The sequence below is a fragment of the Rosa rugosa genome, chromosome 1, assembly GCF_958449725.1.
Source record: "Rosa rugosa chromosome 1, drRosRugo1.1, whole genome shotgun sequence".
NCBI classification, from domain to species: domain Eukaryota; kingdom Viridiplantae; phylum Streptophyta; class Magnoliopsida; order Rosales; family Rosaceae; genus Rosa; species Rosa rugosa.
This window is the reverse complement of record NC_084820.1, coordinates 43,402,681-43,465,791: the sequence shown is the minus strand read 5'-3', so window position 1 is coordinate 43,465,791 and position 63,111 is coordinate 43,402,681. Positions and strand designations below refer to the sequence as shown.

Here is a 63,111-nt window from a genome sequence, read left to right as displayed (position 1 = left end):
AGTAATAACTACGCCAACAATGCTTAATTGATTTCCAAGACTTTCTGGTCGAGTTTCAACCTCCCAATGGTCTATACAATCAAAAAAAAACTATTAAAATGGCCTTTCTGTTTCCAAAGTGTCAATGAGAGATTGAATTCGCAGGAGTTTCAATATGTGCGTGGTCTTCAACTCTTCATCCAAGCAGGTATTTAGAAACTAGACAATGACAAAGCGAGCATGATGAGGTCTTCCATAAGTGAGAAATGATGGTCAAAAATGGAGGCAGACAATAGCTGCTATGCATCCATGAATGGATAATTGACCAGTCAAGTACTGGTTCAACTTCCACTAGAACTGTATATCTATACCATTATTAAGAGAAGAGGTGTTGTTAGCCAAAACTGTTTTTTTTTACCTTTATAACCCTCAAATATTAAAATATCATGAATTACATTTTAACATCAGGATAAAAATGTAAAAAGAAAAAGGGAAAATGCTCATTTACCCAATTTTAGCTTAAAATGTGCCCACTTGCCCGACTAAGAGTTTTTAAACCCCATTTACCCAAAACACTCTAACGGTGCGTTTGGATGAGAAAATTATAAAATCCGTAGGAATTTATAAATGATGGAATCTTTAATTCCATCAATCTAAAATTCCATTAATTGCATTTTCTATTGTTTGGTTGCATCTATTTAGGATTTGAAATGTGTAATAAATTAAGAAAGTTTAAAAAAAATAAAAAGATAAAATAGAAAAAAGTCTTGTTTTGGAAATAAAAATTGAATACTGCAAAGGAATTCGTAAATGACACCTATTTTGGTGGAAATTGAAGTGAGGAATTTAAATAACGAATTCCTTCGTTTTTTTCCACAGAGAAATTTAAAATTTCCAATCTGATAATGCCAAACGAGGGAATTGGCTTTTAGGAATTATGAAATCCTCACTTTCAATTAAATTCCATCATTTTTTCCCTCATCCAAACACACTCTAAGGGATTATTTCCCCTTTACCCAATTAATTCTTTTTATTAATTTTTGGGACTTTTTTGCCCTCTCCTTCAATCTCTCTACTCTCAGTTTCTCTCTCTCTCTCTCTCTCCCCCTCACCGATTTCTCTCTCCTCCCACCTCACCGATTTCTCTATCTCTCTCTCTCTCTCTCTCTCTCTCTCTCTCTCTCTCTCTCTCTCTCTCTCTCTCTCTCTCTCTCTCTCTCTCTCTCTCTCTCTCTCTCTCTCTCTCTCTCTCTCTCTCTCTCTCTCCAGAAGACGTCGGATCTCTCTCTCCCTCCCTCCATCCCTCCGGCAGGTCGCCCACGACGCCTGCTCTAGCCATCGCCGCGCCGAAACTCGTCGTCGTGCTCTCTGTTGCCAGGCTCGACTCCAAGCCGACGGTCCTCGTCGCTGAGAAGCTCGGCGAGGCCGGGGTTGACCTTCTGAAGGAATCGACGACGGACTGAAAATGGCTATCTGCTATTGTGCAGTCATAACCATAAAAGTTGTAACATTAGTGCCCCCCAGTAGACTTTGTATTGGGGGCCAATGATGACTGCTTTATTTATTGACGGACTGAAAACTGCTATTCCAAAGTAAATGTAGTGTTAAATTGCAGTAGTTGATAAATGAAAAAAATTGTGTTGTTTGTGTCAGTCTAGTGGGGGGCAGTAGACAGAATATTGACCCTCATAATGTGGGTTTTTAGACATTATCTGTTGTTTTGAGTGTGAATAACTTGTATAATCTGCGAAACATAGGAAGCGGTGTAATGTTTGATGGTCTATTGGGGGGCAGTAGACACATTAGTGCCACCCAATAATGTCTTTCTTAGGAGACAGTAATCATCTCTTGTTGATTTGTTTGTGATAAAGTGCAATACACTGTGAATCCTTGAAACTGGTGCAAGTTTTAATGGTTTAGTGGGGGGCAGTAGACACATTACTGCCCCCAAATAATGTCTTCATACGAAGTCAGAACCCTTCACTTAACTGGTGCAAGTTTTAATGGTTTAGTGGGGGGCAGTAGACACATTACTGCCCCCAAATAATGTCTTTATACGAAGTCAGAACCCTTCACAAAACTGGGGCAAGTTTTAATGGTTTAGTGGGGGGCAGTAATAATGGTTTAGTGGGGGGCAGTAGACACATTACTGCCCCCAAATAATGTCTTTGTGTTAAGTTTAGGGTTTAGGGGCAGCGTTAGGGGCAGTAGACACATTGCCGATGAACTGCGACGAGGATGTTGGAGTGGCTGGATCGCCGATCAATCGAACGGCGACGAGAACGTTGGATCGCCGACTGGAGCTTCATCGTCGTGTTCAGATTTGGACTGCATCTCCGGCGCGGCGATCAGAGAGAGAGAGACAGACCGGAGGTGGAGATCATGGGGAGGAGAGAGAGAGAGAGAGAGAGAGAGAGAGAGAGAGAGAGAGAGAGAGAGAGAGAGAGAGAGAGAGAGAGAGAGTGGAGGTGGAGATCGGGGGGAGAGAGAGAGAGTTTGGGAAGGAGAGAGAGACTGATAAGAGATGGATGGGTTTTAATTTAATTAACAGGGGCTAAAATGTCAATAGATGTAAGATTGGGTAAATGGGGTTAAAAAACTCTTGGTGGAGTAAGTGGGCATTTTTTGGGCTAAAAATGGGTAACTGGTCACAGCCCCAAAGAAAAATAAAACAATAAAAAAAACAAAATAAAAGAAAATAACTATTTCAAACTCTCCACTCTCAGAATTATAACTCCCCACTACTCTCACCCATCGGGTGTGTGGACATTTTCTAGTATACATATAATAAAAGGATTAATGACTACTCTTTCGCTAACACATATGTATCCATCCCCGGCCCATAGAATACAATCATGATCCAATTTCCGTAGCAGATCGAGTAACCAACGATATACTTCTTCCCGTAGATTTTGAGAGTTTGTCCCTTTATTTTTTTAATTTTTTTCTTCGGCCAAGAAAAAGAAACTTGATTAATATGGAACAAGGAGTACAACAACGGTCCCAAGAGGTTGTCCCTTTATTTCTTGCACACTATAACCTTATGCTTGATAAAATGTTTCAAATAGATAACAAAGCTTTTCAAAAGTCGAGTAAAAATATGAAAATGAGATTCACTGTAGAGCTTTCTCACCACACGCTCTCACAAAGTGAAGTACTAATTGAATGGATTAGTAGCTTCCCCTAGTAAGCAGCAACAATAGTCATTAGTTCTAAGTTTTTTCTGCAAAACAGTGACACTAAAAGTTATGAATAACAAAATTTTACAAAATTATTTCTATTAAGAGTATCTCCAAGAGCTTCTTATAAATTATTTATTTATTTTTTTACTTTTTTCTCTAGTTCAGGTTACAAATGTGTATTTATTTTTACTCCAACAGTTTCTCTATGTATATCCCTATTTTAGAGAAAGTGAAGAAAGAGAAAACAAAAATTCCTCAATTTACAGCAAATAATAAAAATTTTGAAAATCATTTCTATAAAAGATTATACTCCTTTCTTTCTTCTCTATATTCACTTTGCTTACATTTTTTGAAGTAAAAAAAATAATACCATATTTTGAAAATACTATAGTAATTATAATAGAGAATTTTTTTTTAATAGAAATTGATATCATTAGAATCAATTGCCGATAATAGCCAATGGCTAGAGTTTATCTGCACTTACAACAAGATAGTCGACAAGAAAATCCGGAAACCCTATTCTAAGCAAACAAACTCATTACAAGTCAATGATAAGCTCGCTATAATTAGCGAACTTATAAACAAAGAAACTCCATGTCTTCTAGGGAAAAATCATTCACTAGCCTCCCATTAGCCAATCACGCACTTGTGGTACCAACAGAAAACTACTTCCTAGCCAACAAATAGGAGCAACTCATTATCCATAAGTCGCTTGAAAGTCAATCTTAATCAAGATAATTACCAACTCCCGCGGAAGTTATGATCCGAAACAATTGGTTCTGGACCATAAGTCGACCCAAAAGTCCAAGAAGGTAAGTCGACCCAAAAGTCCAAGAAGGTCCACCTCTTAGGCTAGGCCCACCCTCACCACTAAGTGATAAATGAGGGTGGCAAGGCACCCTCCCTACAGACCCATAAAATAGAGCCAAACAACCCAAGTTTGAGCCCAAGCCTAGAGGCCCAAGCCCAAACCCAAGTATGAGAGTAGAAGCCCTAGTCTGCTTCTACCAAGTTATCGCGATTGCCACTGCTTTCGGTGGTCGACTTCTCCAGAAGGCCATAAAGCCTGCAATTCCACCGCCTCCCCTTTGCAGTTGCTAGTCATCTTCTAAGACCATTGATCACCAACGCCGGAGGAACAAGGACATGCCTATTGCTCTACCACCCCTGATCGCCGACACAAACCAACCGACCTGTCGTTCCTTGTAGACTAGTTCGACCTCCAATCGCACGAGATTGGATCTGTCCTCCTCTGATCAGTAGAACAACACCAGACCACGCAAAAGCAGCCGCTCTGCCCTGCCACCGCAAAAAACCCAAAGTCCTATTACCCACACCGAAAGATCCCGCTTCTATTAGAGTTGACGGATGGAGGTGCAGCCGCTCTCTCTTTGCTCAACCTCTAGGGTTGCTTGACGACTCTCAATAAAAAGTCTAAATAGATAGAGAAATTGTTAAAACTACGAAAGAAAAATATATGAATTTTATTTTTTAAGTCTCTATAGTATAATTTTTTTAGGATAGCTGGTGTAGATGATCTAGAGTGAGATTTGCATAAATAATACTCACCTATGTGTAATTTTTTTATGTTTTTAAAAGAGAAATGAAACATAATCAACACAGTACATTGGTCCCTCGTACGCATGATGTAAAGTGTGAATAATAACGAGAAGTACAACGGTTTTTAATTACAACTTCCTTAATTAAATTAGGATGACGGCATAACTAAATGGCATTATAATCGATGAGAAACACAATTTCATATTTAAGTAAATACATGTACGTACAAATAAATAATTTGGTGAATGTAAGGGGCAAATGACTTTATAATTCTCTTAAACTATTAAAAATTTGCATAAATAATTGTAACCAAAAAAAAAAAAATTTGCATAAATAATAAACACCTATGTGTAATTTTTTTATGTTTTTAAAAGAGAATTGAAACCTAATCAACACGGTACATTAGACCCTTGTACGCATGATGTAAAGTGTCAATAGAACGAGAATATAGAGCCTAAATCTCGAAGAGAAGTACAACGGTTTTTAATTACAACTTCCTTAATTAAATTAGGATGACCGCATAATTAAATGGCGTCATAATCAATGAGAAACACAATTTCATAATTAAGTAAATACGTGTACGTACAAAGAAATAATTTGGTGAATGTAAGGGGAAAATGACTTTATAATTGTATTAAACTATTAAAAATTTGCATTAATAATACTCACCTATGTGTAATTTTTTTATATTTTTAAAAGAGAATTGAAAAACATAATCAACACGGTACATTGGACCCTCGTACGCATGATGTAAAATGTGAATACAATGAGAATATAGAGCCTAAATCTCGAAGAGAAGTACAACGGTCTTTAATTACAACTTCCTTTTTTATTTTTTATTTTCTAAAGGGGCAAAAAAAAAAAAAAAAAAAAAAAAAAAAAAAGAAGTTGTGTTTTAGGGAAACGATATTTGAGAGAGAATTGTTGTGTGTTCTCATTGATAATAGGGGTCTCTTTATATAGAGGATTACAATGCATAGAATCTGAATTGTACAAGGAAAGGTAATCATACATTGAATGAATATCTCTAAGATTCTCCGAGATTATCTCTAATTAAAACCCTATTACCACTAGGTCAAGTAACCTAGAGTTTGGGCCAGACACAATTTGGATTTACTTAAACACTCCCCCTTGTGTCGCCCAAACGTGGTGCTTCTCTCGTTGCCTCGTTAAAAAACTTGCCGAGTAACAAAAACCCTGTGGGACAAAAATAACCTCGGTCGAAGGAGAAAAATAGCACAATACACCCTTCACGTTTCGAGACCATACATGTAGACATCTCCCCCTGATCTGCATCTCCCCCTGATGACTACAGTCATGGAAGTTCGGATAACTTCGGCAAATGATGCTACCAACATGTTTCCCGAAAGTGGAATTTAGGCAATGACTTAGTGAGCAAGCCTGCCACACTGTCCTCAGATTGAACCTAGTTCAATTTGATCTTGAGGAGAGACTGTTGTTGCTGATTATCCTTGGTGTTGTCGCTTTTGATGTAGCATTGCTTCACTTATTGAAGATAAGCAGCATTATCCTAAATGCTCATAGGCTCATCTGTGGTAGACTTCAAACCACAATTGTTCGAACATGCATAATTATGTATCAAATCCATATACATTCACGAACCACATCGTGAAGAGCAATAATCTCTGCATTGTTCGAAGAATATAGTGACTAGGGTCTATTCTGTAGACCTCCAAGATATCACGGTCTTTACCCATGGTAAACACTTAACCAGTTTGGGAATGACCTTTGTGTGGCTCAGAGAGATACCCAACATCAGCAAAACCTTCCAAAACGCTTATCGTTTTGGGATGGGGATAGTGGACGCAGGCCAGTGTTGGCGGCGTTTCTGGTGTGTGATGGGTCCGAATCTATCGTCTCTCTGTAGGGATAGAACAAGCCCATATCAATCATACATTTCAAGTACCAAATGATATCTTTTACACCAATCTAATGGCGTCGCGTTGGAGCAAAGCAATACCTTAGCTAACAAGTACACTGCAAATGAGATGTCTGGTCTTGTGCATTGAACTAAGTACAATAATGCGCCAATTGTACTCAAGTAAGACACTTCTGCCTCTAGCACATCTTCGTCATCATCCTTCGGACGAAGAGGATCCTTTTCCAGGATCAAGACTACGGACGATCATGGGGATGCTTGAAGGTTTGACCTTGTCAAAATGCCTAAGCAGCTATCAACACGATGCTCAAGTTCCAAACCGAGACATAATCGTGTTTTCCTAAAATCCTTCATCTCAAAATCGGATTTCAAGTGTTCAGCGGTTTCCCTTAACTCTTTAAGGGCTTCCAATGAAAATCATGTCCAGCATGAACCGCGATAGAATCCGAAACTTGTTATGGAAACGCGTGGGCATATCCCTTCCCAATCAAGTAGTCACTTTAGTGAGCGTTTCAACCTTATTGCAAATGCGCTCCGTGGTCTAGAGCCACTTGACTTGGGTAAATGAAGTCCATCATGAACCTTCATGTATATTCCATATATAGATCCCCATAGAGATACGTGGTGACCACATTCGTAAGCCGCATGATCAGTTATTCGGAAACTACCAAACTGACAGGACAGTGGAGTGCAGTGACTTCCATTACGAGAGAATATGTCTCATCGTAGTCGATTCCAGGGCGTTTTGTGAGAAGCCTTGCGCCATAAAGCGAGATTCCATCTCTTTTTCTCATCACACTTTCTAACGAAGACCCATTAGTCAATAGGTTTTATGTTAGGAGGTGTTGGCATCACTAGCTCAAAAATTTTCCTCTTCGTTAGAGAATCCAACTTAACCTGGATCACATCTTTCCATTTAGGCCAAATTTCTCTACGTTGGCATTCATTCATCAACGGAGCGTGGTTCGATATCATCAGACTCAACAAACTCATGCACAACAAAATGCACAACTACATCATTAATTATGATGGAGTTTCTATCCCACGTCTCATGTACACTAGTGTAATTTTCAAAGAGCTCTATATTCTCAGGAATAGGTTCTGACGTTGAGGCGTCCCCCAACGATAACCATAACCCGGAAGATTCTCATGAGACGGATTTTGAGTGTCGATGATCCAAGGATTGGGTTGTGCCAAAGTATCCTTCGAACCCACGGGCCTCCCATGCATCCTAGCTGAGGCCATGGCCTATAACGCCAGAGTGCCACTTTCTTTGGCGTTGGCGCCATGCCTACATCCGTGTAGGGTGGTGCTACGTCCTCTCGTAGGGACGTTCATCCTTGTAGGCATATTTGCAGCAGATATGTGTGATCTCATCACTTTAGTAGGGATCGAGATGAGATATAGTGGGGACAGACCACGACAATTCCTGTCGTTCATGCTGAACATCTGTGTTCTTATCTCCCCATAACGACGGGCAGACTGTCTCATCAAAGTGACAACCTGCAAATCTAGCGGTAAGGAGATCGCCTTGCGAGGGCATTAAGTGGCGGATGATTATTGGAGTCTCAAATCCAACATGGTTGCCCATTCGTCTAGAATGACCTATCATAGTGCGTTGTGGCGGCGCAATTGGCACATAAATGGCACACTCAAATATGCGTAAGTACGATACTTGTACCCAGTCACTAGCTGTAACGCAGAGGTAGATTGAGTGGCGGTGGGTCGTAGACGAATTAGCATAATTGCATGCGATATCACCCCAAGCGGATATAAGGAGGTTGGTGCGCATTACCAAATCCTGACTACCATTGTCATCGTTTCCTCGAGACCATTTGGGTGTGTACATGGGAATATGATGTCCAATATCAGTCCCATTGCAATAACCATCGAAAGTCTTCGATGTAAACTCTCTAGCATAGTCAAATCCAATTGACTGAATAAGATGATTCGGGGAGTGAGCCTGTTGTCATATGATATGTGCTAGGAGTATAGCATAAGCAGCATTACAAGTGGACAATGGCACAACACGTGACCAGCGTGTTTGCGTGTCAACCAACATCATGATATATTTAAACGTCCGCAAGTTGGTTGAATCAGTCCATAGAATCCCCATGGGTTCTATGTAAGAACAAAATGAGTATTTTCATATCCTCTGCATAGGACGGTCTCAGTCTTAATTTCCCTAAGGAACGGCTTTGTAAAACGAGCGAGAGGCTTTAGAAGCAACCAATAAGGATTTTAGTTGGGCCTGAGCGTCTGAAACGCTATTTGAAGCAAAGTTGGTGATTGCAACATCACCTGGGGCGTCATTACCATGATGTACGCTATCCATGGCGTCATGGATAAGGACTATGCCAGCCCTAGGCTGGTGGTGGACGGCGGCGGCGGCGGCGGTCACACTTAGTCCAACAATCAATTTTTGATTCATGCTTCGTTTCGCTCGAGAAAATAGATGTTCGTGTGAAGTCTTTAGTAGATGGATCATTATGACTAGGATGACCTATCCTGTCGTGACAAAGCCATTATGTGTCTAAATCCAAGGGATCTTCTCTCATAACTTGATTGGATTTAATAGCTCGAATAGTAACATAGAGTCCACTAGAAAGACACATAAACTTCTCTAAGATGCGCATTTGTTCGCAATCATTAGAGGTATTGCAAAGGAACTCATTTCAGTTCTCTACATGCGTTTTTGCATGGAATCCGTTGGCTATTCATAGGTGCGATTTGCCCTAGGAGCGTAGAGAGTTTCTGTGACAGTAATCAAGGTGCCATTTGGCAAGGGGAACTTGGGATATTCCATGTCCTTGAATTAATATTGATGACCCAGCCATCGTAGTCACAAAAGTAATATGCTCAGAATCAAAATGGAGTTATAATGAAAAGAACTCAAAATTTTATTCATAAGCCAACGGAGTACATCATTGTCTCTTAACCATTAGGAGAATCTAATCCAAATGCTAGCTAATGCAAAACAAAGGTAGTCGTTTGACTTCTTTCGATAACTCCAAAATAAATATGACCAGGTGAGTAGAGACATGTCGGTGGAGCAAAGCTCACTTAAGTACCACTTATCTCAAAACCTTCCTAGAAATCACACTCATTTTGGATGAACCTATGTGAAGAAAAACTAAACCAATGGCATTTACTACAAAGTATATGGCAATTGCCTATTACATCTCTTGGAAAAATAAAGAATTAAACAGAATTGACAATCTATTGATCCCAACCAAATTTTTAGTCTTCAACCCTTCACTCTAGATCATCTTCTTGATCTTCTTGTTTCACATAGTGAGCTTCTCTTGCTTCACAATATGCTTTGTAGGCGGTGACAATTTCTTCACGAGCTCTACAAATGTGTGCCCAATGACCGGATACTCCACATCAAGAACATACATCTCTTTGTTCAGACTCCATTGATTGAGGCGCTTTGAAAGCGTCATTTAGATGGCTCTTAGTGTTGGTGACGCCACCAACATGGCCAGAGGCGTTGCCTCCCTCTCTCTTTCCACGTTTACCTCTTCGGTTCTGTGTTCGCCTATTTTGGCTGTTACCTTCCCAAGTAGAGCGATTATATGGACCAGAACGTCCAAAAGTATCCCCAAGATTAGAGTTTCGCTCTTGGCGCCCTCTCTTAGGGGTGAGACTATAATTGGATTCCGAAATATGCTATGTTTCCACGGATCTCGAATTATAGTTCTTCACAAGGATGTTGTCGTGCTTTTCAGCTACGTTCATGGCACCAATAAGCTCATGAAATCTGTGATGTGTCCAGCATTGACATCAATCCGATAGTTTTTTTCTATCATCAATGCAGAGACGGGGAAGGTAGAGAGAGTCTTCTCGATCAACATTGTATCAGTGATTTTCTGCCCACAGAATTCCATCAAAGACTTGATACGAAGTGCTTCCGAATTGTAGTGAAGTACAGACTTGAAATCACAAAAGCGAAGGATATGCCATCTCACTCCTAAATCAGGAAGCAGGGAGTCACGAACGTTACCAAAACGCTGCTCGAGTTCTACCCATAGTCTTCTGGGCTCTTCCTCATTGAGGTACTCATTTTGGAGTGCGTCATTCATGTGCCTTGTCATGAGAATTATGGCTTTAGCTTCATTGGCCTCTCTCGTAGCTCTATTCGCTTCAAAAGCGGTAGCTTGTTGAGGAGTAAGCACATTCTGACTTGGATCTTGGATCGTACTTAGGATCCCATCAGCCTTAAGATGCTGACGCACATCACGGACCCATAGTTTCGGAGCGAAAAAGGCTACCACGAAAACAATAAAAATTTCTGAGCGTAGTCACTTCCAAGAAATTCGATTCCAAGATGGGTTGGATTAGATCGAAACAATGATGTTTGTGGTCAATCGCTTTATCTCAACAAACTCTAAGTTTGGAGGACTCTACAAGCTCCAAGCTTGGAGTGAGCACAAACCCCCACAGTTCGGCTTAATTTGGTCTCCCCTATGATGAAGAAATGGGGGGTAAAAGAAGGGAGGTTGCAAGTCCCCGAGAAAAGAAAAGAAATTCGATTAAAAAACTCTAAAAAATGGGAACTTTTAGAAAAAATTACCTCGAAGGATTGCAGAACGTATTTGGTCCTTGTCATAGGATTGGAGACGAGCTTTAGCCCTAGTGCAAGCAAGCAGACTTGTAGGATTGCGGCGTGGTCGCGGAAATGTGAGTTCCCGAGGCCGCGGGGTCGCGGAGTTGAGGTCGCGGGGTCGCGGATTAATGGAGTCGCTAGGTCGCGGGGTCACGGATTCGCTAGGTCGCGAGGGCTCGGCAGATCTCGGCAAGGGCCTGTGCGGGGCTGTCGGCAGATATCGACAGGTGCGGGCACAGAGGTGTGCAAGTCTCGACAGATGCGTGCAGGGCAGGCACAGGACAGGGGCCGGTCCGATATTTCCAACAACCGGTTCAGGCGGATTCCGGTTAGTTCTGGTGATCCCGCCGCCGGTTCTGGGCTCCTTGAGGCTAGGGCTTCGATATGTGAGGCGGTGGATTATGGAATTTGAGGGCTACGAAATTAGGATTTTCAGGGTTAGGTCTTTCGTGCTGATAACGTGTTTTAGGAAAACGATATTTGAGAGAGAATTATTATGTGTTCTCATTGATAATAGGGGCCTATTTATATAGAGGATTATAATGCATAGAATCTGAATTGTACAAGGAAAGGTAATCATACATTGAATGGATATCTCTAAGATTCTCCGAGATTATCTCTAATGAAAACCCTATTATCACTAGGTCAAGTAACCTAGAGTTTGGGCCAGACACAATTTGAATTTCACAGGTTGTAATTAATGACCTTTTCTCGTTGTATTCACACTTTACATCATGCGTAACAGGATCCAATGTACTGTATAACCAAATGGCATCATAATCGATGAGCAACATCATTTTAAATATACAATTGTCTTAAACTATTAAAGATGACTTTTCTTTGTAGTGCCACATAATTACATCGGAAACTTGGGACGTTATGTGCTAATTTTGTGCCATCATGATTACGTGCCATCCTCTTGTTTCCAGAATTTGCAAGCCTAATGATTGACCATTAGTCTATTTCTATTTTTATAAATGTGAACTAGCAATTTTAAACGTAAATCTCATTTTAAACGTCGACCAATATATAGTAGTTAAAAAAAAAAAAAATTAAAAAGGGAAATTAATCCTTTTTTTTTTCAAAAAAAAAAAAAAACAAAAAACAAAAAAAGGTCATGGTCATCAGGTCATGTGACTCATGTCACATTATTAGTTGCCTCACCAATATTAATACTAATTCCAGATTTACATATTAGACAAGTGCAATGGTTAAACACTTAAACCACACAGATCTGTGTCTCTTATTTCGGACTTTTTTTTTTACCGGTGGTAGGTGAGTCTGGTAGGCTTATAAAAACCAGACTTCACTATTGTTTGATTCGTGCCTCTTCCATTACATCACAAAGTTCAAATCAAAACTCCCTCTATCTTTGTCTCTTTTGGAAAACACCAATCAAGCCAAGATGACTGCTGATCAGAGCTCTTCAGTTTCCGGCCACGGCCAAACTGTGTGTGTCACCGGGGCCGGAGGCTTCATCGCTTCTTGGTTGGTGAAGCTTCTTCTGGAAAGAGGCTACAATGTTAGAGGAACCGTGAGAAACCCAGGTACCCACTTCGATCAAATCATCAGTACCTTCTTCCCCGGCCTTAAGTTTATTGTTTTCTCTTATATGCTTCGCGCCATGAATGCTTTATACATTTAGAGTAATTTTCTCATTCTGTTAACCAAATCTGGCTCTCGGGATATGATTCAGACTTGAATCAAATTTCCGGATTCTGATTCAGGAAAAAAATGAAACGATTGTGTGCATATATACATAAACAGTTATCAACTTTCCTTAAGAGTACATAGAAATATTACTTTGTTTGTGTATCTACTTATTTTGGTTTTAACTGATAGATGACCCAAAGAATGCTCATTTGAGGGAGCTGGAAGGAGCCAGAGAGAGGCTGAGCTTGCGAAAAGCCGATCTTCTCGATTTCGAGAGCCTGAAAGATGCCATTAACGGCTGTGATGGCGTTTTCCACACAGCGTCGCCTGTAACTGATGATCCGGTGAGTTTTCCAGCGTTTGTTTCCGTTTCTTTCTTTCTTTCTTTTTCCGTTTTGGTTGGTGAGAAAAAATGATAGCCATATATAAATCTCTTTACCAAAACCAAAGCATACGTTCGAACGTAGTAGTCGATCATTGCTTTTGGATTCTTCAAAACAAAAGCATCTATATTACGTGGTTGTCGCCATACAGCACTTTCTTTTGTTGATGGTGATCGATGTGGTGGACTCATTCCTACTACAGATCGAGTACAAAAACACTATTCTCCAGTGGATATGGTGATCAGACCCAACAAAATATAATCTTTCGAATTTTAGAACAAAATAAAAGTAGAGGGGACAAAAAAGGAATATTTGGATACATTGAAATATATATTCCAGGGTTTGGTGGGTTTGAAATTTTGAACCAGACGGTCAACATTAGATTCTAATCAAATATTTGGACTTAATAAAATGTAATCTTATTCAAAAAAGATAATTTATTTCCAAGAATATTGAGAAATGATATGCTGTTACCAAAATTTTCCAAACACTCTATTATAGTCATGAGCCTTTTTTTCTTTTCTTTGTCTTTGTTAAAACTTGGTAAAAAGTCGAGCATCCTGAAAATGATGCATAATTCGAAGAAAATCCTTATTCACTGCATGAGGGCGGAGGCGAATCGGGAACTAAATTGTTAGTCTTCGTTGTGATTATTTCTCATGAGTCTTAATCATACTTTTCAAAAACACTGCACATATTATGAAAACAACAACCAGGCAAAAGACATTACACGAATTTGGCTTCGAGTTAATGTTACAAAACAATTTATATGATAAAATGTATTGAAGATGTAGCAGTGTATGTGGTGGACCTATTATATATGTAATATAAAAGTATTTTTCAAGATTTTCTATTATTTTTTCTAATCTTTTTTCTTCTTGGGCATTTCAACATTTGGCTTTCCAGTTTTGTCAATATAGTAAGGCCATGAAATCTTAAAAAGTGATTATTGGTGCTTAATCTCTGTGATTAGAAAACTCTTAAAATAACAATATTGTATATTATATAGGAACAAATGGTGGAGCCGGCAGTGAATGGAACAAAGAACGTGATTGTTGCCGCTTCTGAAGCCAAGGTTAAACGCGTGGTCTTCACGTCTTCAATCGGTGCCGTGTACATGGACCCGACCAGAGGTCCCGATGTGGTTGTTGATGAGTCATGTTGGAGTGATCTGGAGTTTTGCAAGAACACCAAGGTAGCATATATAATACAACTTTTGATCTTTGTAAATTTTTTTACGAGAACTTCTCTATCATGTTTCGATGCTCCAAAGTTCTATAATCGAAACCTTAAATTCTTGATACTGATTCCTACATAAACGAACTTTCAGAACTGGTACTGCTATGGGAAAGCTGTGGCGGAGCAAGCAGCGTGGGATGAGGCCAAAGAGAAAGGAGTAGACTTGGTGGTGGTGAACCCAGTTTTGGTGCTTGGACCACTGCTCCAACCAACCATCAACGCCAGCATTATCCACGTCCTCAAGTACTTGACTGGCTCGGCCAAGACTTATGCCAATTCTGTTCAGGCCTATGTGCATGTTAAGGACGTGGCATTAGCACACATACTGGTGTATGAAACTCCCTCGGCATCTGGCCGTTATCTTTGCGCCGAGAGCGTCCTTCACCGTGGAGATGTAGTTGAAATCCTCGCCAAGTTCTTCCCTGAATACCCGATACCCACCAAGTAAGTAGTAATACTTCTTCATCATTATGACACGGCACTTCACACCTGCTCAGACACATATATATACCTAGTATTTTAACGTACACCTAATTAAGGAAACACCTTGTTAATCGTTGCATGTGAAACACATCGCAAACGACCCTAATGACATAGATCATATTGTTCTTTTTTTATCGATCAAGTTAGTTTCATTATGTGAGTGACATTCTACCAGAAGGCTTAGGAAATGCCTAGTGTCGCAGATGCAAAGTACAAGGAGTATTGTCTTTATTTTTCAGTATTGTCTCCCATATGGGAATATAGACTAGATATACCTATCATCCAAAGGTGGTACTATGTTTAATTGGTCATTAGCTCGAGGAATACCGTTGACTTTCTTATTTAACACCAGCTTGATTAGGTATAAAATGCCAATACGACAGTCCATCTCTATCATGTTTATCTCAACCAGTTAGGTAAGGGTCTCATGCTACGCGACGTCAGCCTCAGTGAAATATTAGAAGAAAATATAATTATATATGTATATATTCAGAATATCAACCAATAAATTGGAGGAATGGTGATATATCATCTACCATAATATGTTTTCTGACCTAGCTAATGACCTAAAACATCAATATTATATTTAACCAACAAAAAGAGTTAGTTGGGAAATGATTTGATTAGCCCTCTCGTTTTGTTCTGAAATTTTTGATGACTAGTGATGACATTATCATTTGCATTTCAACAGAAAAAGGTGCGAATTATTGAATTTGTTTATCTCTGCGTATAATAGTTTTCTTATATTTTAGTTATCAAGCTTTGTGAGTGTTATTCCTCTCAAAAAAAAAACTTTGCAAGTGTCATCGGTATATTTTAATTTATGTTTAGACATATAAATAAACGACCTCCCATGGCTCTCTTTTTGATAAAAATAAATAAATATGAATAAATAAAACACGACTAGGGACTAGCCATAGAAAGGTTTTGGATCCGAGAAAATGCGTCCGCTTTTTCATTTCTAGTAGAGTGGTAGGTGGTGGGGGCATTAGGTTTAGGTATACCGACCAACTTTGATTTGTCAATATTATCCGACTATGGAGGTCCGGAGAATGGGAATTGCAAAATTGTGCCCCAAAAAATTGAAATTGCACAACAAATGAGCACTTGTGGAGCTGATAAGGAGTTCTCACCAACTCCATGACTTGATGTCACCCTCCAAATTCTGAACATCTGTCTCTTCAGTCATTACCAACCCATTATTCTTTAGGATTTCAGGCCTGCAGAACTTCTTGGAATCATGGAGTAGCGTCATTGTCCATGTATACAATCATTGGTTCTTAAGTGGGTCAACAAAAATTTCAGGAAATGAATAAATATTTATCCATGAAGACTAATTTTGTGCATGCCCTTGTTTTCTTAAAAGGAATTTTTTGACTAATCACTGATTTTTGTATTTCTTTGTTTTCCAAGTGGTTTAACCTAACGTGAAATATACTTGCATTTTGAAAATATAAATAGCTATGTGTTAATGCATTCCAGTTAATGAGTGTGTCATATTCTACTTTTGCAGGTTGAAAGATGATGGGAAACCCAGAGCAATACCCTACAAGTTCTCAAATCAGAAGCTACAAGACTTGGGTTTGGAGTTCACTCCAGTGAAACAGAGCCTATATGATACTGTCAAGAGCTTGCAGGAGAAGGGTCACCTTAAAGTTCCTACAAAACAAGAACAAGACTCCATTAAGATCCAATCTTAAGTGAGGGGCTTATTTTGGGTACTGCTAGCTGAAAATAATTTCAGGCTTTGCTCCAGTAATATGGTAGTGATGAGAATATTATGAAATGTTAATGAAAGGACAATGAAAAGTTGCTAGTATTTTGTTGTCTATGGCAAATCCCTTAATTAATGTTTTTTTTTCCTTTTTAAACTCTAATTGTGATTCGGTGCATATATATAAAAATCTTGTAATCGATCGTATTTTTAAAATTTAATGTCATAGTTTGAAGGAGTTGTTCGCAGTCCAATTATTAAAGCTATATCTATGAAAACAAGAACACTGGCTCACAATTGACTTGTAATGAGTTACTTTTACTTAGAATAGGGTTCTAGATTTTCTTGCCGGCTATCTTGTTGTAAGTACATGTATACTGCAGTCATCAGCTATGATTCTAATTATATCAATTTCTATTTAAAAAACAAGAATATAATTAAAGTAATATCTATGACAATAAGAAGAATAATATGATAACTCAAATGAACGAGGCCTCGGTTGGTAATGCTGACTCTAACCCTAAGGGGAAGGAGTTTGTTCTGTTTTAATTTTTTCTTAGCTTTTTATTTTTTAGAAGTCTATAGTGTGCGAAGATAGTTTCTAGGAGCTTTCTGAGATGTTTCTATGTTTCAGTTTTACCATAATTGCCTGTAGACAGGTGAGGCATAGATGAATGATTTTTCCTTAGGAAGCGAGGCTAGCTATTCTGGTAATGTACTAGGCTTGCTTATAAGCGAGCTGTCTTGGACTTTAATGAGTTGTTGTACTTGGATAGGGAGTTAGTTGTTTTCCCCGCTAATTTCTCTATTTTAAGTGTTTGTAGTCTCATTCTCAAAAAAAAAAAAAAAAAGTGTTTGTAGTCTCTAGCCTTTTCTTGGCTATTGATCTTATGCAATCAACTATTAGTTTAAAAAAAGAAGAAGATGATTTAGTTTTTTTAATAAACTGTATACAGTCCACAAATATCGGAAAAAACATAACATACATCAACTATTTTGATGTCTTATAGAAGAGAAAGTTGTGTCTACTAGGATTTCCTAGCCGTCAAACTCTTTTTCACCTAAGAGGCAGCGACGACTTCAACTTTCGTCCTTCTCCCCTAACGCGATGTCCATCTTTGGCTATTGGTTCCATTTCTTGCTTTGGTTCTCTACCAGCAATGGCCTATCCTCTATGAAGGAAGACAACGTCTTGCACTCTCCAAGTAATGTTTCTAGGCAATCGATCATTGCGGTGGCGATGTTTTGTCCAAATTTTGTCTACATAGTGTTGCTGAAAGCGCACCATTAGTGGGATAAGATCTTCTTCTGCTAGTGCGATGTGAATATGCGACGGCATTGATGAAGGTTATCGGGGATGATGCTACAGGGCTGAGTTGGGGGTTGGTTCTTTCATTTGCCTTCTGACTTCAATGGTTTAGAGCAAGTTCACCCGTTGGGTCACCGGGTCACCTACTATTCACTGCTTTTTAGTGTATATTTTCATTCTCTGGGTCACGAAATACACTGTGCTCGTGACCCAGGGCACGAAATACACTGTGCAGGTCACCATGGTGACCCAGAACACTGTACCGGGTGACCCAGGGCACGAAATACACTGTGCTCGTGACCCAGGGCACGAAATTAACACTAAAAAGTAGTGAATAGTGGGTGACCTGGTGACCCAACGGGTGAACTTGCCCTTAGAGAAGTTGATCAAGGTTGGGTGGTGCGAGTGCAGGCTATTAGAAGACCTTGTCGTGTAGTCATATACGGTTGGTGGCATCTGCACCGTTCTTGGAAGTTGTTTGGTCAATGCTGGAGACAAGTTTTCCTATGCCTACTGGGCAAGCTTGCTATTTTTGGGGGTGGGTTAGACTTTGGGCCTCATAGGGAGTGGGTCAGCCAGTTAGGGCTAGGTCTTAGCTTTAATTAAGGCTTTGTTAGCCTTTTGCCTACATTCTATGCGGTATTGTTACACTTAGTTAGACAGATTTTTGGAGCACCACAATTGAGTGAATTGGTGAAGGGATTCTCGTTTAATTTTAATTTTGTGTAAGAAGACTAGTCATAGTCTTGTAGACTCACTAAATAAGTGAGCGTCAATGTTCTAGTGAACAGTCCTGATTCACTCTAAATTACTTGGCCACTGATGTAGAGCGCAAGTATAGAAAATTATTGTATGTGTTAATCTATCTTTGGAATTAATGAAATCTCCTCTTTACGTAGAGGAAAAAACAACACATCATCATAAAGAACATAGGTTTTGTATTTAGAGCTCGACAGGGGAAGCGATTCAGAACACTGAGGCCTCGTTTGGTTCGCAAAAAGTAAGCATTGGGAAATGAAAGTTGTTACTTTCTTGCGTTTGGGATGCAAAAGGAAAGGAAATGTTTTCTTGAAGTAAAGGAAAATCATAGGCAAAATGGTTCCTTCCATATTTCAAAGAAATCACTTTCCTCAATTCTTTCATTGCATTTATTACTCACAACTCATTATTTTATTGCATAAATTACAAAAATTTAACAACTTTTCGGATAGCTTTCCTTATGTTACCAAACATAAGAATCGAAAGTTCTTCGGAAATTTTATTTCTCTTTCCCATGGGAAAGACAAAAGAATTACTTTTTTTTTCATGAACCAAACGAGGCCTAAGTGCACTTGCACCAACATGAATAGACGGCTGGATAACATCAAGTGCACTTTTTGGTTATCAAAAAGAGGTTGACTACAAATATCAAGGGCTGACCTAATAGGTGTGACCTATTATCTATTATTTTTTCTTTTATATCGGGCCCATTATCTTTACACAAATTGAAATTGGATTAAGATAAAATTAGTTTTGTTTATTTATCAGTACCCATCAAAATTGTTTATGAATTACTTAGATATTTAAACAAAATTTGTTCCATCAATATGATATCGTATAAGACCACTGCATTAATGTCTATAGTCATGATTGTTACTATACAGTAATATTAGTATTGTTGGAGAGGAAAGATCCCACATTGGAAAAGTGACAAATAAAAATATAACTTATAAGTGGGTGGATCTCACCCAATTGTACCGAGGCCTTTTGTGATTAAAACCCAACACCTATCAGGTGGTTAAGTTGGGACAGTATCGGTACAATGGTGGACCATGGGCCACGCTTGTCGCTGTTTAACATGGTATCAGAGCGGGTCCTTCTCCAATTGCGTCTCCACGTAGGCACGTATCATGAGCCCAAATTGGGGTTCCCTGTATTGCCATCAAAATTACCAAGTGTCCAATGTGGGCCTTGGATTGTATTGACCAAGTCTCCGATATGAGACTTGTGTCCCAATTTCCAATGTGGAAATTGGATTAATTAATTTCACGTGCAGACCTAGAGTTAGGTTGCACGTGAGGGGGCGTGTTGGAGAGGAAAGATCCCACATGGAAAAAGTGACAAATAAAATATAACTTATAAGTGGGTGGATCTCACCCAATTGTACCGAGGCCTTTTATGATTAAAACCCAACACCTATCGGGTGGTTAAGTTGGGACAGTATCGGTACAATGGTGGGTCACGGGCCACACTTGTCGCTGTATAACATGGTATCAGAGCGGGTCCCTCTCCAATTACGTCTCCAATTATCATGGGCCCGAATTTGGGTTCCTTATATTGCCATCGGAAAAATTCCGATCGGATTGTTACCAAGTGTCCGATGTGGGCCTTGGATTGTATTGACCAAGTCTCTGATATGAGGCTTGTGTCCCAATTTCCAATGTGGGAATTGGATTGTTAATTAATTTCACGTGCAGACCTAGAGTTAGGTACAATGGTGGGTCACGGGCCACACTTGTCGCTGTATAACATGGTATCAGAGCGGGTCCCTCTCCAATTACGTCTCCAATTATCATGGGCCCGAATTTGGGTTCCTTATATTGCCATCGGAAAAATTCCGATCGGATTGTTACCAAGTGTCCGATGTGGGCCTTGGATTGTATTGACCAAGTCTCTGATATGAGGCTTGTGTCCCAATTTCCAATGTGGGAATTGGATTGTTAATTAATTTCACGTGCAGACCTAGAGTTAGGTTGCACGTGAGGGGGCGTGTTGGAGAGGAAAGATCCCACATTGGAAAAGTGACAAATAAAAATATAACTTATAAATGGGTGAATCTCACCCAATTGTACCGAGGCCTTTTGTGATTAAAACCCAACACCTATCAGGTGGTTAAGTTGGGACAGTATCGGTACAATGGTGGACCATGGGCCACGCTTGTCGCTATTTAACATGGTATCAGATGACTAAATAATTTTCATATTGTTTTTGCTTCTAATCAACAGATCCTCTGAATGATCTGTCTACGAGTGTTTGTTTATATAACTTTATTATTAATAAATGATGGATTAATTAGGCCTCACGACAAAAAATTATCAGATAAAACTTTATTATTAATAAATGATGGATTAATTAGGCCTCACGACAAAAAATTATCAGATAACCACAGAGAAAAAAAACATACACTTCTGATTGAAAAGTTTGGTTAAAATTAGACAAGGTCACTGCAGGTATTCATCTATTCATTCATGCTGATAAACTTCAATGGAAGCTCCATTCTATTACTTGAGGTCCACAAGGAACACAAAGCCATGCGCATGTAAAGCTCTCATATCACCCCTGCTGAGCTAAGATAGACTTCACAGGTCCACTGGGGGTAGGTGAAGGGTGTGTAGAATATTACCTCTGCATCTTTGACAACATTGCCTCTATGGAGTATGGGAAGGTTTATATACCTTGTTCAGTTAAATATAGTAACTAAGTTGCTAGATCTGCTGTCACTCCATCTAGACGGTCCCAAAGGATCAAGTTAACCTATCTTTTTTCAATTTTCATATAAAAAGCATGGTGGTTTTGTTTAAAGAATTGAGCCTGGTAGTGATCAAATTAGGTAAAACTCCTGATGGCGTACTTAAGTACTTCAGTGAGAAAGCAATGGCAAACCAACATTCCAGACTTGAGAGCACTGAAAAAGATAGTAATGCAAATGCGTATGTTCAAAATGAATAAGGTTCCAATAAAAAATAGTTTGCTTCAACTAGACAAGAAAAGATAGGTTGCAAGTTTTTTGGATTATATACATTAAAAAGAAGAGAGAGGATTATTTAGGAAACACATGCTAGAAATCAGAAGCACTTTATTTTAAATGTTGGGCGCCTAAAGTCATAGAGAAGCTACATTATTGTTCTAGCTCACAGCCTCACACGACAATCTCATCAGTCTATATCTTCAGTAGACCTCCTCTGAGGAAGTTGCATGCTTACAATATCTTCTCTTGTGAGACAACCCAGCTGTGCATTTGCCATTTCTCTGCTTTCAGGAGTTGTTAATGCCAGAAGATGTGGTGCCTCCTTATTTTTACGGAACACCAGATACACAATTCCGGCCAAATACAATGTCATGCCTGAGAATCCAAGTATTCCGAGAAACACGACACCAACAAGTTCAAAGTGACTATGAAGAAGTATCTTGATGAATCCACTCATCAAATAGTATATGTTGATGGCCATGAGCAGAGAACCAATGATCCAAGTGATGGTTGAAATCTGCAATAGGAGTGTATAACAGATTAACAATTTACATGGAGTTGAAAAGACTCGCATGGGAAATGTTCTCTTAACGGAAATTTTGGTATATTATGTTGACAAACTCTCAAATTGGACATTGATTAGGCGGACTTTTGTTTGAATATGTATTCTAACAAGAAAGCACTCCCCACTCCCCAGGACCCCATCTATAGTGTAGTTTAGCTTCTTTGCTTTGGTGCATATATCAAACATTGAGATTAGACTACTTTAATATCTATGTCCAACAATTGGCATCCTAAGAATCTTTAATAACAAATTAAAGGGATAGATAATTGCAATTGAATTCAAATATAAGTCAATGTAAGGCTTACCACAGTTGAGTTGGCATATGCCCCCATCTTGGTCTTGCTGCTGGTGAACTTGAGAAGTGGAATCAATGCGAAAGGCAGCTCAAATGATAAAATCATCTACAAAAACAACATGAGATGATGTGATTTGTGATTATTGGCATAATTATGTGTTTTGACAGAGACACAAGCTACTACATACAACATCTTACAAACACCTCATATAGGACAGGACTCGGGAAAAGATTACCAATGATAAATGTAAGTAAAAAATTTGATTTGCGGGCAAGTTTATCTTACTGATGCAATAATAATCAGCTTTCCAGCCCCAGCAGATCCACCAATGACTGCAACAATCAAACTAGGGACTATTGCCAAGCATCTTGTTAAGAAGTTTCGAAGCCATGGCCTAAGTCGCAAATCAAGAAACCCCTTCAACAAGAAATATTGTTTCGAAGATATTGTTAAAAACCGAACATATATGACAAACACAAGCAATATATTTGTACCATTTTACAATTCAACAGCGGCAGAGATATGTCGAAGATTGGTTGATTTTGATACATTTGAAGTAGGTTGTACTATATCTATGCAATTGCTGAGTTTTTCTTTAATAATGTCTCCTAAAAGGCTAAAAGTTACCAAAATATAAAAGTGGGAACAGTAGTACAGTTTATGGGTTGATTTTACACCAAGGAGGGCCAAGATAGAGAACTAACAGCTTAGTCCCAACAAAGACTATATTTTAACCTCATAGTAAATTTCTTTAAATTGAGAGCAGGCACTAAAGGCAAACAGTGGTATTCTATAGCAAGCTACCTGCATAACGTACTGTCCTGCATATGTTCCTGTTATAGTAGAACTTTGACCTGATGCCAGCAAGGCTACAGCAAAGAGTTTGGAACTCCAGCTACCTAACACATTCTGTAAACAAAAATATATAACACCATCATAAAACATCAGATTGAAAGTGAATTCCTCTCAAATTGGGATCTTATAAATATTGCATAACAGTATGATAACCATTTGCATCACATACTCTTAGTAAAAAGGAAGCTTTATTCAAATCCAGGTCCTGGCAGTTCTTCTGATCTTCTGCACTCAAACTAGAGGAATTGCAAACTGCACCAGTTACGGAAATAACGGAGACATTAATTAAGAAGGCTACCATGAGAGCAAAGCCACTTTCTACCATATAAAATCTGCATGCTTCCTGCACACAAGATATTTTGTCAGATATAGCTCCTTAGTAAGTTCAACTCCTAGAGCAAGATGTATATGGAAAAATTGAAAACTTCCCTGCATGAGTCTTTTTACGGGTGGTTTCAGTAAACAAGTGACTAGCAGAAACTAAAGATTGAAACTCTTGTTTATATTCATCCTTTTTCAGTAAAGCTTATATAACCAAGGCAAGACCGCATGACATATACAAGTGTAAGACCAGGAGGTAATTTGCATTTTTTTTTTTTTTCACTCAATAATGTATGGTGAATCTGACTCCACCAAATTACCGTATGCAAGTGACACGACTAAAGATAAATCCTCTTTAGAACCACAAAAAACAAAAACTAATCAAGAGTAAGTCCAGTTTTAATAATACCAAAAACTTTAAAAAGACTAGACTGTTTCAGCTGCTAAAACTTTCCATCAGCACCTAAACTAGTCAACTAAAGAGATACTGTAAGAACATATAACTAAGGGAGGGCCGCATGAGATATACAAGTGATAAAGGCCGAATAGCGATAGACACTTTTATGATTGATGGAATCAGGAGTATCCGCCAATAAAGAATTATGCATGTTACTTACAAAACAAGTAACACTGCACATCAAGGTAACATAACATATCACATGAAAAGCATTGCTTAAAAAATAAGGCAAAAGATTGAGTTCAGTTAGTTTATTGAAGATAAAGTATTACATTGATTCCGCGAACAGATCGTGGTATTTTCCTAGAAAGCACCAATGCAGAGTGAAGGAAGAGATTGTGCCTTTAGCAAGTAGATAAGGCCAACAACAGTGAGCAAAGAGAAATAAACAAAAAGGAATCCAAATCGATATATGAATTCACAAGAAACCTACGGCATAACCATAGCACCAAGAAGCGAGATGGCAAGACCAGTAGCACCATTTCCTTTGAGTTGGGGAACAAAAAGCCCATCCAAAACTTCTGTAGCAGCAGGCTTTGCATAGCCAAGCTCAGCGAAGAAGCATCCAGCAATTGTGAGTACAAGGAATGCAATCAAAAATTCAAGTTTCCTAACCTGTAAGAAGAAAAATATTTGGGTGTGATCATTTATAGTTGAGGAATGGAAACCAAAGATCTTAGAGAAGCACAAAACATAGGGAACATATTCAGTTACCCCATATTGTTGTAATGCAAGAAGCATCAATGTACTGAGTCCTGTCAGGAGAACACCAATCCATATAGGTATATTGAAGAGCATGTTCAATGCAAAGGCAGTTCCAATCACTGGTAAGGAATAGAAGTCACATTAAAATGAATAAAAGATGTGTCTTATCACGATAGCTCTAATACCAGAAGCTATAGCTGTTATGTATCACACCAAGCAAGGGTTCTATGAACAAGAACAAAACAAAAAAACAAAGACCCAGTTGCTTCTAATTTGTCTGAAATGATACCAACACCCGAAAAGAGAAAACTTACCTTCAGGGATGTCACATGCAACTATAGAAATCTCAGCAAGAACCCAAAGGATGAAGTTTGTTTTCTTAGGATATTCAGCTCTACAGTGCTCAGCCAAATGCTTTCCTACACTTTAAAAATAACAATTGAGAAGATAATCTGAGCAAAATGACTAGCTATTGTCAAAACATAAATAAAGAATGAAGTAAAACTGATTGCCATATCACTTGCCTGTGACTACCCCAAGATTGGCTGCTAGAGACTGAATGACAAGAGCAGCACATGAAGCAACTAATATTATCCAAAGTAGCTGGAAAGAGAGTTACTCAGAACTGTTATCATCTATTCAGTTGCTGACTTTAGTCACAAAAGAATGACAATTGCAAATAAACATCTGCCCATGACTAGATCCTCAATATTGAAGCTATGTAGTTACTAGGTTAATAGGGGTCACTATAATAGAGCAATAAAATTTAAATCAGGAGATTCTGGACATCTTACAGAACTTATAACAAAAATTTGTCAGTTTCTTCATATGGGCCTAGGCAGTTCAGTTTCCCTTATTATCAAAACAGCTTTATCATGAGAAATCAGTTTACTCTTGCTAGACACTAATCCAATACGCTTATGGTTTGTGTTAGCGGGCCCTGTTGTGTCAATAGTTGACACTGTTACACCCTTAACCAAATGCCATTTCATGATGCTCCAGACACTTTCTTTTGGACATGATAAGCTTGTCTAATTACAAAGGTCAGACGACTGCATTAATGGTGAAATACGTACCCCATATTTGTACTGTGCCCCTGACTGTAAATCTGTCTCAACTGCAAGTCAATCACAAAAGATGAGGTTATGTTAAAAGAAAATAAGAAAAAGAGAAACAAGAGGCTGACAGCAAATGAGGTGACAATCTTACAATTTCCAGGATCTATATACGCAATTGAAACAAGAAATCCCGGACCCATGTAGGCAAATAGATTTTTCCAGCTTGTCCTCTGCAAAACAAAATGGTAACAGTAATGAATCAATGAATTCCCATTGGACACTTCCCTCATCAACATGAGTTACATTAGCCAATTGTCAAAAAGAACAAAGTAGAGAATGACAGATAGGATAGAAAGAAAGTTCAGTGATGTGAGTTCAATAAAAAGGCTAATAAAATTAGTTATTCATCTAAAGGTAGGCTGCAGTAATCCTTTCACTCTATCTTCTAGAGCAGTTCCACAGAGTGCTCTATCACAAGGTTTACACAGTTGACCGTCCACTTCCTACCAAATGTTGTCAGCTATCCCACCAATTTATGCTACAATTTCTATATCTTACTCACTGACTTCAGCCATCCTCACTCACTCCCTACCCTCGCCACTAACAAGGACATCAACGAACATCTATATTAGTCATTCTTACTTAATTCCAACCATAACACAAAAAATTCACATAAAACGATCATGGATTTTCTTATAAATCTTTAGAAAGAAGTAATCAACATGTTGGTTCACTCAGCCAATGCTTATTTCAAACAATTTTAGGTTGCCTAGGCCGATTTCATTATAAATGCTTCACAATGAATTGTACAGTGAAAAATGATGAATATGATACACAACGATCAAGACACACACATAAACTATGACGAATGAATCAAACTCACATCTGGAACAACAATTTTCTCTGTATCTGAGTTCTCAATGAGCGGCGCATTTGAGTAACTTCGGTTTCCAGCACTTGCAATGAACTGTGGCTGCTCACCAGTGGAACCTTCCGCAGCCATCTTTTCCTTCCTCTACTTCAGCACTGCTAGCTGAAACAAACATTTAATCCTTTCCACGTCAAACTTACAGTCAAACACTGGTAAGTAGCCCTCTATCAATTTCTCGAAATGCAACAGCAATTTCAAGAATTGGGTTTACTAGAAAAAAAAAAAAAAAAAAAGCACAAGAAATTTGGGGAACGATAAAAATTCTTACCTCTCTGTTTGATGCTGAAACAGTTGAAGAAAAGCCACCACCTTTGAAGGAATCTCCAGGATGCTTCTAGTAGAAACCAAAGAAATCAGAAATGCTGTATGCAACTAAGTCACTAACATATATATTGAGAAAGATAACTTAAAAACATTTGGATCCCAGATAATGAAAAAATCATTCACATTCATCAACACTAGAAGTTCATTCATTACCAATATTTTCCGGACAACCAAGAACAGCTACAGCTAAACAGAGAAATATGGGAAAACCAAAGACAGTTGAGAATAAGCTTTACAAACCTTTTGTTTTTTTCCAATCTTTGTTTCTGTAGCAGACTCCACAGTGCTGCTGGAAAAAGTGCAACTCTCTCGCTCTCTCTCTCTTGAGAAAATTGCGGGCTCTATCTGTAGAGGGCAGCTGCAGAAATTATTATATAGTACTGGGACCGCCGCTATTATATATAGTACGCGGGACAATCTGATGGGCTCTTTTGTTAACTAGTTCGCTTCGGCCTAATTTTGTTGTTTTCTTTAGGGAAAAATTCACCAACGGTGTCTGGACACTTAGGGGACTTTCAGAATGATACCTGAACTTACAAAGTTATCAATGTGATACCTGGACTCATTTTTTCGTATCAACATCGTACCCATGACCAATTTCCGTAACGGCTCCGTGACGGAAATTGGCCGTAGGTATCACATTGATACGAAAAAATGAGTCCAGGTATCACATTGATAACTTTGTAAGTTCAGGTATCATTCTGAAAGTCCCTAAGTGTCCAGACACCGTTGGTGAATTTTTCCCAATTTTGCACGTGCAATGCACGTGAGTCACTTAATGAAGACAAAACGACCGATTTACCCTCAAATTCTTTCTTTCTTTTCTTTTCTTTTTTTCTTTATTCTTCTTTCTTTCTTTCTTTCTTTCTTCTTCTTCTTTTCTGGTTTCTTCTTCCCCTGATTTGAATCATCAAGATTCAAATCATCTTGCTCGTCCGATTCCCACCGCCGATCGCCGATCAAACACCGCCGCTGCGTCTCAATCCACCTTCATGCACCACAGATGTTTCTGGTTCCCCCAACTTCAAATCCTATAGCAAATTGAAATTGTGGATTGAGGCTTCACCGCTCACTCTGAGTTCATCCCCGCCGCCGCCACCAATGACTTGACCACCACCACTCTCGTTCTCTCCTCCGACCCCCTTTTATACACCATTGATCAGAAACTCAGAGCCCGCCAGCCCTCCACTCTCAAATCACAACTCCAATCACACCCCTCCATCCTCTCCTTCTTCCCGACATGCAACACCACCTCCACACCATCCTCACCTGCAACTTCATCGGTTTAGCCGACAACTTCGGCCTCTAGCCCAACTTCGATCATAGGCAATTTTAGGCAGACAAAGATTAACAACTTCGGCCTCCACACCATTCTCACCTGCAGAAAATTCGAGCTGTTCTTATTCACCAGCTTCGCCACTCCGCTGCTACCCACCATTGTGCCTCGCCGATTAGTAAACAAAGGACTCAGAGCCTCCACCATCGAGAAATTGAGGCTCACGTTCTGCGTGTCCTGCGCGGAGGATATCGGCATCGTCGGAGAAAATGTTGTATGAACATAAATTTAGTTTGGGTTCCACGGTGGCAGCTAGTCGAGCTCGTTGATTGTGGCCTTGGCTTTCTTGATTAGCCAATCGACGACCTTGCTAGGCTGGTCGTATCCAAGCCGGTCCTGCATGTCGTAGAATTGAATGGCGGTGTGGGCGACGAGCCTGATGCTGCGATCCCTGGGGCCTTTGGTGGTGCAAACCTTGCTGTGGCTGTCCTTCCGGCTGGTGGCCCTTAGAATGTGGCTTTGAGCCTCCACGATTTCGCTAGCAGTGGAGGAAGAAGCAGTCCTTATCCCCAAACCCAATCGAGAAGCAGCGGAGGATGACGTTGTTGTGCGGTGGTGGAGGTTGTTGTGGTCAAGTCATTGGCGACGGCGGCGGGGATGAACTCGGAGTGAGCGGTGAAGCCTCAATGCACAATTTCAATTTGCTATAGGATTTGAAGTTGGGGGAACCATAAACATCTGTGGTGCATGAAGGTAGATTGAGACGCAGCGGCGGTGGGAATCAGACGAGCAAGATGATTTGAATCTTGATAATTCAAATCAGGGGAAGAAGAAACTAGAAAAGAAGAAGAAGAAAGAAAGAAAGAAAGATGGGTGGTTCTAGTTAGACCTCCAAATTTGATATTTGGACCTCCACTTTTTTTCCAGTTATTAATTGACTTTGTCAACTTATATGAAAAGACAAATAAGGACAAAGAGAGAAAAATGAAAAATTAAGTAAGTAAATAAATAAATACTCTTCTTACCTCCTCCAACCAAATATAACATTCAATTTTAAAAAAAAATTCCCGATATTTCCTTATATTGCTATATAGTTTTATAATTTACTTAAAACAATTAAGTAAAAATAATAATTTTTATACATGGCCTATCATTTATTACAAAGGTAAATTCAAAACAATATGATTTGGAATTTTCTTAAACTAAATTAATTTAATATTATGATATAGTTATTACTCGATCTTCCAACCCAATACCCTTGAAATCATTCTTTTAGCAAATTCAAAGGGGTTCCAACAACATATCAAGATCGAGAACCAACAATCTGATTAATTTTGGTGGAGGAGAGACCTACTCATAAGAGAGCAATGTCATGTGATTTTGATTCATTTTTCTTCCCGTGGTTGAAAATAGAGATAAAAAGTAGAATAACTGATTGTTGTATCTCATGTTCAAGGGCATTTTGGTACAAATAAGGAGGTCTACTTAGCTTTTCAAGTATTCTAAAAAGTAAATTAGAGGTGTACTAAGTATGAGAGGTCCAAATAGCAAATTTGGAGGTCCAACTAGAACCACCCAAGAAAGAAAGAAGAATAAAGAAAAAAAGAAAAGAAAAGAAAGAAAGAATTTGAGGGTAAATCGGTCATTTCGTCTTCTTTAAGTGACTCACGTGCATTGCACGTGCAAAATTGGGAAAAATTCACCAACGGTGTCTGGACACTTAGAGACTTTCAGAATGATACCTGAACTTACAAAGTTATCAATGTGATACCTGGACTCATTTTTTCGTATCAATGTGCTACCTACGGCCAATTTCCGTCACAGAGCCGTTACGGAAATTGGTCATAGGTACGACATTGATACGAAAAAATAAGTCCAGGTATCACATTGATAACTTTGTAAGTTCAGGTATCATTCTGAAAGTCCCTTAAGTGTCCAGACACCGTTGGTGAATTTTTCCCTTTTCTTTTACTTTTTACAGTGTGTAAAGTGTCCCTACTGTGTTGAAATGGACTGCCACTGTATACAGTAATTATCCTAAAATGCACCTCCCATTATTGAAAAGAGGTTATGAAACTTTAATGACGGTGAAAGAAGATTAAGTTTTAATCCAAAAAGTCAAAAAAAAAAATCTAATAAGATTAAATACATTAATTACTTATTAATCAATTAATAGAGAAACGTGATTGACTGGGCATACCACGTGGCTGGTACGTTTGTCCTACCTAAGAATTTCTTATCAAACAGTCATCATGCTCACCTAATAGACCGAGAGAGACAAGTAGATTTGAGCCACATGTATTAAATTCAAATATTTAAATTATAATTATACATTTATTCTTAATTGTCAGGTTCACTTGTCGCTTATTATCTCACGTTTTCTGTAACTCATAATCTTATCTTTTTCTTCTATTTTTTCTCGAAATTTCTACAACAACTGTCTTTCCATATAGAAGACTTTTGGTACTTAATATTGACCAGTTGACATGCGCTACATGCATGTTAATTGGTTATATCTATAGTTATCATAAAACAAAGGTAATGAGACAATTACCAATGATGGATTAGATAATAAAAATACGTGTTATGCATTCTCATTAACCTTTTTTTTTTATATAGAAGTATAGTTTACATGATAAATCGAATATGAAGCCTGTTCACCTAAGGAACAATTTTTAAGGGATAACTGAATCTGATGGCTGAAAACAAATGCACAGTTTTAAGTTGTCATTATCCAGCTTTTAATTTTAATACATGTGATTGAGATGCATTTTTCCCTCACAATCTCAAACTATCCCTTAGGTGAGCAAGACTCGTATGAACTAATGAAGTATTGCAAATAGGCCTCCAAGATATAATACAAATAATTATACATACAACACACTCTCTCTCTCTGATATCCACTGTGAGACGCAGTTATTGTTGCAGTTTTCAGACCTAGCAATGTAACAAAAATAAAATATGAGAAAAACAACCATAATTGCTTAGAAATCGAGAATATATAGTTTCTCCTCATGTTTTTAACCCGGATAATGCATATATTATCTTTTCCATCTCTCTTAGCCCGAGGCCCAATCATGACTGTTGAGGATCACAATTTGAGTTTAGGATGTTTTACTGTTAACAATGCTTATTATGTTTTTAGGTCGTATGTCATTACAATGGAAATTATTGACCTTTCTCCCGTCCCTTGGATAGGTTTTAGGGAAAGCTTCTTTATATGCGTGGAGAGGTTGTCTAAGCATTCACCTCTCCCTCTCCAAAGGAGGCTGTGTAAATATACATATGAGTGTATGTATGATAACAAATAATGTCCGGTTGGTAAAGAAACTGATAGCTCTACATATTAACAGTTTGATCCATTTGACCTCGTTGTACCACTGTTGTTCACTCTCCTTTTGCATTTCTTTTTTGCTCTTTTTTTCTTTCTTTCTTCTTCTTCTCTTTTTTTTTTTTTTTTTTTTTTGTCTTTCACAAACTCTAAATTATAAATACGTTTGCATATTCTATACTCTTTCATTCACTTATCAATTTTGCCTTCAATATATCTTTTCACACAACAAGAATATTTTCCACGATTAGAAATGTCCATTTAAATTTTCGCACCAAACCTCTTAAATCTCAAGACCAACCTTAAATGCGCTTTTGACATCTCTATTGGATTTACTTAATCGTATTTATGAGTAAGCTAAAAATGCTGCCCATTATTTGGCCAGGTATGCGCTTTTTGCACGATGGTTATTCTCTCTTTATGTTATCCACAAAAGCATGACTCTTGACTAACACCTCATTTTAAATCAAACGGTTGGGGATGCGATTGGCCGTCGTAGGTTTCACGCACACCAAAAGCTGATGTACAGGATCATCAGTTTTGTCCTCATCAATATGTACTTGCTAAGTTCAACCTCAGTTCTTGTCAAAAAAAAAAAAAAAGGTCAACCTCAGTAAAGCAGAATGAAAGAGGGGGTTCTACTAAAGCATCCTACACTTGGAAAGTTCGAAACATTTCATTCTTGTCGAAAGGTTGAGTAGAAATGAATCAAACGTTGGGTATTTGTTGTGGGTGACAACTGACCTCATCACATGGCTAGTGACTGGAATAGCATTCTGGATTTGTGGTATGTTCCCTTTGGTTAGAGTATATGTTCTTTTAGATCAAAAGAAAAGAATTTGGTATAGGGTCCTAAGATTAGTATATTACATTTAGATAACAATCATTTTGATTTGTAGTGGCTCCACAACTCCTAATTAGCTTGTGGTCTATCTGTAAATTATGTTTGCAATTTGCTCTTGATAAATCGTGAAGTTGAACTCTTCCAATCGATACAATGGATACCATGTTGGTGCTAGATTGTTTAAGTCAAATTTTTGTAACTGATACATAATTTTTGTTTGGGAAAATGCTCATTTATCCAATTTTAGCTTAAAATTTGCCCACTTGCTCCACTAACTGTTTTTTAACCCCGTTTACCCAAAACACTCTAAGGGATTATTTTCCCTTTACCCAATTAATTCTTTTTTTATTCTTTTATTTATTTTTGAGACTTTTTTGCCCTCTCCCCCCTCACCGATTTCTCTGTCCTCCCCCCTCACCGATTTCTCTCTCTCTCCAGACGACGTCGGATCTCTCTCTCCCTCCCTCCATCCCTCCAGCAGGTCGCCCACGACGCCGGCTCTCGCCATCGCCGCGCCGAAACTCGTCGTCGTGCTCTCCGCTACCAGGCTCGACGCCAAGCCGACGGTCCTCATCGCTAAGAAGCTCGGCGAGGCCGGGTTTGACATTTTGAAGGAATCGACGACGGACTGAAAACTGCTATCTGGGACTGAAAACTGCTATCTGCTATTGTGCAGTCATAACCATAAAAGTTGTAACATTAGTGCCCCCCAGTAGACTTTGTATTGGGGGCCAATGATGACTGCTTTATTTATTGACGGACTGAAAACTGCTATTTCAAAGTAAATGTAGTGTTAAATTGCAGTAGTCGATAAATGAAAAAAATTGTGTGGTTTGTGTCAGTCTAGTGGGGGGCAGTAGACAGAATATTGACCCTCATAATGTGGGTTTTTAGACATTATCTGTTGTTTTGAGTGTGAATAACTTCTATAATCTGTGAAACATAGGAAGCGGTGTAATGTTTGATGGTCTATTGGGAGCAGTAGACACATTAGTGCCACCCAATAATGTCTTTCTTAGGAGACAGTAATCATCTCTTGTTGATTATAAAATGATCATTTTGGTTTTGTTTGTGATAAAGTGCAATACACTGTGAATCCTTGAAACTGGTGCAAGTTTTAATGGTTTAGTGGGGGGCAGTAGACACATTACTGCCCCCAAATAATGTCTTCATACGAAGTCAGAACCCTTCACTTAACTGTTTTAGAATGTTCATTTTGGTTTTGTTTTGGTGTAGAATGGGTAAGCCGAAATTCACCTTGATGAGTGACTCAGAAGAAGATGACCGGAGTTCAGAGAGTTCAGATAACTATACTCAAACCCGGCTTGATAACAGTTCGTCAATGAATAAAGCAGTCATCAATGAATCTAGCAGCATTTTGTTGAAATGACCTGTAATAAATGAACCACAGTTAAGACATTATTGCGGGGCAATAATCTGTCTATTGCCTCCCAATAGACCACCCCAAAAATCACCAGTTTCTATCATTGACAGATTATTGTATTTTAATAAACTCAAAACAACATAAGACTTATCAAAACTCTAATTTCAGTGATTAATTAACCACAGTTAAGAAATTAGTGGGGGGCAATAATCTGTCTATTACCCCCCAATAGACCACAGTTTTGACGTCGTCCGAGACCTGCATGTGAAGCCCATACCCGATTCCGGCGTAGAGCTTCGGAGCTTCCCGGACATCTGACGAACAAAACCAGCGAAGCCCAGACCCGATTCCGGTGTGGAGAGCTTCCCGGACATCTGACAAACAAAACCGGCGAAGCCCAGAGGGGTTGGGATCGTGGAGTTAGATGGCGTCATCCTCTGGTGGTCCGACGGTGGGACAGAGCGGCGGCGGTGGAGGCCGACATCGACGGTGGAGTGGTGGGCGTGGTGGCTCAGAGAGAGAGAGAGAAAGAGAGCCTGAGACGAGGTTAGAGAAAGAGAGAGAAAGAGAGAGAGAGAAATCGATGAGGGGGAGGAGAGAGAGATATGAGTGTAATTTGTTAATTAAAATGAGCGCAATACTGTCAAACACTGTTAGATTGGGTATATGGGGTTAAAAAACTCTTGGTAGCGTAAGTAGGCAATTTTTGGCCAAAAATTGGGTAAGTGGTCACTGCCCCTTTTTGTTTTATAAATTATTTATTTTCTCATATGTATGATTTATTATGTGTAATTTTCTTCTTTATGAATAAATTTGCTGAAATAACAACAAAAAAGTGCTATGGGAAATTTTATTCGCACATCCCTAAATACTTAATACACACCTCTTACTTAATACACCACCCTTTTGATTTCTTATTCTATCATTTTATTAAATACACCACTCAAACTACATGAATTATCCTCAAATCTCAAAATTCTATATGAAATCAGTATATATAAATTAATATGAAAATCATCATGCCAATCTTTATCATAATCACAACATTCTATATATATCATAAAGAATTTAAACGCGTTTAATTATCAAAATCATCATAATAATTTTAATTTCCTTTCAATTATTATCATGACACCTGTACAATCTTAACAATTTTGTTATTCAAAATTGCTGGTAGTCAAGATTGTTGAAAATAATCAAGAACACATGATGAGGATCCCAACTAGGTTTATAACTACATTGTTGTTATTTTCTCTCCATTAGTTATCATGAAACAACATATACAATTATAAGGATTTTGTAATGCAAAATTGCTAGTAGTCAAGCTTGTAGAAGAAGATTCCAACTAGGGTTTATATATATCATACTAGTTTTTATTTTCTTTCTAACTATTAATTACCATGAAACAATATGAACAATCATAAGAATTTTGTAATGCGGAATTTATAACAATATTAAAAGCAATTAAACATATTCCAAATATAGTTCCTTTTCTAATATGGATGTCTTTTTAGTCATTTCATATACCCATATAATCCGATTTTAAATGTAGAAAAATTTCAATGTGTATTAAGTATTTAGAGATGTGTTAATAAAATTTCTCAAGTGCTATATGATGAGGGTTTTTTTTTTTTAATTATTTATTTAATTATGTTTAGCATGTACAATTGCAGGTGAGCTGTGCTTTATTGGTAAGTTATAATTCCAACATTCTAAATGTCATAAGTTCATTCTCACCGGTGTATGTAAGGGTGGGGTGGGTTAAGAATTTTTTGAAAAAAAAAAATGTTTAACATGTACAAATGAATAATTAGGAGATGATTTTGACACCCCAATTTCTCATACATTAAAACATTTGCACTCCATTTTTGTTGAAATCAGAGTGCAAGTGATATAATGAAGTGCCAAAGTTTACCAGTATGTGAATTATTATTATTATTTAAAAAAAAAAAGGACAACTGAGTCTAAAAATTTTGAGTCTCACTATTATGTTACAGCTACTGTTATGTTAACACATTTTACATTTTCTATACTAGTAGTGATTCTAATAAGATTTAATCCAAATGTCTACTAATATTAGAGTAAATTCAAATTATTATATAAAGTATTATTAGCATTGAGATAGTAGTGTGGAAGTAACTTTAAAAAAAAACTAACCTCACAACGTACATGCACTACTAGAATTTTGTTCATAGACATCGGTTCTGGACCGATTTTAAACTAATTTTCGACCGATGTCTTAGTGGGTGTAGAGAAAAGTATAGACATCAGTATAAGCGCATTTTGAACCGATGTCCCAGACAACAACCAACATCGATTCTAAAAAACAAATCGATGTATAATCGTTATAATCATCATATTTTTGTATGTTAGGTATGTCTAATTCTTCATATTTTCAGATTTTATGCTTTAAAAAGTATATGTCGAACAATACCTACTTGAACATTTGCATCGATTTCTATTCCAGAAGCGATGTCCAGTACACTTGTAGACATCAGTTCCCATGAGTATTGTTTGTTCGTGGCCATTTTTACATGTAGGTTGCTACATTATTTTCCTAGGAACGATGTCTGTATCTTTATTATACATCGTGTTTTTATTCAGAAATGATGTTTGTTTTGAGACTGAACATCGTTTTCAATTAAGTAAACCGATGTTCAATGGTATTATGTTCGTCGACTATGTTTATTCAAACTGATGTGTTAGTTCATTGAAGATTACGGTTTGGTGATTAGAAATCGATGTGCAGTAGTTTTGATTACATCGATTTTGAGTTACAATTCGATATATTGATAATCATAGGACATCGATTTCATTTTTGATACTGATTTCTAATCTCTCAACAGACTTCGTTTTCCTTGGCATTACTGTTTTATTATGCTTTAATACACTTCACTTCATTTTGACAAGCATGATGTGAAAAGTTTGCATTTAGCTATTGCTGGGGAAAAAATTGCATTTCTCATCATCCAAAATTAGGGGCTTTCCATTAATGTTCTTTCCAAATTCATGATTCAACATAATGGGCCAAAATAAATCCCTAAACTTACAAAACAAAGCTTGGAAAAATATGAGCAACAATGTACAAAAGTTCCACACCAAGCTTTGCTTCAAAGCCAAAACTAGCTAGCCTTACTCAAAAAACATATTGGCAGTCACAGTCCTACATCAAACTCTGTATATAATCAGCCACTTCAATGCGCACCTCGTCAATTTGATTTTGGCTATATGACTTCCGCGTCTTTACCGCCCACTAGTAATATATAAACAACACATAAGGCACAGTGATTGGGTAAACAAGCTAATATTTAATTAATCCAAAATGTTCTTTGAGATATAATATATGCATGTACCTTGGTAGGAAATGAAAGTGTCTCATCCTCTATTATGTCTTTCATGTATCGCATAACATAATAGCCACACTCAACTCCACCTGGTTGTTTAGGTACGCCCTATTTATTGAAGGTATTCAATTAGACAAGCATTGACATACTAGAAGCAATGTATTATCCCAGCCAAACACATGTATAAGTCTTACCGGAAGCGATTTCACTTTAGGCAGTTTGTTAACCCTACCAGTTTCAGCATTGAAGGTTTTCATCGCACTGCACAACCATTGTCATTACTCAATTTAAATGCTCATTGGTCTGATATGTTAAAGAAAATGATAATATATAATGTAGTACTTACTTGATCACTGAAGTCTCTCATACTTGATAATGGACTGGTTTTGGCAACGGATCTAAGATGTAGATTTCACCCTCCCATATGATAGTTAATATCCAATGCTTTCTACAGTAAACATAAAGCCCACATTATGCAGAATATAATACCAGGCATCTCTATATTCAATTTACTAAGAATATTGCAGCATTACCCCGGATTGTAAGGCATGAAGAATATACGATCAGATTTTCCCTCTTTTAATCGATCAACTAAGTACCGTACGAAGTCCGGTCTTTCACAATTATATGTGGCTGCCGGATCAACAAAAGCAAAGGTGTCCAATGCATCTCTTTCCGTAAGAAGTTCATGCAAGCACCTGTGTCAAAATGAAAGACATCAAATTGCAGGCAAACTGATTTTCAAATGCAGCAAAACACCATAATCCCATATCACATTTCCACACATAACCATTTGCTAGACAAGAATAAATGTGTTCTAATCTTTCCACATATAACCATTACCAAGCAAAACACCATAAAAAATTTATTTACTCAATGTCGTATAGTTGAAACATGGCTCATATCACCTAAGTTGAATAGTTGAATGGAAACAAAACAAGAATTATAGCACTTCATGAAGTGATCGATACTTACGCCATATATGCTGCTATATCCAGGTTGTGTAGCTCAAACTAAAGCCATAAGCATACAAATGGCCCCTAATGACTCTAATTGACTTTTTTTTGTCACACATCTTGAACAAGGGCAAGGAATTATTTTACGGTTACTAGCATTTTCTTCAGCAAAAATAAAAAAATTCTCAACACCCAATTGATATTTTAAACTTTAAAGTATCCCTATCTTCATTAATCCAAGATTTATCCATTGCTGAAACATCATAAAAAAAAAATCAAAATTAAAAATTAATTTAACCAATCAAAACTGGACAGAACCAAGACTGAAATTAATCACTTTTAACACTTCACAAACAAGTTCAACATCACTTAATCATTCTTGCCATACAGTTCATGCACAAACTCAAGACTCAAAACCATCACTTCATACTCAAATCATGAACTGAAAATTAGGTAAACACTTCAATAGTTCATACACAAACCAAACAGCAGAATCAAAGACTTGGATTGCTAACCTGAACAGTTGGATTTCACTACTCAACACTAGTTTTGCCTTGAAGACCCGCTCGTAACCTGCTGCTCCTTCCAACCAACTTGGTATCTTACAATTTATTGAGATGAGCAACATCAGATTATCGCAATATTAAATTTGAATAGGACATTACTACAATTCAATCAGATTTTGAAAGAAAAGAAAGGTTTTAAGCATATATGTTCAATTACTGCACACTAAAATTAGTAAGCCATGGAAAATATATTTTGACACCCACCCCTTTAATACAATTGACTATCTAGCAGAACAGGGAAGTAACTTTGATTTTGTGTATACGTTTCTGCCATTAAAGAATAAAGGCCAGGCAGTAGCATGTGTGCTAATATGATTCACATGATCTGCTCAATGCCAAGGAAATAAGAGCACTATCAACTATCATGAATAAAAAGCCAATTTAAGAAGCATGAGCTCAGCCCAAAAAAAAAAGACAAAAAAAAAACAAAAAAGAAGGGGAGACAATAAACCTGTAACCAAACTAACAGAAAAAGCCATTGCGTCAACCAAATCTTTTCCTATCTGGTCAACACCAGATCTCAAAAGAATAACAACATCAATAGTTCATACTCAATGTGACCACTCCAAATCATAGAATAAAGCAATTAAAACCAAAATTTGATAGCTCACAATTTCAATTGGTACAAAGATTGGAAGGAAGCAAGAGAGAACATACCCAAGCTGGACTTCACGTTATCCACAAATTCACCGTTCTTGAAGCCACCCACAAACTTGCGCTTCTTCAACTCTAAACAAAAACAATCATTCTTCAACAATAGCCCACAAATCCATACAATAATTTTCGCAGTCATACTTAGCTAGAGAAAACTTCCATTTTTTACCATAATCTGATTGAATAATGAAGTAGTTTTGCAGAAAATACAGCCAAAAGCCTGTCTGAAAACTGTTTTAAGTGCAATTTAATGGGTTTACCTGACATTCATATAAAACCAATTACCAAACTTTAACCAACAAGCACTAAAAGGATTTGGGGCAAAAAAGAAAAGGAAAAAGGAGGACATTCAAAGGATTATAACCATTTCTAACCTAAAAGGGTAAATCAGCTAGAAAGCTAGTGAGGAAACTATGGCTAGAACTTTCATTATTTCTTTCTCCTCAATATGTATATGGTGTGTCTTTTGCATGAAGACATCAACTAAGGGCCAAATATCATGAACACCGGAGATTACCATAAACTAGCACATCTTGTTGAAAAGCATAAATCAGAAAGTCTGATATCCACAGGAAATCATTACACCTGACGAACATTAAGTTATCAATTTTGCAGAATGTGACTGCTTGGAGATGCTTAAAAAGACCGTTGTCATGAAGCACAAGATACAGATTCTTCAGATTTCCTCAAGCCATTAGGATGAAAAGAATGAAACTACCTATACAAATGCAAAAGCTATATGCAAAACAGAAAAATGAATACCAAGAATGCACCACGTGCAAAAACAAAATCATTTTTGTTCTGGATGTATAAGTTAAAAGATCAAACCATTATACACTTAACCATGAGCAGCAAAACATTACAAGCACAGACATTTAGCAGCAAAACCTATTTCTCTAAACCTATTAGCATGCATAAGTCATAATGGCTATCAATGTGAAAAATGAAAAGATGTTAAAAGATTATACATTCAACCTCATGAAGGCTGCTTTTGTTGTAGCCCAATTGAACCGAGGAGCTCTCCAGAACAAGGAAGCATGCAGTCAATAAACCTTGTAAATTATGCTACTCTACACCCCAACGATGGGAAGTCTGTCAAACGTTGTAAATTATCAAACAATCAGAATTGCAACAAAACAAAACAAAAAAAGTACAAACACAACAAATCTCCCACAAGCCTGATACCATCAACAAGTAAAACGACTGAAATTGACTCTATCATTTACATATATAGAACTAGAACAATACGTACTAAGATTACTTCGTCTCCGACCGGCGACTCCTAGAATCCTTCGATAGGCAAATCCTTCGAATCCCACAACGGAGTCGTTCTCTGAAGTGAGTCGCGCCGACTGGCCGCCGCTCTCTTGCTTCGATTCCAGAGGCTAAGACGGAACGGCGTTGTTTAGAAATGCTTCGACGAATAAGCTGAGGACGGACTGGACGGAGTCGATGCCGGAGTGGACGGAGTTGATGCCGAAGAAGCTGAGGACGTAGATGAAGGAGGGAAGGGAGGAGATGGAGGTCGGGTTTGGGAGGAGATCCAGTTTGGGGTGAGTTCAGAATGAAGGCGAGTTCGAGTGAGATGGAGGCCGCGCGAGAGCTTAGGGTTTTCTGTCTAACTTTTGGGATCGGGCTTTAATTTTTTTTTCTAAGTGTGAAAGTTTTTAGATTTAGTACCCGCTTCTTCAATTCACTTAAAACACTTAGCGCGTTTTGCAAAAATAGGTTCCCGCAAATTTTCAAACAAAACTTTTAACACCGGTCATTTTAAGACCCGATGTTAATGATATACATTTAAATCGGTATTTTCGTAAAACGATGTTAGATTACGTTTTTACATCGTGTGCAAGTCTAACCGATTTAAAACATGCGATGTCTATGAACAGATTTCTAGTAGTGATGTTATTGTTAACAGGGGGGAAATGTGGAAGTTTCCTTGTCAGGGACTTCTTCAATTTTTTTCATATTTATATTTTTATATATTTTTTTTGTCATAATAACCCTTTCGGTTATGCTGAGGGTCAGATAGTGGTCGTACTTGGAGTAGTAGTCAAAATAGAGCTAATCAAGCGTAATCTTCGTTATCTAATCGAAAAATTGATGTATAATGTGCCTAGCTTAAGACTAATATAGTGAACCAACTCACTCATTGTGCGGCTTTCACTTGCCAGCGGGACAGTGAGCATCGGCAACTACTTTTCCTTGTCAATGTTCCTTGACCGCCAACAGTTCCGGCCGATGGGTGGAAATTACCATCTTCGAAGGATTCCATCTCTCTTTCCTTTTTGGGTATTCCATCTCTCTTTTCCTTTTTTGGGTCTTTTCCACCTCTCCCACCCCCCCTAAGGATGGCAAAAATCCCCATCGGATAGGGTACCCATAGGGTATTCGACCCTAACGGGGAGAAATTCGGGGGAAATCGGGTACGAGGTGGGTATGGTATTTTGATCCCCATCCCCATACCCACCCAATAAGAATGATTTGAAATACATATATATATATATATTATATATTTTTGATATTATTTATAAATAAATATTTATGTAAACTTTATCTTTTTGTCAATATTTAAATTCTATTAATAAATATGTTCAAAAAATGGAATATTTTTTTAATAAAAGATCTTTATCAACATGTTAATTTTCATTAATTGAAACAAGAAATTTATTTTATTTTGATGTTTGATTTTAACTTCATATTTTACAATCCATAATTATCTATATAAATTAGTAATATTGTTAACGGGGATTTGGGCGGGTACGGGGACCTAATCCCCAATGGAGACGGGGACGGGGAATCCCCAGTATCTTATTACGGAGATTGGAGAGAGTACGGGGGCGTCGTGGGTTAACTCGCCTTGTACCCCTTGGTGCCCCCCCCCCCCCCCCCCCCCCGCGGTCCTCCTCAAGAGGTTTATATGGAAAGTAATATTCCTATTCCGCCTACAAATGAGGGGCCAGTTGCGCCTAGTGGCAACTTGTGCATCGTTCATTCTTCTCCACTGTTGCTTAGTCTAAATGACTATGTTCATATCATTATTTATAAGTTCTTAGACTTTGCAGCTCCATGATTCGTATGAAATTCTCCACAACCAAATAGAAGAACAAGTTCAAAGCAGTCAATAAAGGATTGGATGGTTGGGAAATGATCAGAAGTGAGAACCAACCAAACCCAATCTCAGTCTTCAATCAGTTCAATGGTCCATAACGCTCACCACTTTTTTGTTTTTTTTTCCGCCCTTTTAATCTTTAGGATTCAAGGGCCACAACCCAATTACTTATCTTTATTTTGTTAGAGCTTTTGGGGTAATGAATAACTCAGTGCCTTCCACTAGCTCCCAAGTTTTTTTTATCATCTGATGTGTTGCTTTTCTCGGTTTATTTTGTTTTATTATAGTTACTTTTGTGTATTAAATGTTGTCATGTTCAATGATGGTTAGAAAATTTCTCATAATGTTCAATTAGTGTCTGCCAAATGATGTTTTACAGGTTTCTATGGTTGTTAAAGCAGCAAAAATTACACTAGATTACTAATGTACTCCTCATTCTTAAAGTATTGTGGAGAAAATTGGATAAGCAACCGGGAAGTTGGTTTAAATTTTCAACATATAAATTGATATCAAATCGTTGAGATTTGTTTAGTAAAGATTTAAAGAAGAAGAAAGTTTCTCCGTGCTACATGCAAAAAGCTGCACATGTGTTTTACTTTTGCTTCTTCAATTAAGTTAAAATTTAACTTGAATTAAATTGGGTCGAGTCCAACAATAGTGAACTGTGTTTTGGGGATGAATCTGAAAAATTGGAGTCTAACAAGGTCAAAAGCACCAACATGGATCTAGTATTTAGTAGCTTCCTCCATATTTTCACATCACATATTGAAATTACATCCCCTAGTTCTTTCCTCGTCCTAACCTATTACTTTTTGACTAAAACAAATGTACTGGGAGACACTATTATACCTTCCAAATTTTCTTCAATGGAAAGGAATGAGGTGAGGAAACTCTATCTCAGCTTCCACGTGCGCTGACGGTATTGTACTGTTTGAGGCAAAACTACTACATAGACAACCCTTGTCCCTTTCCTGGTTTGCGCGGGCCTGTGATCTCTTTGGCGTACGTCAGATATGGCCAGACGGGAGGTTGTTTGCTTTGGTGGTCAGAGAATAGGACGGAGAGATCTCTTCTTGCCTTGCTTTCGTCTAAAGGCGGTGAATTTACAATACTCATCTTACATGTCCTTATGAGTTATTAGAACAGATGCACCAATGGGGTCATTGGCTGATTGAGGAAAAAAATAGAATGCAGCGGTTCAAAATCAGTTGGGCAATTGATGGGGTCCATCAAGTCAGGCAATTGGTTAGACAATTTTCGGTCATCCAATTGCCCAACCAATTCGTGGGCTCCACTAGCTTCTGCTGGGCCCGTGCAAACTCACACTTGAAATGCAAACTTGGCATGGAAGGGAACTCGAATCTTCATCATCCCACATTTTCAAGGAAATTGCTTACCAATTGTACCAGCTTATTTGTTATAGATTTTGCTAAACTCTAAACAATTTATATTTCTTTTCCCAACGAAAGAAAGGGTAATTTTTAATGTTATTTTTATTCATATTTATTTTCATTGGGTGAGAAATTTAAATTTCTATAAAAAATTCTTGCTTTTTTTTTTCTTGTGAGAAATCTGATCTCATCGTTTGTCTTAAAAATTGTTATATTAATAGTTTACAATTAATTGCGTTCGTAAATCAATTAATAAATCAAATCTATGATTTAATCTTATTTTTAATTAATAACATATTTAAATGTAAATAGTGAATTGGCGTGTCAATTGCCTTTTATTGGTGCATTGTATAAGGTGGAGGCAATTGCTAATTTTGGATGAATAGTCGATTGGTAGTACTAATTTAGTTGGCAAATCAGCAATTGCCCTTGTTTCATGGGTGCATATGCTCTTATAAGGTTCTCACTTGAGAGAGTCTAATTTATATTATATACGAGCAAAATTTAGTTTTGTCAGAATAATAGTCTTCTTTCTGTCATCCTGAATTCACCGCTGAGTTTAGGCCTGGGAATTCCAAGCTGAGAAACCGATACTGATACCGATCCCGTCCAATCCGAGCCAAAATCAATTGGGTCTGTATGAAAAGTCAGTTCTCCAGCATCCCGAACCGAACGGTACCGAAAACTATGTAAACGGGTCGGCACCGGTATGGGTCAAATACATACCGAATTGTTCAACCCGACCCGAATTTTCTAATGGTTTAAATAGGAAGCACGACTTGTCGTAAGCTTTAACCCTAATCTCCCAAATCCCAATTGCTTCGCGTTCTCAACTCAGACCCGAACCCTAAAACAACTCAGCCTCCATCCCTAAAACAAAGGCTCTCCTCAGCCTCCATCCCTAACAAAGGCTCTCAGTCCTCTCACAGAGATCAAGTCAGAGTTCGAGTGTGAAGAAGCTAAGACCCTCAATTTGACTTCAACTCGATTAGCAGTAGCTTCTCACTCTCTCAATCTCTCAAATTCTTCAAGCCTCTCACTCCGAATCAATGGGAAAACTGCGAATAAGTCTCTCATTGTCTCAAATTTATTTGCTTTCATTCATGGCTCATGCTTTGTAGTAGCTGAATCAGTAGCTTTTACTAACAAGAAGGTTTACACTTTACGCTTTACAGAGATATGACAACGTTGCCATTGTTGAGCAGTACATTGAAATAGCAGTAGCTTTTACTTCTTATGGAGCTGTTGCTTAATTTACTTGTTTCAGCTTATATCATATCTGATTCTTGCTTAATTTACTTGTTTCAGTTTTAAAACAGTAAGAAGAGATCTCAAGTACAGAAAGAACTAGATTCTAGTCTAGTTGTTTCTTCAACTGGTACCTCTCCCTCAATCCCTGAGAGGGCTAAAGAAGATGTCACTCAAGCAGGAGCAGGAGCTCCATCTTCGTCTGACAAGGTTAGTAGCTATCCTCGAGTTGATAGAAAACGTAGTTGGGTTTGGGAGCACTTTGTGGAATACAAAGATGTAAAAGTCACTAAAGTGAAGGGTCAAGAAGATATTGTAGAAGAATTTAGGAGGGCTAAGTGTAGATATTGTCCTAAGGGTCCTGTAGGAGACTATGCTTGTGATTCTTACAAAAATGGGACTCAGGGGTGATTAGGCACATAAACAAATCATGCAAGTATTATCCAGGAAGGAGAGTGATAGATAAAAATCAGAACGTGCTTATTGGTGATAAAAGTAAAGGTAATTTAATGAAAATGGTAGCATTTAATTCTTGATGAAGTTATGAAAGCTTGTGTTGAAATGGTTGTAGTTGATGAGCTTCCTTTTAGCTTCGTTGAAAAGCAAGGGTTTAGGCATTTTTTTCATGTTGCAGTGACGATGTTTAAGGTCCTTTGTAGGAAAACTTTGGTGAAACAGTTTCTTACGTTGTATGATAAGATGAAGAAGAAGTTGAAAACTGATTTAGCACACTATGGGGTCTGCGCGCCTAACTATTGATACTTGGATAAGTGTTCAAAATTTCAGCTACATGGTGTTAACAGCACACTTTATCGAGGATGAGAGGGAAATGCATAAGAGGATAATCAATTTCTGCACTATTTCTAACCATAGTGGGAATTCCATAGGTCTTTTGATTGAGTCTTGTTTGTTGCAATGGGGAACTAATAAGGTTTTAACCATCACAGTAGATAATGCAGCAGCCAATAAGTGTGCTATTGAGTTTGTTATGTCCAAACTTAACAAAAGAGAAAAATCAAAATCAATCTTAGGGGATCAGTACATGCATGTTAGGTGTACTGCCCGTCTGCCCATATTTGTAATTTGATTGTTGGAAGTGGGCTGAAGAGATTGAATAGAGTAGTGCTAGCCATTAGAAATGCGGTGAATTTTGTTAGGTCTTCACCATCAAGGTTGGATAGCTTTAAGGAGTGTGTAGAACAACAACATATTCCTTGCAGAGGCTTGGTTGTTATGGATGTTCCCACGAGGTGGAATTCAACATTCTTAATGTTGGAAGCTGCCTTGAAGTTCAAAGCAGCCTTTGCAAGGATGGAGGAGCAACCGGACAGCTGATTTTCAACCTAGTTCAAAGAGCCTGAGGAAGAGAATGATGAGGAAGGAAATTTGGTTCCAAGCAAAGGCAAGAGGCCTAGAGTAGGGCCTCCATCCGATGAAGAATGGGGTAAGGCGGAAGTGTTTGTGCAGTTTCTTAGGGTGTTCTATGAAGTTACTCTAAGAGTTAATGCAAGTAATCGTCCCACAATCCATACGACTTTTCATGATGTGTTGTCAATCAAAACCGAGATTAGCAAGCTCTTCATAGAACCTGAAATGATAACAGGTTCGAACATTGAGAAGGTTTTGACTGATATGGCAGCAAATATGAGGTCCAAATTCATCAAGTATTATGGTGGCTTTAAGGATTTGAATCCATTATTGTTTATGGGGCTGAACCTTGATCCTAGATTCAAGGTAAGGCATGTAACTCATCTGTTGACAAAAGAAGGGTTTGAATTGGAAGATGTGCAGAATAAAACGAGGGAGTTACGTGATGTGTTTATGTCCTTGTATGAAGAGTATGCACCAAAGGGAGGCCCTTGCAAAGCGAAGAGGTCAAACAGAGGTTGAAAGCTCACCTTCACAAAGCACTATAACAAGTACTGACAGCAAAGAAAGATAAACTTACATCAATGATTGGAGAAAAGTAGTTTATGAGCTTGATGAGGCTGTGGTTTCACATGAAGCAGACAAATACATGCTAGACCCTCTTGAATTCACAAATGAGAAGGAAGGGTTTGAGTTCCCAATTCTGTTATGGTGGAAGATCAATGGACCCAAGTACCCTATGCTTGTAGCAATAGCCAAAGATATGTTGGTCGTTCAAGTTTCAACAGTTGCCTCGGAGTCTGGTTTTAGTACTAGAGGGAGAGTAATCAACAACTTTAGGAGTTCATTGACTCTTAAATCTATGGAAGCATTGATTTGTCTACAAAGTTTGTTGAGGGGGAATGATATTAGCTGCATAGAAGATGCATCATGCATCAAAGATTATGAGTTCTATGAAAAGTGTGAGAAAGGTAAAGAATTTTAACTTTCTGTGTTTGTGTTTTACGTTTTAGTTTTTGCAATTATGTTTTACATTCTAATACCAGTTTCTTATGTTTTGTACTTTGGTATGTAGATCATGTAACCTCAGCCTCTTCAAGCTCTTGTCCTCCTCCAAAAGCTAAGGGAAAGAATGGTACTGAAACTGAAGATGAAGTTGTTGAAGTCAGTGAAGATGACTCTGAAGGAATGATATCTGATGATTCAGAAAACTGTTGATGACTTGATGGTGATCAGTTTCTGACTTTCTACTTTCTGCAGTAAGCATGGACTCCTTAGGCTTTCAGTTTTCATTTTTTTTTTACTTTTCAATTTGCTACTGAACTGGTTTCTGCTTTCTGATTTTTGCTATTGAACTTAATTTAATTTGCTATGTGGTCTGTGGACATTGCCATGTAATATTAAGTTAGAACAGTTTCTACAATATGCACTTATGCAGACATGCAATTATGCAATTGGTACCGAAACTGAATTATGTGGTGAATTTGGGGTTCAGGGTCGATTTGTTGTTCTTGTGTTTGTTTGTGGTTTTGTAGTGGTAGTGAATTGTGTTTGATTGGTGCCAATTGAGGCTCGGGAGGTGTTGAAATGGCTTAAATTAGGGTTCTGTGGTGAGTCATATGAAGTTGGAGTTGTTTTTGGGTGGAATTGTGTTTAGTTTAGTTTTTTTGTTTTTTGTTTTTTTTTTTTCTGCTGGTTTTGGTTTGGTTGGAGTGAAATTTTGAACCTTTTGTGATAAGATTTTCTGATTTTGCTTTCATTTTTATAATCTTTGTTTCTTTTGGACTTTGGTAGCAAATTGATGCCAATTGAAATGCAAACTCAGTGTATTGTAGTGAGGATGATAGGGCTATGATGCACTCTGTGTTTGTTGAGGTTTTAGGTTTAGTGTAATGTGATTCCCCGGAAATTCGTATTTATTTTCCGACGATTTTCCGGAATCTAATTTGTGGTTATTGGACGATTTCGTGGCTCGTGGATGGAGCGGAAGTGTTTCGGATGAATTTTTATTCGAAAAGTATGACTTTAGGGGGGTTGCTAAGGTTGACTTTTGATACGTTGAGATTATCCGAAAACTTCCTTCACGAAAGTTGTAAAGCGCGTCGACACGAGTTCGTGGACATGTGGAACGGTAGAATCGGAGTTCGTATGAGAAAGTTATGACTATTGGAAGAAATTTCCATTTTAGTATAAATAGCAGTTTCCCAAGTGGAAAACTTACTATTTTCATTTCCTTCCTTTTCCGGAAACCCTTCTATCTTCTCTCTCTCTTCTCTCTCGGCTGCACCTTTAGAAACGAAATAATCCGACTGACCCGACCCGAACCCGGAGATCCGACCCGGCTTTTCCGGCGACGAAACTTCCAGATTGGATCGTCTCCTCCGTCTGGTGGTCCCTGTGGTATCCTCTAGCGGCGATATCCACCGTGTGCGGCGCAGCAAGGCGGTGCAGTTTGAGGTTTTTCGACCCGACCGGAAAACACAGCTCCGGCGACGGCACGGCTTCAAGTTTCCTTCTTTGGCTTCGTGGGGGTCGTCTGAGTCGATCTATGGTGTTTGTTTGGATCGATTTACGTGGAAATCGGTTTAACTCAGTTTGAGCAAAAATCCAAAGCTTCTGAGGTAGTTTTCGACCCTTTATGCTTGTTTTCTGACTTCGAGCTAGTTATGAGAATTCACAAGCATGCTTAGATAAAGCTTTTTGATGTTGGGAGTTTTGTGAAATATTGAGTTTTGACCGGTGGCGGCGTTCCGGCGGTGTTCCGGCCATGTAAGGGACTGTTTTTGGTATTATATATGTTCTACTCGTTGATACGAGCGTTTCGATATATAATATGCAAATTTTGGAGTTCGTATGGAATTGTTATGATTTTTACGGTTTCATACCGGTTGATTTATTCGATCCGTGAGGATCCGAGCGTCCGATCGACTTGTGGTTGGGACGTATCGATTGTGGATGTATTCCGGAGACTTTGGGAGGTCTCGGATGTGGTTTTGCCTCGATTGACGCGACTTTGGGGATTTTAGTTCAAAACAGGAGTTTCGAACTTAAATCGTTTGTGAATCGTTACTAAGTTGAAACCATATGTGATTAGGTACTTGGGAAGTATTCTTGGACGGTTGTTTTGTGGTTTGGCTGCTTTTTTCTGTATTGAAGACGCAGCGGGAGTTTCAAGGTGAGTAATCTCACTACGTTCATTCACGAACGGAGTTACCATTGCTGTTTTGAGAGTTATTTAGTTAACTGCAAACTATAGTTAGTACTAGTAGGCATTCCTGAGCGGATGACTACATATATATATATATATATATATATATATATATATATATATATATATATATATATATATATATATATATATATACGTGAAATATGTATATTTTTGTGGGTTGATGGGTGAATTAAGCAATAGGTATTGATGGGTTTCATTCTATTGTTTTGGGGCTTGACTTTAATTTCGGGAAACATTGTTTAGGAATTGGGAATTTCTATTGTTTGAAAATGTCAAGATTTGGTGTGAGTTGCTTTGATGTGATTTGAATGTTTTGATCTAACGACCGGGGGTCAGAAGATCTGAGAGTCACAGGTTGTGATTTCAACTTTTGGTGTGATTTAACGTTTTGATCTGAAGACCGGGGAGGTCTGATGATTGGAGGTCACAGGTTGACATCTCCTTTTGTGTGAGTTGAGTAACTTTTGGGTTTTGAGTGACCGTTTTGAAAGGTTTTGATCTGACGACCGGGGAGGTCTGAGGATTCGGGGTTGCTAGGAGTGACCTCAGGCATATATATCGGGACTCCACACCTTTGGCCGGATGAGTGGATACGATCAGTTAGAGCTCTAGTCTGTTGCCATGGTACATCATGGGGGGTAGCGGGGAGCTATCTGATGCTCATGAGTACGTATTTTAAAAGGGAGTTTCGGGGATTCTTTCTTTTAAATGTCCTAGGAGGACTTGTGTATCATAATTTAATTGTCAGAGTTTCAATTATTATGATTTTGTCACGGGGTGACTTGTGTTGATTTGGGAATGTGTTTTAAAAGGGAGTTTCGGGGATTCTTTCTTTTAAATGTCCGGGGAGGACTTGTTTATCATATTGAATTGTCAGAGTTTTCAATTGATATGATTTCAGTCACGGGGTGACTCGAGTTGTTTCTTTTGGGAAAAGAATGGGTTTTTTTGGGAAAACAGGGTGTGTGTTCCTTTTACGAGTTGATGGGTTTCATCGTTGGGCGAGTTGTGCATGTATGGTTTGGAGATACTCATACGGGCTTGCAAAAGCTTACCGGGTTTGTTGTGTGGCAACCTGGTACACCATTCAAACGGTGTAGGGGTTAATCCTGCAGGTCAGGGTAATCGTGGCTGAAGCTGAGGTGGCGTGCTTGCAGCCTTACCGTAGGAAGCCAATTTTGTGACTTTACCGTTATAAAGACTTCCGCTTGTAGTGAGCTCTGAGGAGCATTTACGTTTTATTTTGTTGTTGACAATTTAATTTGTAAGCTTGTGTAATATATAACTCTGTGGAGTGAGTGTATATTAACTTTGAGGGTTCAGGGCATCAGTATGTACTTGGTTTAAAAAGGAAAAAAGGTTTCCATGTATTTGTATTGATGACTGAACGTTCACGCATATATAATTATGGGGTTATATATCGATTTTTAATTGTGTTAAAAATCAGGGGCGTGACAGTGTAGGGGTTTGATTGAAGTTTGTGATAAAAAAAAATTGGTTGATTATTTGATTCAGTTGATTGTATTCATGGCTTTGTTGGCTTAAAGGTCAATACTTGTTTTAGGTTTTGTGTGCTCATTTGAATGTTGTTGGGAGAGGATTATCACCCAATTGAGGTAAAATGATCAAATTATATGAGGTCTAATATGGTGAATCGTTGTTGGACATAGAATTAGGATTTTATGTCATTTAGAACTGTTGAAACTGATTAGTACCGAAACTGTACCCAACCAATCGGTTTCGGGACTAATCGATATCCCTGATAAAATTTCGGCATCCCAAACCGATCCGAGCCTACTATAAAGTCGGTATCGGTCTCGGTATAGGCCCATTCCCGAGCCGAGCCAAACCGATCTCAGGCCTAGTTGAGTTAGCTCTTACACCGCTTCCTTCAAAAAAAAAAAAAAAACTTAAAAACTTGTATAACCATTGTTTATTATCATTTGAAGAATGCTTTGCCGAACTCCAAAGTCCATATAAAATAATAAAAACAATTCTCGAGTTTTATTTATATTCACGCAACATTCATGTGATACGTATTTTTACTTTACACATTGATGATATGAATTGTTAATTTTTTAATATTATTTGTCTCTGAAAAAATCAATCAAATCGAAAAGTATTAAGTAATCCGTCTGTATCTCATGTCCAAAAACAAAAGAAAAAATAATCCTGTATCAAACTAATAACGGGTTTTTAAAAAGATCATCCATAAGATAGTAACACCAACTAAAAAAAAAACCTAGCGAGACTTTCTCTCAACCCTAGCTAGCCTACGGCCTCCTTGCCTCCACCGTCAACTTTTCTACCCTTCTCTCCCACTTCTCTCAATCCATGGCTTCCATTGATGCAGTCACAGCGAGCTTTGCTGCCTCCCTTGCTCTTGCTGAGGGCGGTAGCGCCCCTGATCTGGGGAAAATTGGTGGTGATCCAATGCGCAAGTCATCCCAATCCTTTCTTCTTGGCAAACCATTGGCCCGTAAGCAGGTTGATCCGAAGGCTTTCAAATCTCACTTCCTCCGAACTTGGATGGTGGACAAGGAATTCAGGATCCAAGAGAGGGTTGGGGTTCTGTTCCTATTCTCTTTCGAATCTATTCGAGACCGTAACAAAGTATTTCAGGGAGGAGTCTGGTGTTATGATCGCGCCCTTGTGTGTTTTGCAGAGTATGATGGAGTCAAACCATTGCATGAAGTCCAATTCAAGCATCTCCGAGTTTGGGTTAGGGTTTCTGGAATACCACCTCTTTACGAAGAGCCTGAGAATCTCACACTGATTGGGAACCTCCTTGGGGGTTTTTTGGATTATGATAAGAAGGAGTTCAAGAAAGGCTCGATTAGGATTTTATTCTCTCATGATGTGTCCAAGCCGATCTTGCTTGAACGAAAAGTTTATCTGGATGTTGGTGTCGAACCGATTCTTCAGTTTCAATTTGAACATTTGCAAGGGAGGTGCTCTCAGTGTGGACTTGTCACTCATGCCGGAATTGCTTGTACGGAACCGTGTATGGCAAACCCTACTCCTAGGGTTTTGCATTTTCCTGGACCATCGACATATGGAGGTTCGTTCTCTTTCTCGGCAAAGGACAAGAATGATCTCTTCACTGCCTCTTCTTCCATCCCTTTGAAGAGGAAACTAGTTATTCGTCGATTGGAGCGGCCAACTTCCCCTACTTCTCCTTCGGTCCCTGCAGGGGATTTTGCTGTGACTGATGCTTCTTTGGAGCACGAGTTGGAGAAGGATCAGAGTCCCACGCTAGAACCTCCCATAGAGACTTGTGATTTGGATGGTTCTGCAGGTATGCAGATGCATCAAGAAGCTGTTTTGTCTTCTAAGAAACGAAATCGAACCAGTGTTGGTAACCTTTCCCCCAAGAAATTCAAAACTATATTGGGTGGAAAAGTTCCAACCCTACAGGCTGATGCATTGGGATTGATTGAAGATGACAGTGATGTTGCTTTGTTAACTTTGAAGAAGAAGACCGGCAAGTCTCTTGGCAGCAAGAATAAGAATCAGCGCACTAGTAAGAAGACTAAGGATAGTCTTCTGAAGCTCACCTATCCTCCAATCACTGGTTCTGCCTGGCCCTAGAGGCAAGGGCAAATGAAAACTTTAATTTCATGGTTTCCTTTTTGCCTAATGTTAGAAGTGGGGACTTCTACTACTTTCATCTTTGTTTTCTAATTGTACACCAATTGAGGTCTCTAGGCGACTAGATTACTGCTTCCTGAGAGGTTGGTAGGGAGGGTTTTGTTTCTTGTTTTTAGGCTCAATAAGTGAGCAACTGTGTTTCTAATAAGGGTACCTGTCTTTTAGTTAGCTCATATCATTTATGATTCTGGTATGAGACAGCATCTGATGTACGTGCCTTCTGGCCAATGATATATTCAATAAAAGTATCCATTTCCTAAAAAATAACGGGTTTTTAAAAATAATTAAAATTATGATCATGAATTGCTCATCATTTCAGACAAATGAATGGCTAAAAGATCTCTAGTTTAATTGGTTTTTTTTTTTTTTTTTTTTTTTGCAAATGTAATCCTTAAGTGATGATGCTCCAAATCATGAATGGAGTTGAAAGTTCATGGCAAAATTCAAAATCATAAGTGGAGTGAAAAAATGTTCACCACTAAGAATGAGCACAAGAATTATCCAAGCCTCATCAAAAAGATAAGAATTATCCAAAACTGGTGTTATTCATTACAAATGCTACCTCCCCTGCCATTCTGCCAAGACACCAAACTCTTCCAACAGAGAACAGAACAATCTTAAACAAGCTGTCACAATTTCCATAATAATAACAGAAAATTGGACTGAAACCTAATTAGGATTAGGGTTCTAACAAACAGGTAACATTTTACCTCAACTTTGTTGACAAACATTTCCAACTACTTTCTGTGAAGAGTTATTTTCCTCACCTTGCCATGTCCACACAATGTCCTTGAGCGCAGGCCTCACATCCTCCTCACAAAACTTTGTGTACTCGAGAGTGTCGCCGGATAGCTTCGAAAACTCCACCACGGCCACCTCCTGCGCTACTTGAAACACCTCGGCCGCCACCGCCAACTTCCCTTTCCTTCCCTCCACTTTCCCTAGCAATTTCACCTTGAATTCCTTCTCAGACAGCACTCTGAAATTCAACATCTCCGCCACCACCTGCAGCTTCGCCTTGATCGCCGCCGCAGAGCACTTGGAGGTGAACATCGACCCCGTTCTCTTCTTCTTCTCAAACATGTTTGAGAGGTCGAAGCCGGATGACATAGATGATATGAACTCAAAGGCATTAAAGAATGGTGGGGATTCTGATGAGTCATTTGTAGTAGCACTAGTACTTTTGTCCCCAGTTTTCTCCTTCTTTTCATTTTCTTCATCTACACTCAGCTTGGTTAAATTGGAAGAACCCTTTTGAAACCAAGGGTCTTTCATTATTTCTGAAATGGAAGCCCTGTTTTCTGGATCAACAACCAAAAGCTTTTTTATCAAACGCCTTGCATCCCCAGAAATCCATGGCGGAAACTGGTACTCGGCCTTGAAAACCTTCCTATAACTCTTCATAACATTCTCATCCTGAAACGGCAGATATCCAGCAAGAAAAACAAACAAAACGACGCCACAAGACCATAAATCCGTCTTGGCTCCATCGTACCCTTTCTTCCTCAAAATCTCCGGAGCCACATACGCCGGCGTGCCGCACTGCGTGTGCAGCATGCCGTCACTCCAATGCTGCTCCGGCAACGCCGACAGCCCAAAATCTGAGACTTTCAAGTCTTCATTCTCGTCTAGGAGAAGATTCTCCGGCTTCAAATCACGGTGCGAAACGCCGCGGCTGTGGCAGAAATCCACGGCGCTTATCAATTGCTGAAAGTACTTACGTGCAACATCTTCTTTGAGCTTCCCTTTGGCTATTTTTTCGAAGAGCTCGCCGCCCTTGACGTGCTCCATGACGAAGAAGATCTTGGTCTTTGTGGCCATGACTTCTTTGAGCTCGACGATGTGGGGGTGATGAACCAAGTGCATGATGGAGATTTCGCGCTTGATCTGCTCCACGAGACCTTCTTTCTTGATGTGTTCCTTGTTGATCACTTTGATGGCTACGCTTTCGTTGGTGGCGAGGTTTCTGCCATGGTAGACTTTGGCGAAGGTGCCTTGGCCCAAAAACCTTCCCATCTCATACTTGTCAAATATAATGTTTCTCGGCGCCGAATGTGTGTTGGGTTTTTCTGGCTGGTGTTGTTGTTGCCTTGCTTCTTCCATAGCTCAGATGTTGTTGATTTGTACAGGAATATGATGAAAAATTCTGGATCGATCAGTTTAGGCCAAGAAACATTGAGATTTGGTACGTAGGAGATGGCCAAGGCCCTGGTGGGGAGGGGGGAAGAAAGGAATCAAATTTTGCTACTGATTATAGAAGAAGATCAACATTTTGTAAATGGTAATTAAAGAGACCCCAGTTTAGGAATAATGGAGGTATTAGCACTTGAAAACCCAAAAACAACGATTCAAGTCGGTTTCATGGGATATCCAAGTAATAGTGGGTTTCCACCCGGAAATTCTGTGCATGATGGCCGGAGATAATTGAGTGGACATTAGTGTTGGAGGGAAATGGAGGATTGGGTGGGATTTGCGTCTAAAAAGAAAAAAACAGGAAATTTATCTGAAATGCTAAAGTTGGTACAAACTGCAATTTTATCTGTAATAAATTTTGGCCCTTTTTATGGGCCAATTATGATACGCTACGTGGAGGCAAAAGGAAACAAGATTGAAGGTTATTAAAATACAAAACTCCATACGTGGACGAATATATTTTTGGAAAATATCTAAGAATTCAATTATTGGAAATTAAAGCCATTATGGACGCGACGCGTGTAAGGAAAATTGGCAAACGAGTAAAAAAAGTACAGCACACAGCAGATAGACCCGAAGATTCTGAATTTTATCTAAATCTTCAGAAAGTTATCGCAACTGCAAGTCTTTGAAATAGATGGCAAGAAAACAGACAATGGTATAGTACTGTACGTAAATCTTTAAATCAAATTATTTACACAGATTTGCCTAAATTAGTGAATATTGCTTAGTGAGATCTGTTGAAGCCCAAATATTTCAGCTAGCAGACCCAATTCATATTTTGTCCCAATAATGGATAAATGCAAGTTTTCAATGAACTATCATATCATGCGTATGGAACCAAGTTGCATTCACGTATTTGGAAATTGCAAGAACGAGTGTAGTGTGAAAATAACGAAAATGCATTACTTTTAGGTTTGTTGGTGATATTAGACTTGAGACCAAAATCCAAACCCAACAACCTAATTCTGAATGTGTCTGCGTGTGTGATTTTTTTTTTTTTTTTTTTTTCGGAAGGCCAATGCGGTCGCATGTGGCACGTCTTCAAAATCAACCCTGCCAAAAGGAGAAAAATTATGAATACGGCTTGCATCATGCAAAAGTAAACACGATTGAGTCCGACTCTACCATTCATGTCTTTAATTAAGTGGACGGTTTGGGAGAGTGGTCAGTTCAGGTATCACTCTTAAAAATCCAAATAATAGTATTAAACGAAATTTTTGACACCCTTTACTAACCTGTTATGTTTTCGTGATGTAAAATAAAAAGATGATAGAGATAGAAATGAGGTTTGTCGAAGCTTGGAATGTCTATATGAAAGAAAAAAATTATAGAGGAGAGGTGGCTTAAATTGATACCTGTTGTCAACAGATATGGGCTGCCAAAATTTCTAACTTAAGCCTTCTTACCACGTTTTTGAAGAAGGAAGGGGTGTCTGGATCTCTAACTTTCTTACATGGGCTCATTTTAAGCCATTTAAATGATATTTTTGGACTTCAGATGGGGCCAACTTTCAAGCCCAAAGATCACTTCTGGGATTTTTTTTTCATTCTATTTAGACCAGCTAGTTCTTTCTTTGCAGAAACAATTACTGAATGGAAAACATCCAGCTGCATTAGCACCAATTGCGGAGATTACAGCACCTAAAAGGCTAAAACTGCTAGGATCGATTAAACAGGAAAATGTACCATCAGTCTCCGGCCATCTACTAGACTTTTACTGCTATTCTGGTAATGAATAAACTATATATTCAGGTTACTGTTATGCATGCAGTAATCACATTAACTCATTACTACAATGCAATAAATTAATCAGATTTAGAACTTGACAAACATATATTCATTGTCAAATATAGCATTTCAAAACTTATCTGAAGGACTACTACTATCTAACTCATCAGGTTCCTTAATAGAGTCCCAGAATGCATACAAGATGTATTGCAGCATGATTGTAATTCCATTTCTTAAGTATCAATGAAGTTCAGTACCTTTACTCACAAAAAAAAAAAAAAAAAAAAAAAAAAAAAAAAAAAAAAACTCATCAGGTTCCTTAATTACAAGGAAAATACCCCAAAAAGTAATCCATTCAACACTGCTGAAACATTAAATATTGACATCCAATTAATACTACTAATATTTATAGTCTATCAAATCACACCCAAAACTGCTCATTTCCTCTACTAGAAAAACTCCCATCACACACGGATGAGAATCCGTATGAAATTATAGTATTTCATAGAAATTCATATGAATACGTCGATTTACACAATACAACGACGGATTAACACAATCCGTACTTATTACTGGTGTTGCTAATACTACTTGCACACAGATTTTTTTTTTATCTGTGTGAATGTGTTTAAATAAATAAAAAAAATCAGATATGAGGCCCATCTCACTAAACGAGAACATGAGTGCTTTATTTGTAAAAAGAAAAGGACTAAATACTGTTTAGTCCTTGAGCTTTTGACCATAAAACACTTCAGTCCCTGACCTTCTAATTTCACACGTTTAGTCCCTGTACTTCAAAATTTCGGACCAATAGGTCCTTGCCGTCTAAAACCTTCGTTAAGTCGTGGTGAAATGTCTATTATGCCCTCAGTTCTTTTTTTTAATTAATTAATTTATTTATTTTTTTGGAAAAGGATTTTTTTTTTCCCTTTCTTTCTTTCTATTTGTTTCTTCATGTATTCGATTCCTCCTTCCTCGGATCCCTCTCTCTCTGAATAAAGAAAGAAAAAAAAAAGAATAAAATAAAGAAAAAACAATAAATAAAAAAAAGAGAAAGGAATAAATTTATTTAAAAAAAAAGAACTGAGGGCATAATAGACATTTCGTCGCGACTTAACTGAGGTTTTAGCAGTGTTCTAAAAATCGGTCTGGGCGCCCGCCTAGGCGGCGCCTAGGCACTGGGCGCTGAGTGGCCGCTCCGAGTTTGGGCTAGGCGACAAGGGAAATCGGGTTGCGTTTCGACGGGCGCCTAGGCGGGGTAGGCGGGCGCTGGGCGGCCTGGGCGTTTGGCTAGGCGCTGGGCGGGGAACTCGGATGCATCTGTTCTCCTCTCTCCTACCGTCTCTCTCTCCTCGACGCACGATGGCTGGATTCTCTCTCTAGTCTCTCCTCACATCATCCATTAATCTGTAGTCCCAACATCATTATCTCTCTCTCCTCTCTTCATATCTATCCCTCTCTCTTTCCTCTTGAAACTAATTCAACAAAAACCAAACCACGCCATACAGAAAGATTGAAGCTTTCAGTTGGGTTTCAATTGAAAAAGCAGAAGAACCAAATGGGATTGTCACTCAAATTTTGGGTCACAAGAAATTTGGAAAGAACTGATTTTATGAGCATCGAATTTAGAGTAGGCAAGAACTGGGATGGTCAAAATGAATGCAGCCATTTTTTTTCTTTTATTTGTCGATAAAAGATAGAGAAGAGAGGAGGAAGACGGTGAAGTGAAGAAGAGGGCAATGATGAGCACAATGGGGGAATCTAAGCCATTGGATGCGGGTGTTTTAGGTTTGTATATCTCATGGACCATATGTTGCTTGTTTTGTTTTGGGCTTTGATTAGCCTGTTTTCCACCTCAACAAACATGCACGGTTTGTTTTTTTTGTTTTATTCCCACATTTTGAGATTGCTAATAATAAGTATGATGAATTTAATATTTTATTTTTCTTATTTTGACGTACTACTTTCAATTAATTGTAGGACTTCTAATGTTATTATTAATAGTCCCTGTACTACTTTCTTATTTTGTTTTGGACTTCTAACGTTTAGTCCCTGTACTTCAAAATTTCAGACCAATAGGTCATTGCCGTCTAAAACGACACTTGCAGCAAAGCTTTGCATTTATATTATGCAGAGCTTTTACGTCAAAGTGGTGACCAAGTTATTGAAAGAAAACAAGTTTTGGCCTTTGCATATTAACAAAACATGAACAATATTATCCCTTGCAAAGTCACGTATTGGCTAAGGGAATTGTTTTGTTTAAACTCCTCCAAAAGGTATTGGCACATAAAGAAAAACAAATATAAAATATGAAGGCAATTGCAGGAAATGTATTCTAGCCAAGGAAAATAAAGTCGGATGGAGACAAATGTATTCTAGCCAAGGAAAACAAAGTCGGATGGAGACAAAGAACATGTTCCTTTATTGATCACAATTGAAAAACAAAAGAAGAACCATTATCACTCTATGTCAGCAAGAACTGTCCTACAAGCAAAACCAAAGAGAGTTAATTGAAGGAGAGTTGTCGGTGAAAGCATGGAGTCCAGTTTAATATCTCTTCTTAAAATCAAGTTCCGAATACATGTTATTGGGTTAATCCATTACAGAAAAAAAATGGAGCTTTACATATATACCTGAGTTGTGATCAAAGACGGGAATTTTGCTACTAATTTGACGGCGATTCGAAACACACCATTTGTTCAATAAAATGCAGAAGCCAAATCGAACATCAAAAGGTGAAGAAGCAAACTCCTAAGTGGTGGATACCCTGTCAACATTTACTATAAAGGGTGCATGTCAGCACCTGAGTCTTTGAATTACAAAGCTAGAAGCAAAAAACAAAATGGAGAGGGTCCTCACCCAATTTTTCTCACTAAGAAGCGATAAAGCCAATTGCAAGCTTCCATGGTTGAGAAATTCTGTTTTGACAAAGACCCAGGCTCGTCTCCATCTCCAAGTCATGTTGCATCTCCAAATCCATCTCAAAGTCCTTCATCGATTGGCAAAGGTATGCCTTGTTCGAGGTCGTCCGGGTTTGGCTAAGAGAAGAAAGAAAGAAAGGGAGCAAAAAAATGGAACAGCATCTTCCTTGTTGGCGTGAAGTCCTAGCAGCTGGGCCTCCAAGAAGCTTCCAGTGGCTGCCCATAATAAATCTGGGTGTCCAAAAGAGAAAAAGAAAAGCTTGATGGGTGTCTCCGGGATTCAAATGAAAATTTAAAAGTGCGACTCAGAGTTTACTCGACGCTACGGGTGTCCAAAGTAAATACCCGAGCATTGGTTTCATGAAAAAATGCTTCGAAACCCAAAATGAAAATCCTTTTGGTACAAAACCAAGAAAGCTCAAAGCCACAAAAAACATGAACTACACTGGTTTGATCCCTTCAAATGGTATATAGGCAATCTAGCGACCCACTAGATGCAACCACAAATTCAAATCGAATCCCTAACTCCACTAGTCAAATTCAGCCAATCCGAATCTGTGACTCCACCAGTCAAATTCACCCAAACACCAAAAAAATAAAATCATTCCCAAATTACCCAAAAGCAAATTCAAGGGCACTAAACCCTCACAAATATCTCAAACACAAATCCGAGAACAAATGGGTCATCTACCCATTTAAATCTCAAATGTTGGAACTACATGTGGTTTGATCCCGCAAGGGTATGTAGGCAATCTAGAATCAAATAATCTAGATGCAACCGCATCCCAAACACTATTCCTATTTCAAAAATCCAAGCATTCTAATGGGTCATTCACTCATTGGAACTCTTGAACTACGAGTGGCTTGATCCCCTCCCGAGTACGTAGGCAACTCATTCCAAAATTCGGGTGCAGCCGCAAAAACAAACAAACACACATTGGTTTCTTTATAAATGGAATCAAAGGGTAACACTCTTGTAACAAGAGATTGTAATTAAGAGACACATTCGGTCTTGAATGGGTCGAACCCGAAATAATTAAAACTCTGTTCTGTTAATGAATACGAGTGAAATTACGTTGGGTGACATTTCTTTTTTTTTTTTTTTTTTTTTTTTTTTTTTTTTTTTTTTTTTTTTTTTTTTTTTTTTGAAAACTAATGAGGATTAGGCGATATTAGCTTCTCTGTAACGGTCAGAAAGAGGCACCAAGGCACCCACACAACCCCGAAGGGGACCATTACAACCGGAAGCCCACCGCCCGTCCCTCAAAAGTGAATTTATTAAGAAGGAAACAAGATACAGAGAGAAGGGTGGGGGACTAGGCCTGACCACTCCTATACATATAACAAACATAAAAAGAGAACAACCACAATTAAGCAAACCGGTAAGTAGTACGTCCAGAAAAATCCTGACCAAAAGAACTAATCAAGAAATGAGGGATTGAATCCCACCATACTGACCCACTATTCAAGGCACCGTAGTTAGCCAACTTATCTGCAACTTGATTTCCCTCCCTGAAGACATGAGAGACGTGTACCTGAAACTGGCTGATCGAATTAAGGCTATTCATCCATTGCACCCGCAGCCTCCACGGGGTTAAGCATGGCTTTTTAAAGTATTGTAAAGCCAACATAGAGTCTGTTTCAATCCACAAAGGGAACCAGCCTCTCTCTTTTGCCACCTTAATTACCTCAATCACAGCCAATAACTCTGCATCTATGGCACAAGAGACCTGAGCATTGCAAGAAAAAGCACCCAAGAAGGCCGCATCGCAGTTCCGGAAAATCGCTCCATAGCCAGCATGGTTAAGATCCCGGTAAGAACCATCAGAGTTAGCTTTAAACCAGCTTCTAGGGGGGGATTGCCAAATCACTGGAATGAAGCGGGGGGCCGAGGGAAGAAGAGGTGAAATGCCCAAGTAGCCAAAGATGGGAATCTGACTTGAGGGAGAAGAGGCGGAGACAAAAGCTAAACCTGCAGATTCTTTTATGGACAGTAGGAAGAACTGTTTGAATCTAGAGGGGCAACACTCTCCACCTTCAAACTTTCTTTTATTACGTTCACTCCACAGGCACCAAAGTAAGTTGCAGACAGATATAAACCATAGCAATTTTGAAGATTGATTAAGCATAGAGAGGGTAGCATCAAGAAACAAGTCAGGCAGGGATGTACCTGGAGGGATAAGAAGCCTGAACATTTGATGGAGCCAAGCCCAAGAGGACGCGGCAACCACACACTCAAGAAATAGATGATCAATAGTTTCACTGTGTCTTCGGCAAAGATAACATCTTGAACAGAGCCTAGTACCACGACGCTGAAGCCGTTCATCGGTAGAAACTCGATTGAGAAGGGTTTTCCATGCCACCATGCTCTTTCGAGGTTGGATGGCCTGATGCCAGATCCGCGCACACCAAGGAGGTGCTGGAATGGGAGGAGACAACACCTGGTATGCCTCCTTGGACGACAAAGTGCCAGATGATGTTTCAGTCCAGATCAGTTGGTCCGGGGCAAGATCAGACGATATTGGGACTGCATTGATAACTTGGGCAACTTGGGGAAAGGCCCTGCAGAAGCTGGGGGGAAGGTTCCACTGACCATTCAAGATGAAGTCACCAACCTTGTCATTAAGGAGCTTCCTGACTTCCTCCTCATAGTCTGTGGA

At 38.5% G+C, this 63,111-nt stretch overlaps 3 protein-coding genes and 2 long non-coding RNA genes across 14 annotated transcripts; 1 reads left to right on the top strand and 4 right to left on the bottom strand.

Moving 5' to 3' along the window:
* Positions 1-12,546: 12,546 nt before the first annotated feature.
* On the top strand, positions 12,547-16,902 carry LOC133725011 (cinnamoyl-CoA reductase 1). The gene is made up of 5 exons (XM_062152014.1): positions 12,547-12,777; positions 13,073-13,227; positions 14,276-14,461; positions 14,597-14,949; positions 16,502-16,902. The coding sequence occupies exons 1-5, from the start codon at positions 12,636-12,638 to the stop codon at positions 16,686-16,688; spliced, it is 1,023 nt and encodes a 340-aa protein (XP_062007998.1). The 5' UTR covers positions 12,547-12,635; the 3' UTR covers positions 16,689-16,902.
* Positions 16,903-21,703: 4,801 nt separating this feature from the next.
* LOC133725009 (metal transporter Nramp1-like) lies at positions 21,704-27,627 on the bottom strand. Of its 10 annotated transcripts, none has more exons than XM_062152006.1 (15): positions 27,491-27,627; positions 27,195-27,288; positions 26,879-27,028; positions 26,147-26,225; positions 26,014-26,054; positions 25,462-25,540; positions 25,252-25,356; positions 24,947-25,056; positions 24,666-24,847; positions 24,505-24,574; positions 23,624-23,797; positions 23,404-23,508; positions 22,885-23,016; positions 22,609-22,704; positions 21,704-22,255 (listed from the first exon to the last, which is right to left on the bottom strand). In XM_062152006.1, exons 3-15 carry the CDS (start codon positions 26,996-26,998, stop codon positions 21,926-21,928), a joined length of 1,623 nt encoding a protein of 540 aa, XP_062007990.1. In that variant the 5' UTR covers positions 26,999-27,028; positions 27,195-27,288; positions 27,491-27,627; the 3' UTR covers positions 21,704-21,925. The 10 variants fall into 10 exon arrangements, with proteins under 10 accessions (XP_062007990.1, XP_062007996.1, XP_062007988.1 ...); XM_062152012.1 differs by having other exon boundaries at positions 26,879-27,021; XM_062152004.1 differs by having other exon boundaries at positions 27,195-27,257; positions 27,491-27,623.
* Positions 27,628-37,043: 9,416 nt separating this feature from the next.
* LOC133738086 (uncharacterized) lies at positions 37,044-41,501 on the bottom strand. The gene is made up of 9 exons (XR_009859961.1): positions 40,858-41,501; positions 40,581-40,697; positions 39,609-39,680; positions 38,901-38,986; positions 37,963-38,127; positions 37,776-37,877; positions 37,624-37,690; positions 37,439-37,537; positions 37,044-37,338 (listed from the first exon to the last, which is right to left on the bottom strand). It is a non-coding gene; the product is annotated as an uncharacterized LOC133738086 (long non-coding RNA).
* Positions 41,502-54,104: 12,603 nt separating this feature from the next.
* On the bottom strand, positions 54,105-56,137 carry LOC133725007 (CBL-interacting serine/threonine-protein kinase 25-like). The gene has a single exon (XM_062152003.1). It carries the CDS (start codon positions 55,708-55,710, stop codon positions 54,319-54,321), a length of 1,392 nt encoding a protein of 463 aa, XP_062007987.1. The 5' UTR covers positions 55,711-56,137; the 3' UTR covers positions 54,105-54,318.
* Positions 56,138-57,994: 1,857 nt separating this feature from the next.
* LOC133725008 (uncharacterized) lies at positions 57,995-60,907 on the bottom strand. The gene is made up of 2 exons (XR_009854208.1): positions 60,390-60,907; positions 57,995-60,310 (listed from the first exon to the last, which is right to left on the bottom strand). It is a non-coding gene; the product is annotated as an uncharacterized LOC133725008 (long non-coding RNA).
* Between the last annotated feature and the right edge of the window lie 2,204 nt (positions 60,908-63,111).

Excerpts from the sequence above, each read along its gene's own strand:
- LOC133725011 (XM_062152014.1), top strand. The coding sequence starts at position 12,636 with ATGACTGCTGATCAGAGCTCTTCAGTTTCCGGCCACGGCCAAACTGTG. Across the intron at positions 12,778-13,072 it reads AGGAACCGTGAGAAACCCAG|ATGACCCAAAGAATGCTCAT; the intron begins GTACCCACTTCG and ends TTTAACTGATAG. Across the intron at positions 13,228-14,275 it reads CGCCTGTAACTGATGATCCG|GAACAAATGGTGGAGCCGGC; the intron begins GTGAGTTTTCCA and ends TATATTATATAG.
- LOC133725009 (XM_062152006.1), bottom strand. The coding sequence starts at position 26,998 with ATGGCTGCGGAAGGTTCCACTGGTGAGCAGCCACAGTTCATTGCAAGT. Across the intron at positions 24,848-24,946 it reads TTGCATTACAACAATATGGG|GTTAGGAAACTTGAATTTTT; the intron begins GTAACTGAATAT and ends TTCTTCTTACAG. Across the intron at positions 22,256-22,608 it reads CATATGCCAACTCAACTGTG|ATTTCAACCATCACTTGGAT; the intron begins GTAAGCCTTACA and ends CTCCTATTGCAG.
- LOC133725007 (XM_062152003.1), bottom strand. The coding sequence starts at position 55,710 with ATGGAAGAAGCAAGGCAACAACAACACCAGCCAGAAAAACCCAACACA.